The 72,089-nt window shown below is 40.3% G+C and overlaps 1 pseudogene and 1 gene segment (V, D, J or C); one reads left to right on the top strand and one right to left on the bottom strand.

Annotated features, from left to right (window-relative positions):
• Positions 1–38,183: 38,183 nt before the first annotated feature.
• LOC127677124 (ornithine decarboxylase-like) lies at positions 38,184–39,550 on the bottom strand (annotated as a pseudogene).
• Positions 39,551–40,252: 702 nt separating this feature from the next.
• LOC127678006 (Ig kappa chain V-V region MOPC 21-like) lies at positions 40,253–40,962 on the top strand. The segment is given in 2 exon segments: positions 40,253–40,345; positions 40,529–40,962. Coding segments are annotated over 2 exon segments (510 nt in total).
• The last annotated feature ends 31,127 nt before the right edge of the window (positions 40,963–72,089 follow it).

Here is a 72,089-nt window from a genome sequence, read left to right as displayed (position 1 = left end):
TGGCCTTATTGTCACTGGCTGGTGCTTCAACCTACTTTGGATCTTTAAGATTATCTCTGCACCACTGGATGACTGGGTTTCTTCTGGCACAGATTACTGATATGCTGGCTTCCCCTTTTGTGCCGTTGGAGCCCTTCTCATTCTTGCCTCAAGCAATGCTATACTTAGGTTGTCAAGTTCAACCAGGTGTTCTCTGTCTGCTCTATTATGGATGGAAGAAGTTGTGGTGGGGGTCACTCCCTCTGTTGATTCTCACATAGGACACAGGTCCCTCGATGGACTGGCTTGCAGATGAACTGCCTATGTGCTCAGTTCCTGAGTACAGGCAGACCCATAGTGGTTTGCACCACCAGAAATCTAAAGCTCAGGGTGTTACAGTACCTAGTGATCCTTTTGTGTCCCTGCAGACAGCAGATATGACCGTGGGGCTTCTCTCCTTCCACAGCTTCCTGGGCAGGACAAGGGCCCCCGATCCCGGCAGGCTGACAGACAAAAGCCACCTATGTGCTCAGTTCCTGAGTGCAGGCAGACCCTTGGAGGTTTGCACCACCAGAAATCTAAAGCTCAGGGTGTTACAGTACCTAGTGATCCTTTTGTGTCCCTGCAGACAGTAAATATGGCTGCGGGGCTTCTCTCCTTCCACAGCTTCCTGGGCAGGATGCGGGCCCCAAGCCCGGTGGGCTGGCAGACCTCAAGATACTTTATTTTCAAAATGGATCACAACTTAAGCTTTTGGCCCATTCTACCAATGTACAAACTACAATGCTTGCTCAGCAGCTTAGGAGCACACATTAGTATCATGTATGAAAAGTGAAGAAAATCCATAGAAAACAAATAAAAGTTTCCACAGGAACACAGTTAAGCGTGACCCCCCCCCATCTCCTTGCCTTCCATACTGCAATGATGCCAACCCTACTCTTAAAAAGACATTCCAACCTAGTAGTAATTAAGTTAAATGCCCTGCCCCTCAATTCCTTAATTCAAGCTAAACTTGCAGGCAAGAGCTACAAGAATGTCATCTACACATTGATACTAGCAGAAGCACAGGCTGTAGACTGATGGTCCATCCCGCTCTCCTGGGCACAAAACATGGTCAGAGAGCTGACATCCTTCTCCTCCACTTCCAGTGGGAATTCATGGCTCTGGATCTGCTCAATGAGTTGTCACATTGGCCATGATGTTTGGCCTCTGAAATCCATTGAAAGTAGAAGCAGTAGCAATGGTGTATGCATCCATGTTCTTAAACAGCATCCAATCACCCACATGCATTTCAGGAAGTTAAGTTATGGAGCTCAAGGATCTGATCAAGCACATCACATATTGAGCCCCAGATGCTGGATGGATAATACTTCTCATCTGGCTTGGGTCTCTTCTGCAGCAGGGCCTTCACATGTGCATAATCATAAAGAATGCAGTTAAACAATCCATAGACTCCATCATTCAGGTAATAATGAAGCTTTGCTCAATTGACTCATCTGTCCCTTCCCCCACAACATTAAGCTGGCTGGCAACCCCCACTCTTCCGATGGGTTACCTCCGGCCTTTGTTCCTTGGAACAATAAGGCACCTTCACCTTGACTACCAATACTGCCTCAAGGCGGTTTCACCTGGGACCCAGCAGAGACCCTGCCAGACTGGAAGCAGGTGACCCGCTGAGATTTGGAGCCAAAGAGTTCTCGGCCTGCCCTTTGATGTGACCAGCTTCTGGGAGGGGTTGGGTTATTCCCCTAAGACTATATATCTTGACATAGAAATATTAAAGTTAGTCTTGACCGGCACTGTTGCCTTGACTCAGTCTCTCTTTTCGCCCCCTTCCCATCACCCTCAGAATTCTCTTCCAGGTAATCCGGTTCGTATGTGACTGCTGGCAGCCAACATATTGGCGCCTGAACAGGGACCGACCTGATACGGGAGAATTTCCTGAGGTGACCCTATCTGGCGAAGCTTCGCAGAAAAAGTGGAAAGAAGATGGTATCCCCACGGTAAGCAACATAGAATTCAAATGCTAGTGCTAGTGTAAATTTTTTTTTTCTTTGAAACTATTGTTGTGAGTGCAGAGGGATACGGTTTAGCAAGCAAAATTGTGCTGACCTGGCACAGTGGCTGCTCGGGGTTGAGTGATAGGGAAAAATGGGACAGGAAAGTTCGCGGGAAATTTGCGCCCGCAACATTCAAGAGTTGCTTCAGGCAAAAGGGATAGGGTTTGAAGAAGGAAGATTGGAGGATTTCGTGGGCCAGATATATTCTTGCTGTCCTTGGTTCCAAGAAAAACGAATGTTAAACGAGAGAACTTGGGATAGAATTGGTAATTCGCTAAAGGCAGCCAAGGCAGATAATATTACCCTCTGCCTCTGGACACTTATAAAGGATATCATAGATGAAGGAGGCTTGGAGGAATTAGATATTATTCAAGAACTTGAGGAATCTCAAGAAGAAAGCCTGCCGGAGAGGACCTCTGCAAAGGAGGACCCTCCCCACTCTAAGTTACAAAAACGCAGAGATAGTACTGATGGGCTAATATAAATAAGACAGCTCATCCCAAAGAGAGAGCAACTGAATCTCATGGGGAAGAATGGGACCCTATCGTGTCATCTGCTCCGCCTATGACTTTCATGGCAGGAGACGAGATCCAGAGAGATATGCAGTTACAAAAGTTGGAGTTTGAAATTAGATTGCAGAAATTGACTAATGAATTACAGGAGCTAAAAAGGGTGTCAAATACTAGAGAGAACAATAATTCTGAGATCCGCCAATCGCCACTAGAAAGAGTGATAAGCCAAGCTCGTGGAGAAGGGCAGGATACATCAGAAATCTTAGCTTTTCCTGTCCTTGAGATAGAAGACCAGGAAAATGTGATTAGACAATATCAGACTTTGGAATTTAAAGTGATAAAAGAATTAAAGCTAGCTGTAGCCCATTATGGCCCTACAGCTCCTTTTACACAAGCGTTATTGGATACTGTGATAGAGTCAAATTTAACTCCACAGGATTGGAGAATCCTGTGTAAGGCTACCTTGTCGGGAGGAGATTTTTTTGCTTTGGAGTTCTGAATGGCGTGAGGCTAGCAAAAGAACTGCCGCCACGAATACTCAGGCAGGCCATCCAGAATGGAATGCTGATATGTTACTGGGAGAAGGTGTATATGAAGGAAATACTAACCAGATTGGGTTTCCCATTGCAGTGTATGCGCAGATTGCGATGGCTGCCCGCCGTGCTTGGAATCTTTTACCATCAAAGGGAGATCTTAGTGGAAACTTAACAGGTGTCAAACAGGCTCCTGATGAGCTTTTTTAGGATTTTGTGGATAGATTACTAAAAACAGCATAGCACAGATTGGTTGCTTGCTCAAATAGGCTTTGAAGGGACTATAGATAACCATTATCCTCAAGACAAATTGATAAAGTTTCTAAATATGCATGAGGTTGTATTTCCTAAAATGACATCTTTACAGCCGTTGCATAATGCTCTCTTAATTTTCACAGATGGCTCTTCCAAAGGAAGAGCCGGATATCTTATTAATAATCAACAGGTGGTTATAGAGACCCCTGGGCTTTCTGCTCAGTTATCAGAGCTGACAGCGGTGTTGTGTGTCTTTCAATCTATAGATAGTACTTTTAATCTCTTTACTGACAGTGCTTATGTTGCATTTTCTATACCACAATTAGAAACCTGTGGCACATTTAATTTTAATATGCCAGCTGGATCCTTGTTTTCACAATTGCAAAGTATCATTCTTGCTAGGAAAAATCCATTTTCTATTGGCCATATACGAGCTCACTCAGGTCTTCCTGGACCTTTGGCTCAGGGTAATGAGTGCATTGACAAAGCTCTCGTAGGAGAAGCTTTAGTTTTAACACCTATAGAATTGGCTAGACGTGATCATGATAAATTTCATCTTTCTAGCCATACATTAAGACTCCGTCATAAGATCACAAAGGAGCAAGCAAGAATGATTGTAAAACAATGCCCTAATTGTCTCACTTTAGCACCAGTGCCCCACTTAGGGGTTAATCCACGTGGTCTTATGCCCAATCAAATTTGGCAAATGGATGTAACTCACTATGCAGAATTTGGGAAATTAAAGTTTATACATGTTTGCATTGATACGTGCTCGGGACTCATTTTTGCCTCCCTGCATTCGGGAGAAGCCTCTAAAAATGTAATTGATCATTGTTTACAAGCTTTTAATACCATGGGATTACCCAAAGTCATTAAGACAGACAATGGACCAGCCTATTCTGGTAAGAACTTTGTCTCATTTTGCAAGGAATTTAATATAAAACTTAAAACTGGAATTCCTTATAACCCAATGGGTCAAGGAATCATAGAGCATGCTCACCATACCCTTAAAAACTGGCTTCTTAAAACAAAGAAGGGGAACCTATACCCCCCCCAGGTCTCCCAAATCACATCTTGCCTTTGTCTTATTTGTTTTAAATTTTCTCCAAATAAATGCTAAAGGTCAGTCTGCAGCAGACCGACACTAGCACCCAGCTACTTCCAATTCCTACGCCATGGTTAAGTGGCGGGACCCTTTAACTAATATATGGAATGGTCCAGATCCCATTTTAATCTGGGGGAGAGGGTCCATCTGCATTTTTTCTCAGGGAGAAGATGGAGCACGCTGGCTGCCAGAGAGATTGGTACGACAGTTAAACACACCCTAAAGCTGCTGGTAAGTATAATTAATTCAAAAGGCTTTCCCTAAGCTGCTTCCCACTTACTTGGGAAGAAAGGTTCCTTTGTGTTCTTGCAATTAAGTTGCAAGCCAGGCCTCTTGCCTGAAGACTCTAATTTTCAATCAAATTAAACATCTTTGGCCTTCCGATACTGACCAAACAGGTTTTTTTCTCTTAATCTCCTCTTATATTTCAAGCAGATAACACTCAGAAGATAAGCTCCTTCAGCAATTGCCGCCAGGTTGAGGATGGGTGGTTATTATAGCCAGCCATCCCATATCCGCAGAGCATTTACTTTACCAGTGGATCCTCAAAAAGGAGGCTGCATAGTATTTAGAACTATGCATGTTTGTTTATATAACAAACATGGGCATCAGTTTGATGTGTGAGGCGAGGCACTGCAAGGGGAAAGGAAAAAAATTCTGTCTCCGAATTTCCCTGAAAAGCACGTCCAGCTGCATGGGGGTTGATATTGAGAGACTGTCCTTAAATTATTAAGGCAGTCTATTTCCCCTCCCCTGAAAAAGATGTCGTTAACGTTTAAGGGGGTTGGACCTCTGTTTTCCCGCACTGGTCAAAAGCCCATCATCCATTGGATGAATATAGTTATATCCACTGAGTTGTTAAAAATTAATAATTAGGGGGGAATTGTCCCTTCCCCCACAACATTAAGCTGGCTGGCAACCCCCAGTCTTCCGATGGGTTACCTCCGGCCTTTGTTCCTTGGAACAATAAGGCACCTTCACCTTGACTACCAACACTGCCTCAAGGCGGTTTCACCTGGGACCCAGCAGAGACCCCGCCAGACTGGAAGCAGGCGACCCGCTGAGATTTGGAGCCAAAGAGTTCTCGGCCTGCCCGTTGATGTGACCAGCTTCTGGGAGGGGTTGTGTTATTCCTCTAAGACTATATATCTTGACATAGAAATATTAAAGTTAGTCTTGACTGGCACTATCGCCTTGACTCAGTCTCTCTTTTCGCCCCCTTCCCATCACCCTCAGAATTTTCTTCCAGGTAATCCGGTTCGTATGTGGCCACTGGCGGCCAACACTCATCTTCATCATCAGAGGCAGTTTGCTTCTTCTAAGTGTGAAAATTGATCATAGTATCTGTCCAACTCAGTTATTATTCTCATTCAAGAGTCTGATAGGAATTACTTGTCCAGAGCTTGGTTGATCACACTCGTGATCTCTTCAAATGTAAACCTTGTACCAATAGCAGCTTGGGTGCTCACTGTGGCCTTCTGTCATTACACTTGGCTGTGTAACACAGGGAAGAAATTTAGCCCCCTCAGTTGATTCTTTAGAGTGTCTCAGGTCTCCAAAATAGAAAGCATCCTTATCATCAGAGGAAGAGACTTCATTCATTCTTTTGGTCCAAAATGCCCTTAGCATTAAAGCCTTCATTGAGGATATGGCAGTCAAACTCTTCCTAGGTTTGCTCAAGGTTCTCTATGTGCCTTCAGAAAACCTAGAGATTAAATTAGATTATCACCTGCTCATCTCAAGGCCAACTTATGCCAGAACTCTAAAATTTTGTCTCTTTGAAGCAGTGAAAACACTCACAATACAGGGGTGCAGCTTGCTGTTCCCATGGAGACTCTACCACAGAACTGGAGGAGTGCCCTGTTATCTACAGGCTTCTGCCTCATCAATGCCACTGCAGAGACTGACCGAAGGGGACCCTGAGCTTCTGTATGAGAATGGCTATCAGTGGTAGCAGCTACAGAAACTGACCACCATAATTCTCTTACCTCCCCGATTAAATATTCCTCCTCTTCTTCATCCTTTTCTTTCTTTCCCCTACTCTTCCCCCTTTATTTCTTTCTTTCCTTTCTTCTTTTCCACTTCCCCTGTTTATTTTGTTGTTGTAATGATTTATTTTTTTTCTTCAGGATTGAATCAAAGATAACTACTATTATTATTTCTATTATTTCTTTTGTTTGGCACTATTATTTCTGTGAAACTCATCTGTTGATTTTTAATGGTTTTCTGTCAGGAGAGCATCATCTTGCAGTTTCAGAGCTTGAAATTTGTCCTTGAGCTTCTATAACTTACTTAACATTGATTACTTGCTATATTTGATAATACTTTTGGCTGTTGATTTGACCTGGATACTCTCATACAGTGGTTTCTAGGCAATTTATTTCCTTTTTTGATGACTATTTTGCATAGGTCTCTAGAGGCCAGCCCAGGTGCCCATGATTTTTAAACTAGGCCTTTGCAGTGTGATTTGAAATGCCTCAGACCATCATGGGCATCAAGATGCAGTCACAGACTCAGATCTGCTTATTCATGTTGCTCTGGTTGTCTGGTGAGACATTTTAATGTATTATATTACCTTAAAATGAATTCATTTGGAAAGAAATAGTTATTTACTATAGGAAGCCAATATTATGCAGAAAATTCCATTACAAAAGGCAGTTTGGATTCTAAGATTTGTATCATGTCTTTGTGTGTATAAGTGTATACTTATTATCTATTTCTGATTGCAGGTGTTGATGGAGACATTGTAATGACCCAGTCTCACAAATCTTTGTCCACATCAGTAGGAGAAAGCATCACCGTGAACTGCAAGGCCAGTCAGAATGTGTATAGTTACGTAAACTGGTACCAACAGAAGCCAGACAGTCTACTAAACTGCTTATCTATGGGGCATCCAACCGGTTCACTGGGGTCCCTAATAGATTCACAGGAAGTGGATCTGGAACAGATTTCACTCTCACCATCAGCAGTGTACAGGTTGAAGACCTTGCTGATTATTACTGTCAGCAGTATAGCAGCTATCCTCCCACAGTGCTTCAGCCTCCTACACAAACCTCTGAGATTCTAACCAGCTGCCTGCACCACACATCCCCAGACTTATATACTTCCCCTTCTGCCTGCAGCTGCTATACCTAACTGTTACAAAATTTGATAAAAAATTTTTTTCAGATCCTTTGAATTGGAAGGTCCTTATGGAAAAATTAAGTGAAGAAAAAAAGTCTCATTTTTCTTCTGAAGCTTAAATTCTGTGTATTGAACATGACAAAATCCTTATCTTAGATTATATCTTATTTTACCATAAGTCTCCATGGGGTAAATCAAAAGCCTCTGCCATATTCTCACTGGAGGATATAGAAGTGAACTTGGCTTTTGTTTTGACCAGGTCTGAGAAGTATTCCTCTCTTTTGGTCTCCTGTCAGTATCCCTCCACTTCTACTTCTGGTTATGGTGATGTATTTATACCTATAATGTTGGTTTTCATAGAAATATAAAATTGTATTATATATTTTGAGGGTCTTCTTTCCACTGTCTCCTCTTTCTGTCACCAACTTTCCCTCCATCTTACATACTTACAGTCCCTAGCCTTCCTTCCACCTATTTCTATGTGACATACATGTGCCCTCTGTCATGCACACACACACACACACACACACACACACACACACACACACAGAGAGAGAGAGAGAGAGAGAGAGAGAGAGAGAGAGAGAGAGAGAGAGAGATTTATGAATCTATAAAAACCTAGGATGCAAAAAATCAGAGAAAACATGAGGTTTGATTTGTTAAACAACATATCTGACCTATGCTTCCTATTCCTAGGCCATATCTTCCTCTGATATTTTCTTGTATATTTTCCCAATGTGGAGACTATTAAAACACATTTTATACTACACTACACTAATAGTAAATGTGATTTTGTATCATGAATATTGAGTTTTTTTCTGTCTTACAATAATTAATAGTGATAGATATTTATTGAATAAATATTTTGTTCTTCAATAAAAACACTATGTTAACTAATGTCAACCATGCATTATTTTAAATTAACTGAAAACATATTTTGTTTTTGGCATTCATTTTTGAGTTAAGTATCACTGCTTGAGAAGCAGGATTCTGATTTCAAAATATTCCACCTGCCCATTCCTGAGAGCTGGGATCAATGATATGGGCAACCACACTCAGCCTTGAGTACCAGTGTGACTCACAGTTAGAACAGGGACAGGAGCTCTTTAGGTTAAAAACAGTTGTTTTGAGAACTCCAAATAAGTTTTATTAGTCTTCATACAAATAGACCTTCCATATTTTTCTTCCTGTCTTTACAGAATGAACATAGATGTTCAGGTGTATTTGATGAAGATCATTAGATTGTGTGGACTGTGCTAGTGCGTTGTCTCTTTACAATGACAATGTATCATAGGAAACAATTTAAAGAAAGGAAACTTTATTTTTTCTCACTGTGTCAATCCATGGTGGTTTGGTTTCAGTGCTGTGGGTTAAAGGGGAGATTGGATATTATGGAGGACATGCATTGCAGGAGAGTGGTGCTTACCTCCTGGTGGCAGGAATCCAGAGAGAGAAGAAGGGGTAAGGTACAAGCCCAATTTTCTATCTTTAAAAAATTCTTCACTCACATGTTACATGCCAACCATTTTCTTCTCCTGACACCTTTCCCAGAAGCCTTAACTTCCCTCTCCTGAAGATTCACTGCTCATCTGTTTCCCTTAAAACAAACAATTAAACAAACAATTAAATAGACAAAAAACAAAGATACAAACAAACATTAACACTTAACATGGGTATAAACTAAACCTAGGATAACAAGTTACAGTAAGACTGGGCACAAAGGCTCATATCGTGCTGGCTAAAGCAGCTCAATAGGAGGAAAATGGTTCCAAAAGCACTCAAAAGAGACAATGGCATCCTTATGTTTCAGTGTTAGGATTCCAACAAGATCACTGTTAGGGTTACAACAATACCCAGCTATACAACCCTTATGTATATGCAGGGGGTGTAGCTCATACCTTGTCTTATGCAGGTCCATGAAGGCCACTTCAGGCTCCGTGAGGTTTAGGAGCCCTAATTTGGCAATTCTATGGGCCATGTTCTCATGGTGTCCTGGATATCTCTTGCTCTTACCATCCGTTCTATTTTCTACAAAGTTCCCCTGGGTCTTTCTAGTGTTTCATCTGTGTTTCTGAATCTAATCCCATCAGATCCTTGATGACATTTTTCTGATGACATTTTTGTTGGATCCATCTCTGAGTATAGCAGAATGTCATTAGTAAATATTTCACTGAATTTTATTATTTCAGTCATGTTTGGTTTTATCATCACATCCTTGGTTGTCCATTCTCTGGTTCCTGGCCATCCAGGGTGTTTCAGGCTCCTAGCATAGGACCAATCATCAGTTGGCCTATCACAAACTTACTGTAATACCATAACTCCAGCACAACTTGGAGACTGGAGTGATTGTAGTCCAAAGGTTTTTGTCTCAGTTGGTGTCCAATCCCACCACTGGAAGCCTTGCCTGGTAACAGAAGATGGCCAGTTTTGGCTCAGTATCAGGCATTACTAGGTGTTTTTACTAGAAGCACTTTCATAGATTCCATGGAATTTCCACTATATTATATTTCCATATTGCCTCCGAATGGGCTCCACTTTCAGTTGCCTCCCCAATACTCTCTTACTCCATAAAGCACCCACCTGATTTCTCCTGTTTCCATTCCATTTTACCCTAAATCCACCTGTAAAATATATTCTATTTCTCCTTCTCAGGGAGATCCATGCATGCATTCTCCTGTGAACTCTCATTGTTACTTTTCTTTTTTGAGGGTATGTGGATTGTAGCATGTTGATCTTTGAGTTGAGTGATTATTTGCACATTAATGAATATATACCTTGGCAGCTGGGATGGATGTCTTCAGGCCACCATTTTCACCAGAGAGCGAGGTGGCTCCAGAGCCTTCTGTGTACAGTCTACCAGAAGAGAGTGATCTCCCAGCAGCATTTTTACTTCTGAGCAGAGAGGTGAGGTCTCCACCTTCTCTCCAGAGGGAAAAAGCTAGGAGTACACAGGGCATTTGATCAGTGGAAAAGCTGGATCAGAAGTCTTCTGGCTACCATTTGCACCAAGGAGCCAGGCAACTCCACAGCCTTCAGTGCACAGACACTGTCAGAAAGGAGTTGGTCTTCTAGGAGTACAGACACAGGCTTACACACCCACAGGACGGACAAGCTCCAGCCTGAGACAGCAAGACCTACCAAGACCAGAGATAACCAGATGGTGAAAGGCAAGCACAAGAACCCTACCAACAGAAGCCAAGGCTGCTTGGCAACATCAGAACCCAGTTGTTCCACCACAGCAAGACCCGAATACCCCAACACACTGGAAAAGCAAGAGTTCGAATTAAAATCACATCTCATGATGCTGATAGAGTACTTCAAGAAGGACATAAATAACTCCCTTAAAGAAATACAGGAGAACATGGGTCAACAGGGAAAAACCCTTAAAAGAGAAAATACAAAAATCCCTCAAAGTGTTGCAGAAACCACAATGAAGTGAAGGATCTGAACAAAATTATCCATGATCTGAAAGTGGAAGTATAAACAATAAAGAAATTACAAATGGAAACAACTTTGGAGATAGAAAGCCCTGGAAAGATATCAGGAGTCATAGACAACAATAGTCAAGCATCAACAAGGAATACAAGAGATACAAGGAAGAATCTCAGGTGCTGAAGTTACATAGAAAACATTGACTAGAAGTACACAGGACATTCGATCAGTGGAGCAGCTGGGTCAGAGCAGCTGGGTGAGTCAACAGTCAAAGAAAATGCAAAATTCACCAAGTTTATAACCCAAAACATGCAGGAAATCCAGGACACAATGAGAAGACCAAAACCTAAGGATTATAGGTATAGAAGAGACTGAAGATGTACAACTTGATGGGCCAACAAATATCTTCAAAAATATTATATAAGAGAACTTTCCTAACCTAAAAAAAGAGATGCCCATGAACATACAAGAAGCCTACACAACTCCAAACAGACTGGACTAGAACAGAAATTCCTTCTGTCACATAATAATCAAAACACCAAATGCACTAAACAGAGAAAGAAGAGTAAAAGCAGTAAGGGAAAATGGGCAAGTAACTTATAAGGGCAGACCTATCAGAATTACAGCAGACTTCTCACCAGAGACAATGAAAGCTAGAAGTTTCTGGGCAAATCTCATACAGAATCTAAAAGAACACAAATGCCAGCACAGACTATTATAGCTAGAAAAACTCTCAATCGCCATAGATGGAGAGACCAAGATATTCCACAACAAACCAAAATTTATACAATATCTTCCCACAAATCCAGCCCTACAAAATGATAATTGATGGAAAACATCAACACAAGGAGGGAAACTACACCCAAAAAAAGCATGAAAGTAATCTTCCAACAAACTCAAAAAGAAACCACACAAAGTAACAGAAAGCAGCAATCCATCTCTTAACATCAATAGACTCAGTTACCCAATAAAAAGATATCGACTAACAGAAATATTTTTCTTGTAAATCTTCAATTTTATCAGGAAAGGTTTATAATTTCTCTTTCAATCAATTTAGTAACTTTTATGACTATCATTTTATCTGTATTATTTTTCATGATAATCTTCAATTTTAACATGTTTTTCTATATATTTAATTGTTTAATTTTAATTTTTAATTTTTTAAATTTTAATTTATTAAATTATAAAACTTTTTTTCAATTTTACTTGAAAATGTTTATGATTCCACATTCAATCAACTTATAATTTTATGCCTACCATTTTATCTGCATAATTTTCCATCATATTCTTCAATTTTAATGTTTTTCTATATATTTTTTCAATTAAATCAGAAATATTTCCATGTAAATCTTAAACTTTATCAGAAAATGTCTATAATTCCACTTTCAATCAACTTAGAAGTACTTTCATGCCTACCATTTTTATATCTATATAAAATTTTTCATGATAATCTTCAATTTTAACATGTTTTTCCATTTTCCTACAATTTTATCAGAAATACTTTCCATGTAAATCTTCAATTCTATCATAAAATGTTTCTAATTCCTTTTTCAATTAATTTAGCAATGTTTTTGTCTACCATTTTACTCTTTCATTTTCCATGAAAATAGTCAGTTTTGACATCTTTTTCTAGATATCTCTCCTATTTTATCAGAGATATTTTCCATGTTAATCCTCAAGTTTATCATAACATGTTTTACTTCCTTTTTCAGTAAAAGAACTTGATTTTCAAAAAATAAATATGCATGCATGAATATAAAAAAATAAATATATACTATGTTTATTTGGTGGGTGTCTGGGTTACATCAGTCAGGAAGGTTTTTTGTTTGTGCAATTTTACACAATTTTATGCTAATCACATATTTTCTTTTTAATATGAGCAGTAGTCCATTGTGTAAAGTTAACACAATGTATCTCAAGGTAGCTTGATTCCCAGTTTTCTTAGGAAACTTCATACTTATTTTCATAGTGGCTGTAGAAGTTTTGCATTCATACCAATAATGGAAGATTTTCTCCTTGCCAGCATGAGCTGTCACTTGGTTTTTTTGATGATATCCATTCTCACAGGTGTAAGATAGAATCTCAAAGTAATTTCACTTGCATTTTCCTGAAGGCTAAGTATGTTTAACATTTCAAGTGTTATTCAATCATTCAAGATTCCACTTCTTAGATGTGTACATGATATTTCTGTACATCATGGATTTTTATTTTAAAAGTAGTGTATGAGTTATAGTAATCAGGCCAAAAGGAAATTACCCACATAAGTTTGTGGGTTTTATAAAAGTAATTTACAAAATTATAACATCATATTACTTTTCAGTTTTTTCATTTCAGTTAAATTCAATTTTACAAAATTTTAATTTCAAAAATAAAAGCAATCCCAGTAAAAAAAATAGATTTTGTGTGTTACTATTTAAAACAATAAACTTTAGCATCAAAGTAAGACCCAGAATTTACTGAAAATGATGATATAACACATGCAAATCTATGGGATAGAATGAAGACATGCCTAAGATGAAAATTTACAGCACTGAATGCCTACCTGAAACATTTTGAGGAATCTTTAGATATTAACTCAATGATGAGCTATATCCTTTGCTTTGGAAAAATGAAGAACACTGGAAACCCAACAAACAGTAGATGGGAACAATAGTCAAAATCATTGTACAAATTAATAACTATGTTATTTTCTTTTTCTGTCTTAGAATTTAAAAAGTTATAATGACTTTGGCATGCATATATCTTTTGTTGGTTATACTATACTAATCTAGAGACTTGGAAAATACTTTAGTATCATAGTTGGATGGCAATTTAGTTCAACGTGGGCTCCATCCTAGACTCCAATTTTTAGGACATAAGTTATTTTCATTTCTTCAGTAACACACACATCATTCAACAATGTATTATTTAGTTAACAGGGGTTTGCATACTTAATGTGGCTTCTATTGTTGTTTATATCTATTGTGGTCACACATAATGTAGGGTATTATTTCAATTTTTCTGTTTTTAGAAACTTGCTTTTTACCTTACTATACAACTGGTTTTGGAGAAAGTTCCATGAACTGCCTAGAAGAATTTTCTTCAGTATTTGGGTGAAATGTTCTACATATGTCAGGTTATTTGTTTTATGATGTAACATACTCTGCTTTTGTATATTCTATTAGGTGATGCTTTTCTGTTGCTTTTTACTAGGATGCCATGTCTATTGGTGAGTGCTTAGTATATATATATATATATATATATATATATATACTAATGATATATAATCATTCACTGTCACTATGCTGAAGTGAATCTGTAGGTTTTGGGTTTTTTGTTTGTTTGTTTGTACTTTTGATTTTTTTCAAGACAGGGTTTCTCTGTGTATCCCTTGGCTCTCCTGGAACTCACTCTGTAGACCACCAGGCTTGCCTCGAACTCAGAAATCTGTCTGACTCGGCCTCCCAAGTGTTGGGATTAAAGGTGTGCACCACCACCACCCAGCATAATCTGTAACTTTTGATATCATCATATTGTTTTAAGAAATTGGGTATGCTGTGTTTGTTTTGTATCTGTATTTATTTTTATAGTATTCTTTTGATGGATTCATCTGTTATTGCGTACGAAGTGCCCATTTTTATTTGTCCTATTTTGGATTTAAAAATCTATTTTTGTTAGACACTAAAATATCTATACATCCTAATGACATTACACTATGTTATGGTTACTCAATTTATTGTGTGATTAAAAAATGAGAGAGGAGCAATTGGAAGTTTGTATGTAGCAGTTGGTGCTGTGTTGCAAGAACTGCTGTTGTTGATACTGTATTACGTTTGACAGTATTTTATGTCATAAGTACATCATTTTTTATTTTTTAATTAAAATTTTTTATTAGATATATTCTTTATTTACATTTCAAATGATTTTCCCTTTCCTGGTTCTCCTCTCCCCTTAAGTCCCATAAGCCCTCTCCCCTCCCCCTAGTCCCCAATCAATACCCTCCTGTTTCCCTGTCCCTACACTGCTGTACTGAGCCTTTCCAGGACCAGGGTCCTCTCCTTCCTTCTTCTTGGGCATCATTTGATATGTGAATTGTGTCTCTGGGTATTCTGAGCTTCTGGGTTAATATCTATTTATCAGTGAGTGAGTACCATGTGTGTTCTTTTGTGATTGGGTTACCTCACTTAGAATTATATTTTCCAGTTCTACCCATTTGCCTAAGAATTTCATGAATTCATTGTTTTAATAGCTGAGTGGTATTCCATAGTGTAAATATACCACATTTTCTGTATCCATTTCTCCATTGAGGGACATCTGGGTTCTTTCCAGCTTCTGGCTATTATAAATAAGGAGTGCTATGAACATAGTGGAGCATGTGTCCTTATTAAATGCTGGGGAATCCTCTGGGTATATGCCCAGGAGTGGGATAACAGGATCCTCCAGTAGTATCATGCCCAGTTTTCTGAAGAACTGCCAGATTGATTTCCAGAGTGTTGTACCAGCTTGCAAACACATACATATTAATAGTATAAATGAATAAATTTCAGGTTGCGTAGACAAGTGGAGTAAGTGGAATGAATAGTAGTTTGAGCTGGTGAGGGGGCATTCACAGATATTAAGTTTTCATTTGACTTTAATTTTAAAATACGAGAGTTAAGATTGTCGGGAAATTGAAGGAAGAAGGGGAGAATTAATGGGGCTGAACACAGAAACCCAGAAGTAGGAGCTCAAATGACCCAAGAGAAGGAAATGTGAATTACTTGTAGAGGGAGGGAGTCGGGGGGGAATATTTTCTCTGGAAAAGACTGCTGGGTAGAGAGAGAAGAAAGGTAGGCAAAAGAACTTCACTATACCAGAAGAAAATGTGAGGGGGCATTGCATTCAATTGGAAATATAAGAATCATTGTCAGTAGAGAGATATGAATGTGAATCTCCCATCTGTGTTGCAGATGGAACAGACAACCTCCCAGAAATGTAACAGAATCAATAGTACAGGCTCTCATGACATTTGAAAAATCTTTTCAGACACCCAGGGCACACTGTTTGAGCTTTTGATTATCTTCATGTTTTAATATTGTAAATACTGTGTGTCAGTGCTCTATTTAAAATGTTAATTATTGAAGCTCAATGGAAACTGATTCCTATGCAGCCATAATTTCATACAATATAATTTTAGAATTTGAACTTTTTTTTATTATCTTGTTAGTCATGGAAACACATCTGAGAGAGTCTATGGCCTTGTAGTTTTCATTTTCAATGGGTTTTTAGAGATAATCTTCATTTTAAAAGCAGCCTTGTCACTGAATATGCATTTATCTGAAATACATCAAATTGCCTCTGATGGAGTGAGACGGTTCAGACAGTTTGTATAAGTGTATTTTAACAACTAAAGGGTATCCTGCAAAGCAAAGGTTTTTTTTTTTTTCTTTTTCTCATATTCTTTCATTAAGGCCGTTCTCCACCAACACCACCACAAGAATCAGGAAAATAGTTTAAGTCGTGGGGAATCTACTGATTTCTTGATCTGCTTCCATGCCATCCCACAAGCCTGCTTAGCCATTCTAGGTAGATTTGCCTCACTGCAAGGGCAATATCCTGGCTGACTATGGCTTAGCTTGGTCTACCAGGCATCCCCACAGTGCAGATGAGGCTCCACCAGGAGAACAGATAGCTGTTCTAAGAAAAGATAGCACAACCTTGATATCATGTCTTGGTAGGTTTGATGTAGAATTTGATACCTTTAAGAGTGTTTTATATAATCATTTGGAAAAGGAAGGCATTCCGTGAAAACATGTTATCTATTCTCTCTCTCTCTCTCTCTCTCTCTCTCTCTCTCTCTCTCTCTCTCTCTCTCTCTCTCTCTCTCTCTCTGTGTGTGTGTGTGTGTGTGTGTGTGTGTGATGTACATGGATGTGTGTACGTGGGGAGGGGTGGTTATATGCATGTTTGTGTTCATATGTGCCAAGGCCACAGGAGGAGTCAGGTGTTCTACTGTCTCTCTTTGCACTATTCCCTGGAGCCAGTTTCTCTTACTAGACCTGAGACTGGGCTGTCAGTTAGTAAGTCCTGGTTATCTTCCTGTTTCCACTGACACTCCCCATCCCTCCAACCATTCTGTACCTGTTTGTATCTCAGGCCTATTTTCACTTGGCTGCTGGGGATATAGTCTTATTTGCTTGCACGATTATGCACCAGACCCTCTCTCCAGCCCCTATTTCAGTTTACTGAGACAGGACTCTGAACATATCCCAGGCTTGTCTTTCTTTACAACTTTTTCTTTTTTTCTTTTTTATATTCTTTGTTTACATTCCAAATGCCTTCCCCTTTCACTGTTCCCCCCTCCCCATAAGTCCCACAAGCCCTCTTTCCTCTGCCCATTTCCCAATCAACACCCTCCCATTTCTCTGTCCTGGTACTCCTCTACAATGCTGGATCAAGCCTTTCCCAGACCAGGGCCATCTCCTTCTTTTTCTTGGGAATTATTTACTATGTTAATTGTGTCTTGAGTATTTAGAGCTTCTGGGCTAATTAATATCCACTTATCAGTGATTGCATTCCATGTGTATTCTTTTGTGATTGGGTTACCTCACTTAGGATGATATTTTCCAGTTTCAACCATTTGCCTAAAAAATTAATGAATTCATTGTTTTTAATTGCTGAGTAGTACTCCATTGTGTAAATATACCACATTTTCTGTATCCATACCTTCATTGAGGGACATCTGGGTTCTTTCCAGCTTCTGGCTATTATAAATAAGGCTACAATGAACATAGTGGAGCATGTGTCCTTATTACATGCTGGGGAATTCTCTGGGTGTATGCCCAAGAGTGGTATAACAGGGTCCTCTGGAAGTGTCATGCCGTTTTCTGAGGAAACGCCAGACTGATTTCCAGAGTGGTTGTACCAGCTTGCAATCCCACCAGCAGTGGAGGAGTGTTCCTCTTTCTCTACATCTTCTCCAATACCTGCTGTCTCCTGAGTTTTTAATCTTAGCCATTCTGACTGGTGTGAGGTGAAATCTCAGAGTAGTTTTAATTTGCATTTCCCAAGCAAATAGTCTCAGGAAAGCAGTCCGAGTATCCATTCTAATATCAGATAAAAAATTGACATTCAACTTAAAGTCATCAAAATGGACACAGAAGAACAATTCTTCCTAGTAAAGCGCTTTCATAAATAATAATCAGTTCTAAATATTAGCTAAACTGAAAAGAAAGTTATTTATTTTAGAGCAAACAATTCATGTGAATTTAAAGTTGCTAGTGTGTAATGTTTATCAAATGCACTATTTATACAAAAACCTATACAAAATATATATTTCAGTTTTGATCTTAAATCATTATTGCAATGTATTTTTTGAAAGGTGCTTTATTATCACCTGTATCCCAAAGACAGTATCACAATGCCATTCGGCAGAGATTTAGGCATGTGTTTGGGGGTATGCTTTTCTTTCTTTCTTTCTTTCTTTCTTTCTTTCTTTCTTTCTTTCTTTCTTTCTTTCTTTCTTTCTTTCTTTCTTTCTTTCTTTCTTTCTTCCTTCCTTCCTTCCTTCCTTCCTTTCTTTCCTTCCTTCATTTATTTCCTTCCTTCATTTATTTCTTTTCTTTCTTTCTTCTTTCCTTGCTTCCTTCCCTCTCTCTCCATCACTCCCTCCGCTTCCACATTCCCTCCTTCCCTTCCTACCCTCCTATACTCATCCCTTCCCTCCCTCCCTTACTCCTCACTCCCCCTCTTCTTTCTTTCTCTCTCTCTTTCTCTCTCTTTCTCTCTCTCTTTCTCTCTCTCTCTTTCTTTCTTTCTTTCTTTCTTTCCTTCCTTCCTTCCTTCCTTCCTTCCTTCCTTCTTTCTTTCTTTCTTTCTTTCTTTCTTTCTTTCTTTCTTTCTTTCTTTCTTTCTTTCTTTCTTTCTTTCTTTCTTTCTTTCTTTCTTTCTTTCTTTCTTTCTTTCTTTCTTTCTTTCTTCCTGTCTAATCCAGCCTTTGTTGCTTCCCTTTTTGGTCCCCCTACAACAGTTTCTCATCTCTTTCCTCCTTCCCCATGCTTCTGAGAAGGTGCTCCGTTCCCCACTATACCTCCCTTTTTCATGAGGCATCAATTCTCTAGATTATTAGGAGCTCATTAAGGCCAGACCAGAAACAGTCCTCTGCTTTTAATGTGCCAGGGGCCTCAGACCTACCACTGTATGCAGTCTGGTTGGTGGCTCAATCACTGGAACTCCCTTGTGTCTGGTTAGTTGAGACTGCTGGTTTTCCTATGGCGTAGTTCTCCCCTTCAACTTCTTTAATCATCACCCAATTCAACCATAGGGGTCTCTAACATCAGTCTAACAGTTGGGTATAAATATCAGCATTTGTCTCAGTCAGATTCTAGTAGAGCCTGCATCAATGCATCACACAACGGAATACTGTTCATCTATTAGAAATGAGGGCATTATAAAATTCTCAGGCAAATTAATGGAACCAGAATATCATCTTGAGTAAGTAACCCAGACCCAAAAGGACATGACTGATATGTACTCACTGATAAGTGGATATTAGACAAAAAGTAAAGAATGTCCATAATACAACTCAGAGACCATAAGAATTTAAAGAAGAAGGAAGGCCCTGGTGAGAATGTTTAATGTCACTTAGAAGGGGAGCAAATAAGGCTGCTATGAACATAGTGGAACATGTGTCCTTATTGCATGCTGGGGAATCCTCTGGGTATATGCCCAGGAGTAGTATAGCAGGGTCCTCCGGTAGTGTCATGTTCAGTTTTCCGAGGAACCTCCAGACTGATTTCCAGAGTGGTTTTACCTTCTTGCAATCCCTCCAGCAGTGGAGGAGTGTTCCTCTCTCTCCACATCCTCACCAACACCTCCTGTCTCCTGAGTTTTTAACCTTAGCCATTCTGACTGGTGTGAGGTGAAATCTTAGGGTTGTTTTGAATTGCATTTCCCTAATGACTAATGATGATGAGCATTTCTCAAGGTGCTTCTCAGCCATCTGAATTTCTTCAGGTGAAAATTCTTTGTTTAGATCTGCACCCTATTTTTTGATAGGGTTAATTGGTTCCCTGGGGACTAACTTCTTTAGTTCCTTGTATATATTGGATATTAGCTCTCTATCAGATGTAGGGTTGGGGAATATCCTTTCCCAATTTGATGGTTGCCGTTTTGTCCTTTTAACAGTGTCCTTTGCCTTACAGAAACTTTGTAATTTCATGAGGTCCCATTTGTCAATTCTTTTATTTTTTTATTTTTTTTTATTTTTGGATGTGGTCTCATTTCTTTATTTCTCGCATGCAGAGCTTTCTTTTATAGTCTGGCAGTCACATTGCAGAGAAGCAATTCCTGGAGATAGTCTTTTTTTTTTTTTTTTCTTTTCTTTTCTTTTTTTTTTCTTTTTTTTAAATTTTTTTATTCGATATAATTTATTTACATTTCAAATGATTTCCCCTTTTCTAGCCCCCCCATTCCCCGAAAGTCCCGTAAGCCCCCTTCTCTTCCCCTGTCCTCTCTCCCACCCCTTCCCAGTTCCCCTTTCTGGTTTTGCCGAATACTGTTTCACTGAGTCTTTCCAGAACCAGGGGCCACTCCTCCTTTCTTCTTGTATCTCATTTGATGTGTGGATTATGTTTTGGGTATTCCAGTTTTCTTGGTTAATAACCACTTATTAGTGAGTGCATACCATGATTCACCTTTTGAGTCTGGGTTACCTCACTTAGTATGATGTTCTCTAGCTCCATCCATTTGCCTAAGAATTTCATGAATTCATTGTTTCTAATGGCTGAATAGTACTCCATTGTGTAGATATACCACATTTTTTGCATCCACTCTTCTGTTGAGGGATACCTGGGTTCTTTCCAGGTTCTGGCAATTATAAATAGGGCTGCTATGAACATAGTAGAGCATGTATCCTTATTACATGGTGGGGAATCCTCTGGGTATATGCCCAGGAGTGGTATAGCAGGATCTTCTGGAAGTGAGGTGCCCAGTTTTCGGAGGAACCGCCAGACTGCTTTCCAGAGTGGTTGTACCAATTTGCAACCCCACCAGTAGTGGAGGAGTATTCCTCTTTCTCCACACCCTCTCCAACACCTGCTGTCTCCTGAATTTTTAATCTTAGCCATTCTGACTGGTGTAAGATGAAATCTTAGGGTTGTTTTGATTTGCAATTCCTTAATGACTAATGAAGTTGAGCATTTTTTAAGATGCTTCTCCACCATCCGAAGTTCTTCAGGTGAGAAGTCTTTGTTTAACTCTGTACCCCATTTTTTTAATAGGGTTGTTCGGTTTTCTGGAGTCTAACTTCTTGAGTTCTTTATATATATTGGATATTAGCCCTTTATCTGATGTAGGATTGGTGAAGATCTTTTCCCAATTTGTTGGTTGCCGATCTGTCCTCTTGATGGTGTCCTTTGCCTTACAGAAACTCTGTAACCTTATGAGGTCCCATTTGTCAATTCTTGCTCTTAGAGCATACGCTATTGGTGTTCTGTTCAGAAACTTTCTCCCTGTACCGATGTCCTCAAGGGTCTTCCCCAGTTTCTTTTCTATTAGCTTCAGAGTGTCTGGCTTTATGTGGAGGTCCTTGATCCATTTGGATTTGAGCTTAGTACAAGGAGACAAGGATGAATCAATTCGCATTCTTCTGCATGCTGACCTCCAGTTGAACCAGCACCATTTGTTGAAAAGGCTATCTTTTTTCCATTGGATGTTTTCAGCCTCTTTGTCGAGGATCAAGTGGCCATAGGTGTGTGGGTTCATTTCTGGATCTTCAATCCTGTTCCATTGATCCTCCTGCCTGTCACTGTACCAATACCATGCAGTTTTTAACACTATTGCTCTGTAGTATTGCGTGAGGTCAGGGATACTGATTCCCCCAGATTTTCTTTTGTTGCTGAGAATAGTTTTAGCTATCCTGGGTTTTTTTGTTGTTCCAGATGAATTTGATAATTGCTCTTTCTAACTCTGTGAAGAATTGAGTTGGGATTTTGATGGGTATTGCATTGAATCTGTATATTGCTTTTGGCAAAATGGCCATTTTAACTATATTGATTCTACCGATCCATTAGCATGGGAGGTTTTCCCATTTTTTGAGGTTTTCTTCCATTTCCTTCTTCAGAGTCTTGAAGTTCTTGTCATACAGATCTTTCACATGTTTGGTAAGAGTCACCCCAAGATACTTTATACTGTTTGTGGCTATTGTGAAGGGGGTCATTTCCCTAATTTCTTTCTCAGCCTGCTTATCCTTTGAGTATAGGAAGGCCACTGATTTGCTTGAGTTGATTTTATAACCTGCCACTTTGCTGAAGTTGTTTATCAGCTGTAGGAGCTCTCTAGTGGAGTTTTTTGGGTCACTTAGGTAGACTATCATGTCGTCTGCAAATAATGATAGTTTGACTTCCTCCTTTCCAATTTGTATCCCTTTGACCTCCTTATGTTGTCGAATTGCCCGAGCTAGTACATCAAGCACAATATTGAAAAGATAAGGAGAAAGGGGGCAGCCTTGTCTGGTCCCTGATTTCAGTGGGATTGCTTCAAGTTTCTCTCCATTTAGTTTGATACTGGCTACCGGTTTGCTGTATATTGCTTTTACTATGTTTAGGTATGGGCCTTGAATTCCTGTTCTCTCCAAGACTTTAAGCACGAAAGGATGCTGAATTTTGTCAAATGCTTTTTCAGCATCCAATGAAATGACCATGTGGTTTTGTCCTTTGAGTTTGTTTATGTAGTGGATTGTATTGATGGATTTCCGTATATTGAACCAACCCTGCATTCCCGGGATAAAGCCTACTTGATCATGGTGGATGATCGTTTTGATGTGTTCTTGGATTCGGTTGGCAAGAATTTTATTGAGTATTTTTGCATCGATGTTCATAAGGGAAATTGGTCTGAAGTTCTCTTTCTTTGTTGGATCTTTGTGTGGCTTTGGTATCAGCGTAATTGTGGCTTCGTAGAAGGAATTGGGTAGTGTTCCTTCTGTTTCTATTTTGTGGAATAGTTTGAAGAGTATTGGTGTTAACTCTTCTTTGAAAGTCTGGTAGAATTCTGCACTGAAACCATCTGGTCCTGTGCTTTTTTTGGTTGGAAGATTTTCTATGACTCCTTCTATTTCTTTAGGCTTTATGGGACTGTTTAGATGGTCTAGTTGGTCCTGATTTAATTTTGGTATTTGGTATCTGTCAAGGAAATTGTCCATTTCCTCCAGATTCTCCAGGTGTGTTGAGTACAGGCTCTTGTAGTAGGATCTGATGATTTTTTCGATTTCCTCAGTTTCCATTGTTATATCTCCCTTTTCATTTCTAAGTTTGGTAATTTGGATACTTTCTCTGTGCCCTTTGGTCAGTCTGGCTAAGGGTTTATCTATCTTGTTGATTTTCTCAAAGAACCAGTTCCTGGTTTTGTTGATTTTTTGTAAGGTTCTCTTTGTTTCTTCTTGATTGATTTCGGCCCTGAGTTTGATGATTTCCTGCCTTCTACTCCTCCTGGGTGAAATAGCTTCTTTTTGTTCTAGGGCTTTCAGGTGTGTCATTAAGCTGGTAATGTATGCTCTCTCCATTTTCTTTTTGGAGGCACTCAGGGCTATGAGTTTTCCTCTTAGCACTGCTTTCATTGTGTCCCATAGATTTGGGTATGTTGTGTTTTCATTTTCATTGTGTTCTAAAAAGTCTTTAATTTCTTTCTTTATTTCTTCCTTGACCAAGGTATCATTGAGTAGAGTATTGTTCAATTTCCACGTGTATGTGGGTTTTCTATTGTTTTTGTTGCTATTGAAGACCACTTTTACTCCATAGTGATCAGATAGGAGGCATGGGATTAGTTCGATCTTCTTATATTTGTTGAGGTCTGTCTTGTGACCAATTATATGGTTGATTTTGAAGAAGGTACCATGAGGTGCTGAAAAAAGGGTATATTCTTTTGTTTTAGGATAGAATGTTCTATATATATCAGTTAAATCTAATTGGTCCAAAGCTTCAATTAGTTTAATTGTGTCCTTGTTTAGTTTCTGTTTTCCTGATTGGTCCATTGAGGAAAGTGCAGTTTTGAAATCACCCACAATTATTGTGTTAGGTGCAATGTGTGGTTTGAGTTTTAATAAAGTTTCTTTTATGAAAGAGGGTGCCCTTGCATTTGGAGCATAGATGTTCAGGATTGAGAGTTCTTCTTGTTGTATTTTTCTTTTGACCAGCAAGAAGTGTCCCTCAGAGTCTCTTTTGATGACTTTGGGTTGAAAGTCAATTTTATCTGATATTAAAATGGCTACTCCAGCTTGTTTCCTGAGACCATTTGCTTGTAAAATTATCTTCCAGCCTTTTACTCTAAGGTAGTGTTTGTCTTTGACCCTGAGGTGTGTTTCCTGTAAGCAGCAAAATGTAGGGTCCTGTTTACGTATCCAGTCAGTTAGTCTGTGTCTTTTTATTGGGCCATTAAGTCCATTGATGTTAAGAGATATTAAGGAATAGAGATTGTTACTTCCTATCATTTTTGACGTTATTTTTTAAATTTGATTGCTTAACTTCTTTTGGGTTTGATGAAAGGTTACTATCTTGCTTTTTTCAGGGTGAATTTTCCCTCCTTGTATTGGTGTTGTCCTCCTATTATCCTTTTTAGGGCTGGGGTTGTGGATAGATATTGGGTAAACTTGGTTTTGTAGTGAAATATCTTAGTTTCTCCATCTATGGTGATTGAGAGTTTTGCTGGATATAGTAGTTTTGGTTGGCATTTGTGTTCTCTTAGGGTCTGCATGAGATCTGCCCAGGACCTTCTAGCCTTCATAGTCTCAGGTGAAAAGTCTGCTGTGATTCTGATAGGTCTTCCTTTATATGTTACTTGGCCTTTTTCTCTTACTGCCTTTAATATTCTTTCTTTGTTTAGAACATTTGGTGTTTTGATTATTATGTGACGGGAAGTATTTCTGTTCTGGTCCAGTCTGTTTGGAGTTCTGTAGGCTTCTTGTATATTCATGGGCATCTCTCTCTTTAGGTTAGGGAAGTTTTCTTCCATAATTTTATTGAAGATATTTGCTGGCCCTTTAAGTTGTAAATCTTCACTCTCATCTATGCCTATAATCCTTAGTTTTGGTCTTCTCATTGTGTCCTGGATTTCCTGGATATTTTGGGTTACAAGCTTTTTGCATTTTGCATTTTCTTTAACTGTTGAGTCCATGGTTTCTATGGAATCTTCAGCATCTGAGATTCTTTCTTCTATTTCTTGTATTCTGTGGTTGATATTTGCATCTCTGTCCCCTGATTTCTTCCCAAGGCTTTCTATCTCCAAAGTTGTCTCCTTTTGAGTTTTCTTAGTTGTTTCTACTTCTGATTTTAGATCCTGGATGGTTTTGCTTAGCTCCTTCACTTGCCTGTTTGTGCTTTCCTGTAATTCTTTAAGACATTTTTGTGTTTTCTCTTTCATGACCTCAGCCTGTTGACCAAAGTTCTCCTGTATTTCTTTAAGAGACTTTTGTGTTTCGTCTTTCATGACCTCAGCCTGTTGACCAAAGTTCTCCTGTATTTCTTTAAGTGTTTTTTTGCATTTCCTCCTTGTTGGCTTTTGTATTCTCCTGGATTTCTTTCAGTGATTTTTGTGTTTCCCTTGCAAGGGCTTCTAACTTTTGATCCATTTTCTCCTGAATTTCTTTAAGTATGTCCTTCATGTGTTCCTGTACCAGCATCATGACCAGTGATTTTAAATCCAAATCTTGTTTTACTGGTATGATGGGGTATCCAGGACATGCTGGTAGAGGAGAATTGGGTTCAGATGTTGCCATATTGCCTTGATTTCTGTTAGTGACGTTCCTGCGTTTGCCTTTTGCCATCTAGCTCTCACTGGTGTTACTTGGTCTTGTCAGTGCTGGACTCACCAGTGCAAGCTGCCCCTTCCCCGTTGTCCTCCTGTGCACAGCTTACACCCTGCACTGCCTGTAGACAGGGTGCTGCTGTCCAGGCTGCTCAGATCCCGAAGCAGGCACCTGAAGGCTCCCGCTGGGGCCTGCAGGATTTACTGGAGCACACCGACTTCTCCCAGCTGGCCGCCCGGAAGCCCCCACTAGCCTCTTGAGGGAGCTGGAGATGTGGTGCGGCCGCCCAGGCTGATCTGAAGCAGAGAGAGTTGAGCTGAGGACTTCTGCCTGAGGCCTTGCCCCAGATTGTGTCTGTGGACCAGATGGAGCCCGTGTGCACCCCCAGGGAGCGCCGAAGGTGTATGCTGCTGTGACCTCCCCTGTGTTCCGCTCACTCCGCTAGGCAGCCGATTCCCCATCCAGGCTGGCGCACACAAGGTTAGCCTGGTCGCCCAGGCCCTGAGTCCAGGCAAAAGCCTGGGAGGCCAAGGTCCAAGCAAAGTTCCCCTAGGGCTATGACTGTTAATTGGGTCCGCCAGGTCACCCGGATGGCCGGCATGCGTGTCCGCGCTCCCCGAAAGCACCGGGAGAGTCTGTTGTGCTAACAACCTCCTGGGCGGGTTGACAGACAGATGGCCCACCAAGCCGCCCAGTTCTTGGGGTCAGTCCTGTGCCTTTTGGGGCCTAGACCCCCGTTTTGTTAGCCTCAGGCTACGCTTGTTAGCCGTCTCTGCCCTCCCGAGCACTCTGGGTCCTGTAGGCAAAATGGCGGCGCGTGCGTCGGCCAGGGCAAAAAAACCTCCTGGCTGGGTTGGCACCCCAGTGGCCACCCGAACAGCTCAGGGCCTGGGTGCAGGCCAACGCCTGTCGGGCTCAGACCCCTGCGGTGTTGGGCCTCGGATTATGTTTGTGTACCTCAGTCTGTGGAGTCTGAAATCAAGATGGAGGTGAGTCTCTCCTGACTGGCGGGAAGCCGAGTTCTGAAGTGGCTTCTGTGCAGCGAAAGGCTCTGCAGAACCACAGCTGCTTGCCGCCCGGCTGGTCAAGGAAGGTCAGTGGTCGTGGGCACAGGGCCTAACTGCCATTTGTCAATTCTTAATCTTAGAGCATAAACTATTGGTGTTCTGTTCAGGAACTTTCCCCCCGTGCCCATGTCCTCAAGGGTTTTCCCCAGTTTCTTTTCTATTAGTTTCAGTGTGTCTCGTTTTATGTGGAGGTCCTTGATCCACTTGGAGTTGAGCTTAGTACAAGGAGATAAGAATGGATCAATTTGCATTCTTCTGCATGCTGACCTCCAGTTGAACCAACAACATTTGTTAAAAAGGCTATCCTTTTTCCACTGGATGTTTTCAGGTCCTTTGTCGAAGATCATGTGATCATAGGTGTGTGGATTCATTTCTGGGTCTTCAATTCTATTTCATTTGTCCACTTGTCTGTTGCTATGCCAATACCATGCAGCTTTTAACACTATTGCTCTGTAGTATTTCTTGAGGTCTGGGATATTGATTCCCCCAGAAGCTCTTTTACTGTTGAGAATAGTTTTGGCTATCCTGGGTTCCATTATGTTCATAGCAGCCTTATTTATAATAGACAGGAGCTGGAAAGATCCCAGATGTCCCTCAATGGAGGGATGGATACAGAAAATGTGGTATATTTACACAATGGAATACTACTCCGCAATTAAAAATAATGAATTCATGAAATTTGTAGGCAAATGTTTGGAACTGGATAATATCATCCTAAGTGAGGTAACCCAATCACAAAAGAATATACATGGAATGCAATCACTAGCCCAGAAGCTCTGAATACCCAAGACACAAGTAGCATATCAAATGACTCCCATGAAGAAGTAAGGAGACGGCCCTGATCCTGGAAAGGCCTGATCCAGAATTGTATGTGAGTACCAGGAGAGAAAAAGGGAGGTGATTGGAGTATGGGTGTAGAGAAGGCTTATGGGTCATATGGGGAGGGGGGAACTGGGAAAGGGGAAAGCGTTTGGAATGTAAACAAAGAATTTAGAAAAGAAAAACAAGAAAAAAAGAAGGGGAACAAAAAAATCATGTAACCATGTAACGCTGAGTGAGGGATCAACCTGGGTAGGAGTGGGGATGGGTAGGGGCTACAGATGCCCTGCTCTCCAGACCCCCACTGACCAGTATAGAAGATAGACACTCTGGTCAAGCTCAAGATCACTTGAACTTCATCAGGACTGACTGGTGGTATCTTTGGATTCTGGTTCTTCCTGCCCCCCATGTGTCTGTTCACCAATCCTGTTATGGCACTCACTGTCTCCCTTCTGTTGGGGTTAGAGATGGCTGGGGCAGCCACCATGACTTCCACACTGGTCTTATTAGAGATCAGAATTCCAGCAATTGCTTTAGGATTAAAGCATGCACAAAGAAAATGGGTAAAGAGAGTGTTAACTAAGGAACCTTAAAAAGGTCAGAGGCTGGGTTGCATTCCTCAGACCACAAGGGGGAGGGGAGGCTGACCTAAGGTTGGGGACACATTCCAAAGAACTGATTTTTGGCCACCTACCTCATCATCTAACAACCAATTAGTTTGAATGTCACAATGTTCTGCCAGTCACCTTGTGGTTAATGGTGCCAGCCCTGAGGAGTATATAAAATCCCATACAGCACAAGATGCGGGGTAGTTTTCTCTTCATGAGCAGGGTGGCCCCAGCATGCTGGCTACAATAAAAATTCCTCATGTGTTTTGCATGGGAAAAAAAGCCAGAGGGGAGAAAAAATAATTGATGAGCTCATATATAAAAATATATCCACTGTATAAGTGTTCAAATTTTCCAAAAGTTACATCGAAAATCCCAGACTATTAGAGGGCATCAAGAGGTGTGAATTCTCTAGGTTGAGGTAAGATGAGGGGCTCTTAACAGCAAACTGGTAATCATGCCAGGGATGAGACAGGAGATGTAATAACAATGAAAATCACCTACTTGAGTAGCAGCCCAGTGTAACCAATGGGCATAACAGTTAGAAACGCTGATAGTCAATATTCTGATTCATTATACTTGCAAGGTTTTTGTTTGTTTCTTTATACTTAAGTAACTGGATTTTTAAATATTGTTGGTATTTCAAAGTTAGTGTTCTCTAGTGTTTCTTTGTTCTTATTGAATTTCTTCCTCAAGTCCTAAATTGTTATTGTCTACTACATCAGCCTTATATTTGTATTTTCTTGAGCATCAATTGATTGTTTATTGTCCTTTATCTTTCTCCTTAAATTAATAGAGATGTTTCTTGGTATCTGCCTTTAAATTTCTTGAATTCTATGATGAAGTTAATGGTTGTTCTTTTAAATTCTCCATCCCATGATTCATCTAGGTAATTCTCATTGGCAAGCAACTCTTAAAGGTTTTGTATTAGCAGGTTTTGGAGAAAAGGTGCCTGATTGATCTTTAATAGTGATGGTAATATTGCAATGAGATCTTGGCATGTGAATTTTTGTTAGTTCTTAGTTAATATGCACAAAGCAAGTTCAGGCAGAAGAGAGTGTGGGACGATTGGAATTAAACACTTGAAATGGCTTGGAAGGAAATAAATCAGGTAAACATAGAATCCTTAGGAACAGAATGATGTTCTCAGTCCAAGTCCTGAATTACAGGTTACATGTGGCTCGGAAAAGATGTTGATGTCACATAGGAGTGCCCTATGTGTGGATGTGCAGGCAGGAATGGTCCTGGCAGAAGCCTAGATGTTGCTTGCTGCACAGGTATGGGTGACCAACCACACTTTTCACATTGGATGTAAGATTAGGGCCACCTCTGTTTTGTTGAGAAGGGTTTTGGCTTGAAGGGGTCAGGGAAATTTCTAGGAATACCCTGTGGGAAAGGGTGTGAGATATCTGGCTGATTATATAAGCTTTGTATTTTATTTTCACCCAATATTTGGAACTCTAAAATTCCCTTCTGAATTCTTACCTTAAACAAACTACTATTCACTCTGATGATGATGAATTTCTGTGACTCTGTGGGCTTCATATACTTTCTTTTGCTAGTGATACCCACCTTTATTACATTGTGGTAATACAGAATTCAGAGTATTAATTTACTTTTGCTATGATTGTTGAGGTCTGTTTCATATCCTACACATGGTAGAATTTGAGAAACATTCCAGGAGCTACTAAGAAGAAAAGTTATTCTTACTGGACATTCATGAATTTCTGCTAAGTCCATTTGATTGATGGCTTCACTTAAATTGTAGTCCTCCTAAGTTTGACTTCTTTTAGTTATTTTTATTAAGTGATTGCTTTATTAATTTATATCCTAAATGTTGTCCCCTTTCCCAGTCCCTGATCAATGAGTTCCTCCCCTCATCCACCACCCCTTTCACCTTTGAGAGGGTGTACCCCAGGAACCCCGATTCCTGGAATAAAAGTCTCTAAATGATTAGGTGTATCCCCTCCAACTGAGGCCAGACAAGGCAATCTTCTGCTACATATGTGTTGTGGGCCTTGGATCAGACTCTGTATAATCTTTGGTTGGTGTCTTAGGCTTTTTGAACTCCCAGGAGACCAGGTTAGCTGACACTGTTGTTCTTCCTATGGGGTTGCCATTTATCTTAGTTAGGGTTTCCATTGCTTTGAAGAGACACCATAATCAAGGCTTCTGTTAGTTAGGGTACACTCTGGCTCAGTGGCCTCTCTCATTGCAGTATGGACACTGGTCCCTTTTCTGTCTCTCTTCTCTGATTTTTCTAACTATTATAGCCAGGACTCTCTGTAGTTTCCTTCTCTGTTTTCTTCTTTTTCTCCATTTCTTCTCCTCCTCCTCTCTGTCTCATCAAACTGCTTTAAATCTCTCTATAGACTTTCTCAACAACCTGCACTAAATCTCTCTACAGACTTTCTCAACAACCTACACTAAATACCTCTACAGAATTTCTCAACAAATTATACTAAATCACTCTAGCCTCTGAAGCTTTTTTCCTCCTGTTATCTCCACTAACCTGATCTATAAAATCCATTGCTACAGTAGCTTTATATTCCTTGCCCTTGGGGTCATAGGGTATATATTGGCAGAATGCCTCTATGAGCTGCTCTATAAAGGCTGCACGTGACTTATATGGTACCTGCTTAACCTCACGTACCTTGGTCAAATTTTTGGCTTCCTGTATTACAAACAAGACAGCCTCATAGAGACTTGAAATATACTCTTGGTGAGAGAACCACTGTGGTATCAGGGTAGGTGGTCTCAGGTCTCCTGCTCCGCTCCTGTAGTCCTCTCTAAATATAAATTGAGCATAACTACTAGCATTTTGTAAATTATAAACTATAAAATAGACTTAACACCCAGTCTATCAGCTCTGCCAATCAAACAGAACCTTTGTTATCTGTACTATCTTAAAAGACTGTAAGACTTAACACATGACTCATGACTTGGCTATAAATTTTCTGTCATCTGAAAACCATCTATTTAAATCTATATAAACTTTCTCAAAATTAAACAGTTTGGGTTACCTATGAGACTAATAGTCTTCAACCCCATCAGAAATGCAAGAGTGACCATTATAGGAAGCTTAACCCAGTTTCTAAGTTTCAGGTACATCTTACCTTTTGTCTGAGGGGTTATTTTCTGTTATTTTCTTCAGAAATATATGCTCCAAATGATAGAGACTGCTGAACACCTGAAAATTTATACTTCAAAACTTTGGAGCATCGGTCTTCAGCCTTCTGGTGCATGAACATCTGACAGACTTAAAGAATCAGGAATTATTATGGATGAGGCATTCTGTCTTGACAGAAATCAAGCTGTCCCAAAGTGTAAAAGTGTCCTTTCTCTGGGCAGAGTTTGTCTGTAGATGAAGAGAGGCAATTTTTGCCTTGTGGCTGTCTCACTACAATAGCAACAGTTCTATAGATGGTCAGTTTCTTCTTTAAATCTAAGAAAGTGAAGCTGTCAGGAACAGACAAATCTCTACAACAAAAATAAATAACATTAACTATCACATTCCATGGATTTCTGACATTTTTGAAAACCAACTATCTATGTAAAGTAATGTAGACTCTTGTCTGTTAAACCATCTTCAGCTATTTCTGATTAAAACCTAGAAAACAGCCTAACAATAAAATCAGAGCCTTACATTTTTATTTAGCCATAAACTCACAAGCTTAAACATCTCAGATCTGTAATAATAGCAGCAAAGAAGGACTGGGTCTAAATTCTGTACTTTCAAATTTTTAGTATTTATACCAACGAAAACCTTGATTTTGAATCAAAATAAATTCTGTATCAAGTAAGACCTTATGCCTTGAACTTAATATCAATTATAAATTTTTTTATCAAATGAAATTATGTCTATATAATTAATTTTAATTTCTCCCTGTTTTAAATCTGACTATTTCTATATTCTCTAGAAATTCAATTTGAAAATAATAATAACCCTCTTCGGCCTCAAATCCCAGGGAATTGGGTGGACGAATCTTCATAACTTCTTCAAGCATAATATGGGAGTTGAGATATGAAGGGGAGTGGTATTTTCTGTAATCTAAATGTCAAAACAAGAGTTTAGTATCACAGAGACTGATTTTTCATTTAATATTTTAGAATCTAGTCCTCTGAATGTCTCCCTCCATCATTTCTGGAAGATGTCAGAGTCTAATCATGCTTTTTGAGAACATAAATACAAACTTTTTTTTTTCCAAATCATCATATCCTTGAGCCAGAAAATCTCATATTTTGATATCTCTCCCAGAGGAACAATATAACCACAAAGTTCAATATCACACACATCATAATAATCTTAACAATTTAAAACAAATGAAATAAACTATCTGTACCCGCTTAAACCCAGAATTCCTACACATGCCACCTTGAGTGTCTGGTTAAGACTTATTTTCCCAGTTTCTTTTCTATTAGTTTCAGTGTGTCTGGTTTTATGTGGAGTTTATTGATCCACTTGGACTTGAGCTTAGTACAAGGAGATAAGAATGGATCAATTTGCAGTCTTTTGTGTGCTGACCTCCAGTTGAACCAGAACCATTTGTTGAAAAGGCTCTTTTTTTCCACTGGATGGTTGTAGTTCCTTTATCAAAGATCAAGTGACCGTAATTCTGTGGGTTCATTTCCGGGTCTTTAATTCTATTCCATTGATCTACTTGCCTGTCACTATATCAATACCATGCTGTTTTTAACACAATCGCTCTGTAGTACTGCTTGAGGTCGGGGACACTGATTTCCCCCAGAAGTTCTGTTACTTTTGAGAATAGTTTTAGCTATCCTGGGTATTTTGTTATTCCAGATGAATTTGAGAATTGCTCTTTCTAAGTCTATGAAGAATTGAGTTGGGATATTGTTAGGGATTGCATTGAATCTGTAGATTGATTTTGGCAAGATGGCCATTTTTACTATATTAATTCTGTCAATCCAAGAGCATGGAAGATTTTTCCATCTTCTGAGGTCTTCTTAGATTTCTTTCTTCAAAGGCTTGAAGTTCCTGTCATACAGATCTTTCACTTGTTTGGTTAGAGACACAACAAGATACTTGATATTGTTTGTGGCTATTGTGAAGGGTGTCATTTTCCTAATTTCTTTCTCATTTATCCTTTGAGTAAGGAAGGCTACTGATTTGCTTGAGTTAATTTTATATCCAGCCACCTTGCTGAAGTTGTTTATCAGCTGTAGGATTTCTCTGGTGTTTTTGTGTTCCTTAAGTATAGTATCATATCATCTGCAAATAGTGATAGTTTGACTTCTTCCTTTCCATTTTGTATCCATTTGATCTTCTTTTGTTGTCGAATTGCTCTGGCTAGAATGTCAAGTACTATATTGAATAAATATGGAGGACATGGGCACAGGGGAAATTTTACTGAACAGAACACCAGTAGCTTATGCTCTAAGATCAAGAATTGACAAATGGGACCTCATAAAACTACAAAGTTTCTGTAAGGCAAAGGACAGTGTCAAAAGGACAAAAGAGCAATCAACAAACTAGGAAAAGATCTTTACCAACACTATATTCAACAGAGGGCTTATATCCAAAATATATAAAGAAATCAGGAAGGTAGACTCCAGAGAGACATATATCCCCCTTAAAAATGGGGTACAGAGCTAAACAAAGAATTTTCATCTGAGGAATATTGAATGGCTGAGAAGCACCGAAAGAAATGTTCAACATCCTTAGTCATCAGGGAAATGCAAATCAAAACAACCCTGAGATTTCACTTCATACCAGTCAGAATGGCTAAGATCAAAAACTCAGGAGAAAACAGGAGAAAGGAACACTTCTCCACTGCTGGTGGGGTTGCAAGCTGGTACTACCACTCTGGAAATCAGTCTGGTGGTTCCGCAGAAAACTGGGAGTGATACTTCCAGTGGATCCTCCTATACCACTCCTGGGCATATACCCAGAGGATTTCCCAACATGTAATAAGGATACATGCTCCAGTATGTTCATAGCAGCCCTATTTATAATAGCCAGAAGCCAGAAATAACTCAGATGTCCCTCAATGGAGGAATTGATACAGAAAATGTGGTATATATTCACAATGGAGTACTATTCAGTTATTAGAAACAATGAATTCATGAAATTCTTAGACAAATGGATGGAACTGGAGAACATCATCCTAAATGAGGTAACCCAGTCTCAAATAACACTCATGGTATGCACTCACTGATAAACAGATATTTGCCTAGAATCTTGGAATACCCAAGACACAATTCACATATCGAATAATGTCCAAGAGGTAGGAGGGAGTGGCCCCTGCTCCTGGAAAGGCTCAGTGCAGCAGTGTGGGGGATTGCTAGGATGGGGAAGTGGAAAAGGGTGGAAGCGGGAGGAAGAGGGCTTTTGGGAGGAGGGATTCCAGGAAAGAGAAAATCACTTGAAATGTAAATAAAGAATATATTGAATAAAAAAAAAAAGACTTATTTTCCCCAACATGGGGCCTCGGAACTCAAGTAATTTGTCTCTCCTTTTGTTCTAACTTGGCACACTTGAGTCACATGACCCCATTTTGGTGCTTTTTAAGTCTAAGGTCCCCACAGGAAAAGAGAATTGCTTTTCAGATAGTCTAATTTCCAAACAATATAGTCCATCTAAGTCCAAAAACACAGAACAAGTTACAAAACAACACAGAGAAAAACAATCACCACACAGATAATTTGACCCTGCCAAGGTCAGGCCTCTAGATGCAAGAACACAGAGCAAGCACAATCAACACAGAATTTGCCCCTAGATGGGCCCAGTTTCAGCTACCAGTTGCCCCTGCACATGCCACAGGAACCAGATAAATTAGATTTCAGCAAAACTCGGTTCCTGCCATTACTGTCTTGCTATTTATAGATGAAGAAGAGCCTTACCCAGCCCTTTCCAGGACTTGATGCATCCTCCATACTCCCGCTGTCTCAACTCTCGAATGTCTGCCAGTCAACTCACTGCACCAGACAGACTCTCCAAACCCCAGACCCTTGCAAGCAAAACCAAAATTTCAGACAGGCTTACAGACTCAGACTTTGACAAACAGTAAAACAGACAGAAAACTTAACATGGTGCCTCGGTTTCCTCTTCTCCAATGGTTCTCACAGGATGGTTCCCTGCCAATGCACCAAATGTAGAACCCAAACCATCTTACCTTATTGGGCCCTCTGAGTGAACTATGAGGAGAATCAATGCAAAATACATGAGGAATTTTTATTGTAACCAGCATGTTGGGGCTTCTTTGCACATGAAGAGAGAATGACTCAATAAGTCTTTACCCACAGGACAGTCAACTGGGTCCCCAGAACTACGTAAGGAGAAGGTGAGAGACAAGAGACACAAGAAGGCAGATAGCAAGTCTGATTCTGATTAAGCTGTCAAATTTTATTTTTTTGCACAAGCCAATTAAATTTAAAGGAAAAGGTATAGGTATAGGGAGGGGTTAAGGGGGAACCATCTCAGGGAGCTGGCATCATTTCTAAGAAATATTTTCTCATAATTTCTGAGTAAGGCTAATTGTTGCTGCTAAAATTCTGGCATGATAAAGGGGGTCATGAGGAGGTGAAGAGGAAAGGAGTTGCTATAGTAACCTATCCACAGATGAGCTTCAAAAGGAGGGGATTTTGAGATCTATGTAAGAATGATTCCTGGCATGGAGATCTAAGTGAGAATGAGTCCCGGTATCAAGATCTCCTGGCACTGAGATCTAGGTGGGGATGGCTCCTGGAACCAATATTCTCATAACACTGGAATATTTATCTTCGGCTGTCTTGCCCTGAATATTTGTTAGATGTTTTGTGAAGCAGTAGTTTTGACACACTTGCTTACCCTGTGGTTGGCAGAGGTTGGCATTTGTCTTTTCTGCGTCCATTTGTTCTTTCTAGATATCATTCTGTCTGCAGATAAAGTTTGGGCATTTTCTTTGCCCAGTGGCTAGATAGCCACAAATTGAAGCAACACCATGTGGAAGTGTGTTTATGTTTATCACCTTCCAAGTAGACAGGGATACTGCCAGGAGTTGACATGTCTCAAGGTAAAAAAAAAAATCCTTAAATTAGAGAAAATATCTTTAAATGTCATATTGCATGAGTCTCTGAGGTTTTTGAAGACCATCTGTCTATTCATAGCATATATGAGCAAGCAAACATTGCCTGTCTCCAACTACCTATTAACTATACAAACCAGAATGTATACAAACTAATATCTGAAATGACTATGTGATTGATTGATTGACTATTAACTTGCATTACTTAATTTTCCTTATCACTTTATAATAGCAGCTTTAAAAACACTTAGTCTAAACCTGTATTTTTAAATGAGTTGCACAGCCATAATACCCATACAAGAGTTGAAACATACAGATAACAAAGTTAGTCTTAAATTTTGTATTAATATACAAAGATTTATACCAGTAAAATCTTAAACCCATTTCAACATACAAAATTCTGCATTGATATAACAAAATATAACCTCAATTTTGCATCAGAATATAAAGATTTCTACCAATGAAGATTATTGATATAAGATTTTTTGTTTATGTGTAGACTCAATAATCTAATGGTATTCATTTAATTTCTTAATAATATTTCTATATTCCCCATTTTTCTTTTCAGTTCCCTTTCCCTTACCTAAGGAAAGAAGAACAATAAAAAGGTGAAGGAAAGCGAAAAGAAATCTCTGAATGTAACTTCTGTTTTATTTCCAGACCTTAATTGTAAATCACACCCTACATGTCAACATATTTGTAATTCATAAAATGGCAAAACCAATCAACCCAACTGTGATGACATTCTTTCTATAATTGTTCCCTTTTGATTTGGGGGTGCAGACTTTCTTTTTCTGTGCCCCTCAAATTAGAAAAAAATGCTTAAGTCAAAAGAAAGCTTGAGGTCATCAATTGTTCAGTCTCTATATGTTAACTATGTATGTAAGTATGTATATGTATGTATGTATGTATGCATGCATGCAAGTTGGTATATATGTGTACCATGTGTATATTTAAATAGAATTATAAATGCCTGAGTATCATCATGTGAGTGATTGCAAGGAATCAACCCTGAGCCTTTTATAACAGAAGCAAGTGTTTTTAACTAGAGTTGAATCTCCACCCCAAACCTTTCTTTTGTAAATATTTCTCCTTTTCATTTTCTCCTTTCCTTCTCTCCACTCCTCATTTCTCTCTCTCTCTCTCTCTCTCTCTCTCTCTCTCTCTCTCTCTCTCTCTCTCTCTCTCTCTCTCAGGAAGTTGACTGACAAATGCTGAATGATGATTCCCACTGTTACTAGGTGGTGACACAGGTGAAGTAAATGATTGAGGGAACAGAGTTTCTGCAGCAAGGTGCAAAGAACCTCAGATGCCCTTTCTAGGAAGTGGCCTGGCCAACAGGCCACTAGGTAGATGATTTTTTTATCAACAGACAATTGGCTCCAAAGTTCACAGCCAACTGCACATACTTGGCATTGGCTAAGCAGACTGATGCTGTAAAGAGTGAGAGGACACAGCCTTTTGCCATCTACTTCTCCTCTCTGTTGTACTGAGCTAGACTCACTGCTGTGACACAGCAGCCTGTGCAGAAGTGTGTGCTTGCTTTAAGGGATCCTTGAAAGCATTTCCCAATGCCAAATTATTTGAAGATACTTTATTTTCAAAATGGGCTACAACATAAGCTTTTGGCCCATTCTGCCAATGTACAAGCTAGAAATGCTTTTGCAGCAGCTGAGGGGCACACGTTAGTATCATCTTTTATAAGTGTATAAAAATCCATGTAAAACACATATTCAACATTTCCACAAGAACACAGTAAGTATAGTTCTCCATCTTGCTGTCTAAACTGCATTGGTGCCAACTGTACTCTTGCAAAAGCATTGTAAACTAGCAGTAATTAAGTTAAAGTGCACCTGCAAATGCCTTAATTCAAGTTAAACTTGCAGGCAACAGCTACAAGTATGACATCTACAAATCGACACTAGGAGAAGCACAGGCTGCAGGGTGATGGTGCAACCTGCTCTTCTGGGCAGAAGACATGGGCACAGTGGCAACCTTCTGCTCCTCCACTACCAGCGGGAAGCCATGGCTCTGGATCTGCTTCATGAGTTGCCACATTAGCCATGGTATTTGATCTCTGTAGCCCATTGAAAGTAGAAGCAGCAGAAACAGTGTATGCACTCACGATCTCGAACAGCATCCAATCAACCACATGCATTTCAGGTAGGTTATAGCACTCAACTATCCTATCAAGTACATCACATTTTTGTCCCCATATGGTGAATGAGTAATATTTCTTATCTGCCTTTGGTCTCTTCTGCAGCAGGGCCTTACCATGTGCATAATCATAAACAATGCAGTTAAATGATCCATACACTCCATCATTCACATCATACATGAAGGTTTTCTCATTTGACTCATCTTCATCATTAGAGCCGGTCTGTTCATTCCACATGCATTTTTTTTTCTTTTGGTGGGGAACGATATTGATTTTAAGTGTGAAAGCTGATCATAGTATCTGCCTCACTCAGCTAGATTCTCACTTTAGAGTCTGATGGGAAACACTTGTGTAGAACTGGGATGATCACACTGGTGATCTCTTCAAATTTCAGCTTCGTATCTTTAGTTCCAGGGAAACCACCACCAATATCAAGCAGATACATGCTGAAATCAACTTCTGTTCCCACATCAAATATACAGGGGGCATCTGACACTTCCTGCATGAGGGTCTCAGAGTAAGTACAACTGCCCATCAATGATTTCAATATTTAGATTTTTTGCCCATTCCAAGAGAAGCTACTAGTTTTGAGTGTGGCAACAAACTTGTCATTGAGGTGACAAACTGCTCTGGAATCATCAGTGGCAATCTGCAAAACCAACTTTGTCTTTGAATATACTCTGCTGACTTTCATCAATTCAATTTCACTGTTAAGGGTCATTATCTGGACTCTGATACTGATAGCATTCTTTATGGGAGACACTTGTTTACAAGTAATTGCATAGATAATTCTCTCTGGAGGCACCCCAATCCCCTGCACCAACTGTATTTCAGTCTTCCTTGAACAGTCAAATTCTGTCCCAGTAGCAGTTAGGGTGTTCCCTATGGCTGTGCTGTCATTACGTTTCACTGCTTAAAAGGGAGTGACACAGGGCAGAGCTTTAGCCACCTCAGATACTTCTTTAAAATGTCTCAGAAGTTCATAACATAGAAAGGATCCTTACAGTCAGAGGAAGACACTTCATTGATATATATTTGGTCCAGAATGTTTTTAGCAGTATATAAATCCTTCATCAAGGATAAGTCATTCAAACTTTTCCTTAGTAAAGCTAGTCATGGTTCTCGATGTGCTTACAGAAAACCGAGAGATGGAATTAAATTATAGCCAGCTCCTCACAAGGCCAACTTATACAAGAACTCTGAATACTGTCTCCTTTGAGTTTCAAAAACACTCACAGCACAGGGGCACAGATGGCCAGATGAATGGAGATGCTGCTGGACCCAGAGGACCACCAGGATGTCAGCCTGCTGCAGATGTTGACCAGAGGTGGCACAAATTGAGTCCTGTTTCAGTGGCTGCAGGGACTGACCTCCACTTTTCTCTTACCTACCCAATTCAATTTTCCTCTTCCATCCTCTTTCTTTCCCTCTTTCCCCTTTCACTTCTTTCTTTCCTTTCTTTTTCCACTTCGCCTGTTTATTTTGTCGTTGTTATACAGGAATTATTGTTTCCTCAGGATTGAATCAAAGTTAGTTGTTCTATTATTTCTGTAAAACTTATCTCTTAATTTACAATGGAAGCCTGTCATGAGAGCATCTACACACTTGTAGTTTCAGAGCTTTAAATTGGTTCTTGAGCTTCTATGTTGACCTCCTTCTCAGTGATTGCTTCCTGTCTTTGATAGTACTTTTGGCTGTTGATTTGACCTGGATGCTCTCACACAGCTGTGTCCAGCCAATTTACTTCCTTATTTGATGACTACTTTGCATAGGTTCTTAACAGACCAGACCATCTCCCCATGATTTATAAACCAGACCTTAGCAGTGTGATCTGAAATGCCTCAGACCAGCATCGGCATCAAGACGGAGTCACAGACTCAGGTCTTCATATTCATGTTGCTCTGGTTGTCTGGTGAGACATCTAAAAGAATTATATTGTCTTAAAAGTAATTCATTTGTAGAGAAATACTCATTTCCTATAGGAAGCAAGTGGTAAAAAGACAATTACATTAGAAAAGACAGTTGGATTCTAAGATGTGTATTACAAAATTTTTGAGTGTATAAGTGTATATTCATTATCTATTTCTGATTGCAGGTGTTGATGGAGGCATTGTTATGACCCAGACACAAAAATCCATGTCCACATCAGTAGGAGACAGGGTGGCCATGAAATGCAAGGCTATTCAGAATGCGGGTACAGTTGTGAATTGGTACCAACAGAAACCAGGGCAGTCTCCTAAACTGCTGATATATGGGGCATCCAACAGGTTCACTGGAGTCCCTGATCGCTTCACAGGCAGTGGATCTGGGAGAGATTTCACTCTCACCATCAGCAGTGTGCAGGTTGAAGACCTGGCAGATTATTACTGTGCACAGCTTTATAGCTATCCTCCCACAGTGCATCAGTGTCCTACACAAACCTCTTCTGAGATTCTAACTGGCTGCCTGAACCACACCACACATTCCCAGACCTATACACTTCCTCTTCTGCCTGCAGATGCTATGTTTAACTGTTACAGAGTTTGGTAGAAAATTAATGAACTAATCTTTTAGACTCCTGGCAATTTTGTTCAATTTGTCCTTTTGGTTAACTTTATTTATTCCCATATATAAAGTTGTGTTTTATAAAGCAAATATATAAAAAGTATTTCATGTGTTTTGACAATCTTCATTCCCCTTGTTTTTTCTTCTGTCACCATATGTCCCTCCAACTAACATACTTCCAATGTCTGCCTTCTACTTATTTCTTTGTGACATACATATGTGCCCACTCACACACACACACACACACACACACACACACACACACACACACACACACACACACAAACACACATTCCCTCACAGAGGGTTTTATGAATGTAGAAAAATGTAGATAAGAAATTCAGAGAAAATCTGTTCTTTGACTTTTTAAAAAACGTCTTATGCATGCTTCCTATTCCTAGGCCACATCTCCATCCCCTGTCTTCTCATTTATTTTCCCAATATACAGACTGTGATAACTCATATAATACTACACTACACTAATGGTAAATATGTTGTATCATAGGAACCATGTCTTTTCTGTCTAATAATAATTAATACTGTTTGATATTTGTTGAGGGAAATACTTTGTACTTCAATAAAAACAATATGTTAACTAATCTCAAATGTATTAATTAAAAAGTAGTTGAAAGCATATATTTTACTTGTTATTTGTTTTTGAGAGAAGCTCTCATGGCCTGTTAAACTGGAAAGTGTATTTTGATCTCACAAAATTCCACCTACCTTGTTCTAATCACTGTTATAAATGGCATGGGCCATCACATCCAGCCTTGAGCACCATTTTGAAACACAGAGATAGAACAGGGTTACAAATAGTTGTTTGAGAATTCCAGCTATCTTACATTAATTTGCATGTAAATAGGCTCTCCCTAGCTTGCTTCCAGTGCCCATGTGTATAGTACCAGCACAGATGTGTCAGGTATATCTGATGAAAGTCACTGGAGTGCATGTTGTTTGCTAAGTATTTTGTTTCTTCTTTGTGACAAGGCACTGTGACAAAGAGAGGATCATTCATTTTATCTCAGTTTCAGTCCATGTTAGTCTGGCTTCACTGTTGTGGGTTAAAGGTTAGGTTGAGTATCATGGAGGAAGTAGATGGCAGGAGTGTTATAGTCACCTCATCATAGCAGGAAACCTGAGAGGGTGAAGGGACCAAGGAAAGACATAATTTCTTTTTCTTTCTTTCTTCTTTCTTTCTTTCTTTCTTTCTTTCTTTCTTTCTTTCTTTCTTTCTTTCTTTCTTTCTTTCTTTCTTTCTTTCTTTCTTTCTTTCTTTCTTCCTTTCTTTCTTCCTTCCTTCCTTCCTTCCTTCCTTCCTTCCTTCCTTCCTTCCTTCCTTCCTTCCTTCCTTCCTTCCTTCCTTCCTTTCTTTCTTTCTTTCTTTCTTTCTTTCTTTCTTTCTTTCTTTCTTTCTTTCTTTCTTTCTTTGTTTCTTTCTTTCTTTCCCTCTCTCCCTCTCTCTTTCTCTCTCTCTTCTTCCTTCCTTCCTTCCTTCCTTCCTTTTATTTCCTTCCTATGGTTCTATCTTTTATATGCTATATTCTGTTTTTGATGCTTGTATCCATGACTCCTGAATTCTTTCCTGGGTTTTCTACTTCCTTAGTTGTCTCTTTTTGTGATTTCATTATTGTTTCTACCTCCTCCTTTAGATCTTGGATGGCTTTGTTCAATTCCTTCACCTGTTTTCTTGTGCTTTTCTTTAGCTCTTCAAGGGCTTCCTCCTATTTACTTGTGTTTTCTTGTATTTCTTTTTTTTCACTGTTCATTATTTTTTATTCGATATATTTTTTATTTACATTTCAAATTATTTCCCCTTTTCTGTTCCCCCCACTCCCCGAAAGTCCCATAAACCCCCTTCCCTCCCCCTGTTCTCCTACCCACACCTTCCCACTTCCCTGTTCTGATTTTGCCCTATACTGCTACACTGAGTCTTTCCAGAACAAGGGGCCACTCCTCCATTCTTCTTGTACCTCATTTGATGTGTGGATTATGTTTTGGGTATTCCTGTTTTCTAGGTTAATATCCACTTATTAGTGAGTGCATACCATGACTGATCTTTTGAGACTGGGTTACTTCCCTTAGTATGATGTTCTCCAGCTCCATCAAGTTGCCTCAGAATTTCATGAATTCATTGCTTCTAATGGCTGAATAGTACTCCATTGTGTACACATACCACATTATTTGCATCCATTCTTCTGTTGAGGGATACCTGGGTTCTTTCCAGCTTCTGGCTATTATAAATAGGGCTGCTATGAACATAGTGGAGCATGTATCCTTTCCTGTATTTCTTTAAGGGAGTTATTTATGTCCTTCTTGAAGACCTCTATCAGTATCCTGACCTGTGATTTTAAATCCAAATCTTGCTTTTCTGGTGTGTTGGGGTATCCAGGACTTGCTGTTGTAGGAGAATTGGGTTCAGATGGTGCCATATTGCCTTGATTTCTGTTAGCAATGTTCCCATGTTTGCCTTTTGCCATCTGGTTATCTCTGGTGTTAGTTGGTCCTGCTGTCACTGGCTGGTGCTTGCCCCTACTATGTGCCTGCAAGCCTATCTTGGCAACCCTGACTGACTTCCTTTCCCCTGGTACAGATTGCTGTGGTGCTGTGAGTTCCTGGGTGCAGGTGGAGTCCAGGTGGGTATGTCCCAAATGATCTTCTACTCTAGTGATACCTGCTTACCAGTCTGTTACACAGTCACAGGCACTTAATATCTTTTTCTATTTCCAGAATTATAAGTAAAAGACAGTAAATCCCCAATGACTTTAAAGTCAAAGGAGCATTCTGAGGGTAGTGGAGTAGGCAGAGATATAGTCAGGGAGTGAGGGGAGAAGGGAAAATTATCCAAAGATAAATATGTGCTAATAAAAATTTAAATGGTAAATGATAATTAAAAATCATATCATTTGTTGGAAAATAATTAAATTACAAAGCATGAAGGATGGGACACACATACATATCTGTTTATAAAGTTTGTTTCATTATTTGAGATATTTTTCCACATAAGCCTAGAGCTATGTGTTGAGATGACAGAGAGTAAGGGAGAACTGAGAGACTGAGCCTCAGTGAGCTGCAACCCTAGGAGGCTTTTGTTCAGCCCTGGAGCATGGTGAGAGGAAGTTCCTTACTTTGCTGAAAGTAATAGGTTGTGGCATCAAAATTGATTGATGGTGAGTGTGAACTCTGTCTCAGACCCACTGCCACTGAACCCCAGATGCTAAGTTGGATGCCTCATAGATGAGGAGTTTGGGTGGCTGTCCTAATTTCTATTGGTACCAGTTCATTAAATGTATAGTGTCAAATAAAGTGACACTTTGGCTGGCCCTGCAGGAGATGGTAGCCTTCTGCCCTAGAGACACAGCAAAAGAAGCTGGAGATTGGGTCACCATTGTCACCATTGGAGCCTGGAATGATAAACAGACAGACATTACAAACACAGTAATTAAAATGACCTAGAACCCTCAGTCATGAAAAGTCATGATGGCCACAGAGGCTGCTCCCAACACTTCTCTGCATCCTCACCTGGAACCCAGAGCCGCAGCACCCATAGCAGGAGTGTGTCTGTCTCCATCTCTGTGAGCTGGAAAAGAGGATGCTTCTTAGGCTCCTGGCAGCTGCCCTTAAAGGAGCCTGGGCTGTTGGATAATGACTCCATATACAAATCAGCTGAGCAGAGTGCATGCTGCTGCTCAAAGGGCACCTGCTCCTGTTCCACCCACAGGAAGTTGGTGTCAGCAGGAAATTTACTAGCGCATCACATGTGTCTTAAAAGAGCCTTCTAAATACATCTTTTTTTAGACAGGATTTCTCTATTCTTGGTTGTCCTGAAACTCACTCTGTAGACCACATACTTCTGTTTCAGCCTCCAGATTGCTGTGATTAAAGGTGTGTACCACTCATACCCAGGTTTTTTTGCACTCTACTCTATTAAATATGTACCCTATTGTGGATGCAGTATGTAGAGAATGTAAGTTACTTCAGCAAGAACTTGATCCCTCAAAATTGTATACACCCATTTGAAAGTATTATGTGAGAGTGAATAGAGAGAAATGAGTCCATGAAAAAGAGTTATGTAATTCTTGGAATAGGGCCTTATTGTTTCAGATCCATGTCTTAGATCCGTGTGTATGGTGTGTGTTTCGTATATTTGTTCATGTTCATATTTGAAGTCAACTTCTCTTGCCATGGCGTGTGGGTGGAGATAAGAAGACAAGTTTGGGTATAGATCTGAGACAAGGTCTGTTGTTCACCCCTGTTCATGAAATGCTTTTTCGGTCAAGCACTTGTGGGATTCTCTTGTTTCTGCCTCTCCTCTTGCCACAGCATCTCGCCAAATACAGTCCATGATGCTGCTGTGTCTGGGATTTTGTGGGTACCTGGGATGTGATCCAGGTCCTCACACATATGTGACAAGCACTTTGCTCACAGACCCACCCTGCCAGCCAATTGTCTTCATGTAAAACCAGTGAGAGGAAATTCTTTTTATTGAACTGAAATAATACTGTAGGATATACAGTAGTTCAAAAATGATGAAGAGAATCCTGTAACAGGGATGTGCCCATATACATCATTTATGTAGTTCTTAAAAACATCCAATATTGTTAAAAAAAACTTATATCTTGTATTTAGTCATGGTGATAAATTCTAATCAACAAAACTATTGGTTCTTCCCTAGAGAAATTGTAAGATATACAGATAGATGGATAAATAGATAGGTAGATAGAGAAATAAATATTTCTTCATATTCTCAGTCTTCTGCCACTTTCTAGGTTTAACTAGTCAGCAGTATGGACTTCCTAGAAAGATTTTAATGTGGGATGTAACAGTAGTATTTTAATTTAATAAGAAATGTGTAGAGTAGGAAGGAAGGAGGGAAAACATTTGGAATGTAAACAAAGAATGTAGAAAATAATAATGCAAATTACTCTTCTGTGTATTTGTTTATTGTGGTGGATAGTATGGGAGTGGGGTGAGTGCCTTGTACATGCTAAGTGGGTACAGTAATGCTATGCTGCATCTGTAGCCCTGTAGGTGCTTACCATAGCTATATTTCACATCGTATACATTTCAGAGTTTAGGAATCAACCACCTGACACATTTTGCCTTGAATCACTTATTAACTTACCCATGGATATACTACTCTCTTGACATCTGAATCTGTATCTTATGGTATTTTTGCCTTTTTAAAGTTTTCCTGGGAAAAAGTTTTAAAAAAAATACCCAGGTAATCCACCATTCCTTTAACAGTATCCAGGAATAAGTGCTCAATTTTGAAAAGCACTGACGGGCTAGAGAGACAGCTCACTGGTTAAGAGCTTTTATTGCTCTTCCAAATGTCCTGAGTTCAAATTCCAACAACCATCTGGTGGCTCCCAACCATCTGTAATGAGATCTAATTTAAATGTAGCTGTCTTCTGGAGTGTCTGAAGACAGCTACAGTGTACTCACATATAGTAAATAAATAAAGCTTAAAAAATCAAGAAAGCACTGACAATACATGAATATTATAATACCTTCAGAATCTCCTTTATAAAGAACATTAAGAATGACTCTAAGAAAACCAACTCTGTCCTGGCGTTAGTGGGCTGAGTATGTCTGAACTGTTCACAAATTCAACTGAAGAGACAACCTGCTCTAAAGGAGAGTGACCCTCAAACACTGAGGCACCAACTCTAATGCCCTCTCTTTCTTTAGTTCAAGAGTCAGTGACAATGTTCCTCATGGGTATAAAATTGCTTAGCTTTCAGAACCCCACTTTAACTCTACAGAAAGGTTACTACAAGCAACTGGCCTGGTACTGACCTCAGGTCATCAATGCAGCTGAGGCACATTGCTAGCAAGGTAGCATTTAGCTGGTGTAATACCACAAACACTGCAGAATGTTAAGGTTCCTGCCCCCTCACTACAGCCTGGCTAGTTGAAAGTCACAGTGACAACCCAAGACATGCCATTCCTCTCCAGTGCTTCACGATGAGAATCACAGCACTGGTATTGCTATTGTTTTTATGACTTCCACAGAAAGTAACTGCTTCTTTAGCTTCAGCAAGCATAATTAAAGAGAAACATTAAAAAGTATAAAGGTGATTTTTTTCAAACATAATGATGTGAAACAATTAAATGTAAAAATTCAGTACTTATTTATCCTCAAATGTACATGCACATTAACAGAAAATGGAAAAATCTTCCATGCTCATGGATTGGCAGGATTAATATAGTTAAAATGGCTATCTTGCCAAAAGCAATGAACAGATTCAATGCAATCCCCATCAAAATACCAACTCAGTTCTTCATACAGTTAGAAAGAGCAGTTCTCAATATCATCTGAAATAACAATAAACCCAGGATAGCTAAAACTATTCTCAACAGTACAAGAACTTCTGGGGCAATCAGTATCCCAGACCTCAAGTGATACTAATGCGCAATAGTGTTTAAAACTGCATGGTATTGTTACAGTGACAGGCAGGTGGATCAGTGGAATAGGATTGAAGAACCAGAAATGAACCCACACACCTATGGTCACTTGATCTTCGACAAAGGAACTGTAAACATCCAGCAGAAAAAAAGATAGCCTTTTTAACAAATGGTGCTGATTTAATTGGATGTCAGCATGCAGAAGAATGCAAATTGATCCATCCTTATCTCCTTGTACTAAGCTCAACTCCAAGTGGATCAAGGACCTCCACATAAAACCTGACACACTGAAACTACTAGAAAAGAACCTGGGGAGACCCTTGAGGACATGGGCACAGGGGGAAAGTTCTTGAACAGAACACCAATAGCTTATGCTCTAATCAAGAATTGACTAATGGGACCTCATAAAATTACAAAGTTTCTGTAAGGAAAAGGACACTGTCAAGCAGACAAAATAGCAACCAACCAATTGGGAAAGGATCTTCACCAACCCTACATCCGACAGAGGGCTAATACCCAATATATACAAATAACTCAAGAAGTTAGACCCCAGAAAACCAAATAACCCTATTAGACAATGGGGTTATACAGTGTACTCACATATAAAAATCAGTAAATCTAAAAAATAAAAAATAAGAATAGGAACTAGGGAGATAGAAAACATGGGGAAGAGGTCAGAGCTACAGACAGTGTTTGAAAGATGCTTGTTTGTTTTTGTTTAGTGTTTTCTCTTGTTTTCTAGACTTATTTAATTTTATTTAATCTTTTTTTGTAATTACACTCTAGATTTTATTCCCCTCATTGTCCATCCTCTGAACGTTCCCCATCCCATTATTCCTCCCCACCCCCACAAGTTACTAAACTCCCTGGGGCCTCCATTCTCTTGAGTGCAAGGTGTACCTTCTCTGAATGAACCTAAACTTGACAGTCTTCTGCTGTCAAGTATATGTGTTGGGGGGGTCTCATGTCAGCTGGTGTATGCTGCCTTGATTGTGGCTCAGTGTCTGAGATCTTGGGGGTCTAGGTTAGTTGAGACTGCTGGTCCTCCTACATGGTCAGCTTCCTCCTCAGCTTCATCCAGATTTTCCCTAATAAAACACAGGGGTCAGAAGAGTCTGTCCATTGGTTTGGTGCAAATATTTGCATCTGACTCTTTCAGATTTGTGTTGGGTCTTTGGGAGGGCAGTCATGGTGGGTCATTTTTTTTTATTCGAAAATTTTTATTTACATTTCAAATGATTTTCCCTTTACTAGACCCCCACTCCCCGAAAGTCCTCAGCCCCCTTCCCTCCCCCTGTTTTGCCACGCAACCCTTCCTACTTCCCTGTTCTGGTTTTGCCCTATACTGCTTCACTGAGTCTTTCCAGAACAAGTGTTCCAGAAGAACTCCTCCATTCTTCTTGTACCTCATTTGGTGTGTGGATTATGTTTTTGGTATTTCAGTTTTCTAGGTTAATATCCACTTATTAGTGAGTGCATACCATGATTCATCTTTTGAGACTGGGTTACCTCACTTAGTATGATGTTCTCCAGCTCCATCCAATTGCCTAAGAATTTCATGAATTCATTGTTTCTAGAAATTCTGGGGGTATCAGTATCCCTGACCTCAAGCAATACTACAGAGCAATAGTGTTAAAAACTGCATGTTATTGGTACAGTGACAGGCAGGCAGATCAATGGAACAGGATTTAAGATCCAGAAATGAACCCACACATGTATGGCCACTTGATCCTTGACAAAGGGGCTGAAAACATCCAATGGAAAAAACATAGTCTTTTCAACAAATGGTGCTGGTTCAACTGGAGGTCAGCATGCAGAAGAATGGGAATTGATCCATCCTTGTCTCCTTATACTAAGCTCAACTCCAAATGGATCAAGGACCTCCACATAAAGCCAGACACTCTGAAGCTAATAGAAAGGAAACTGGGGAAGACCCTTGAGGACATCGGTACAGGGGGAAAGTTCCTGAACAGAACACCAATAGTTTATGCTCTAAGATCAAGAATTGACAAATGGGACCTCATAAAATTACAAAGTTTCTGTAAGGCAAAGACACCATCAAAAGGGCAAATTGGCAAGCAACAAATTGTGAAAAGTTCTTCACCAATCCTACATCAGATAGAGAGCTAATATCCAATATATATAAAGAACTCAAGAAGTTAGACTCCAGAAAACCAAATAACCCTATTAAAAAATGGAGTACAGAGTTAAACAAAGAATTTTCACCTGAAGAACTTCGGATAGCAGAGAAGCATCTTTAAAAAAAAATGTTCAGCTTCATTAGTAATTAGGGAAATGCAAATCAAAACAACCCTGAGATTTCACCTTTCACCAGTCAGCATGGCTAAGATTAAAAATTCAGGAGACAGCAGATATTGGCGTGGATGTGGAAAAAGAGGAACAGTCCTCCATTGCTGGTGGGGTTGCAAATTGTTACAACTACTCTGGAAATCAATCTGGCAGTTCCTCCAAAAACTGGGCACCTCACTTCCAGAAGATCCTGCTATACCACTCCTGGGCATATACCCAGAAGACTCCCCAGCATGCAATAAGGATACATGTTCCACTATGTTCATAGCAGCCCTATTTATAATTGCCAGATGCTGGAAAGAACTCAGGTATCCCTCATCAGAAGAGTGGATGCAAAAAATGTGGTATATATACACAATGGTGGGTCATTTTTTGTGAGTGCCCCATCACCTCAGTAATAGTGTCATGGCTTGGGCCCTCCCCATGAGCTGGACACCACTTGGGCCTGTCATTGGACCTCCTTTTCCTCAGACTTCTCTCTATTTTCATCTCTGCAGTTTGTTCAGACAGGAACAATTATGTCCCTCTCCTGATACCCTTTCTTTCTGCTGGAGGTGGTCTCTATAAGTTTCCTCTCCCTACTGTAGGGCATTTCATCTAAGGTCCCTCCATTTGAGTCCTGAGTCTTTCACCAACCAGATTTCTGGTACAGTCTGGATGGTGCCCCTATCTCCTACCTCCTGAGGTTGCCTGTTTCCATTCTTTCTGCTGGTCCTCAGGTCTTCAGTTCTTTTACCTGACCCAATAATAGATCATGTTCCCATCTTGCCCTTACCCCTTTCCCATCCACATCCCTCCCTCCCCCATTGTACTTGCTTTCTTCTCCTTCCCAAGTGGGATTGAGGCATCCTCGCTCGAGCTCTTCAGCTTCTTGACCTTTTCGAGTTCTGTGCACTGTATCTTGGGTATTCTGAACTTTTTTTGACTGTTTTCACTTACAAGTGAGTATATACTATGCATACCATTTTGGTTCTGAATTACCTAACTTGGGATGATATTTTCTAGTTCCATTCATTTTCCTGCAAAACTCAGAAAGTTTTGCTTTCACCAACAGAATACAAGAGATAGAAGAGAGAAACCCAGGCATAGAAAATACCATAGAAGATAATGTCACAGCAGTCAAAGAAAATACAAATCCTAAAATGCTCCTAACCCAAAACATCCAGAAATCTTAGGACTCAATGAAATGATAAAACCTAAGAATAGTAGAAATAGGATAGAGTGAAGATTCACAGATTAAAGAGCCAGAAAATATCTTTAGCAAAATCATAGAAAAAACTGTCTGTAACCTAAAGAGATGTATCATAATGCATTTGTACAAGCCTACAGAATACCAAGTAAAGAATAAAATCCTTTTGGAGAAGGTACTATGAGGTGCTGAGAAGAAGCTATTTTCTTTTGTGGATATTAGCCTAGAAGCTTGGAAAACCCAAGACACAATTCACATATCAAATGATGCCCAAGAAAGAGGAAGAACAAAGTATGGATACTCTAGTCCTTCTTAGAAGGAGGAACAAAATATCCACAGAAGTAGATACAGAGACAAAGTGTGGAGCAGAGTGTGAAGGAAAGACCATCCAGATACTACCCCACCTAGGAATCCATTCCATATACAATTACAAAACACAGACACTATTGTGAATGCCCACAAGTGCTTGCTGGCAGGAGACAGATATAGCTGTCACCTGGAAGGATCTGCTAATGCATGATAAATACAGAGGGGGAAACCCTCAGCCAGCCATTGAACTGAGCACAGGGTCCCCAATGGACCAGATTGAGAAAGTACCAAATGAAAAGAAGGGGTTTTCAGTGTCATAGGAGGAACAACAATATGAGTCACCAAGTACTCCCTGAGCTCCAAGGGACAAAACCATCAACCAAACAGTACACTTGGAGTTACCCATATATATATGTTATATATATTGGATATTAGCTCTCTATCTGATGTAGGATTGGTGAAGAACTTTTCACAATTTGTTGCTTGCCAATTTGCCCTTTTGATGGTGTCTTTGCCTTACAGAAACTTTGTAATTTTATGAGGTCCCATTTGTCAATTCTTGATCTTAGAGCATAAACTATTGGTGTTCTGTTCAGGAACTTTCCCCCTGTACCGATGTCCTCAAGGGTCTTCCCCAGTTTCCTTTCTATTAGCTTCAGAGTGTCTGGCTTTATGTGGAGGTCCTTGATCCATTTGGAGTTGAGCTTAGTATAAGGAGACAAGGATGGATCAATTCCCATTCTTCTGCATGCTGACCTCCAGATGAACCAGCACCATTTGTTGAAAAGACTATGTTTTTTCCATTGGATGTTTTCAGCCCCTTTGTCAAGGATCAAGTGGCCATACATGTGTGGGTTCATTTCTGGATCTTAAATCCTGTTCCATTGATCTGCCTGCCTGTCACTGTACCAATAACATGCAGTTTTTAACACTATTGCTCTGTAGTATTGCTTGAGGTCAGGGATACTGATACCCCCAGAATTTCTAGAAACAATGAATTCATGAAATTCTTAGGCAATTGGATGGAGCTGGAGAACATCATACTAAGTGAGGTAACCCAGTCTCAAAAGATGAATCATGGTATGCACTCACTAATAAGTGGATATTAACCTAGAAAACTGAAATACCAAAAACATAATCCACACACCAAATGAGGTACAAGAAGACAGGCAGGTACAAGAAACATTGGCAGCAGAAGATGTTCTTGTTGGACACCAAATGGGGCAGAGGCCCTTGGTCTTGGAAAGATTGATACTGTAGTATAGAAGAATACCAGGACAGGGAAGCAGGGGTGGGCTGACTGGGAAAGGGGAAATGTCTTATTGGATTTTCGTGGGAGGGGGGAACCAGGAAAGGGGTCATTTGAAATATAAATAAAGAATATACATATTTAAATATAGAAGGAGAAAATCTTGTCACATAATAATCAAAACACTAAATGCACAGAACAAAGAAAGAATGTTAAAAGCTTTAAGGGAAAAAGGCAAAGTAACATAAAGGAAGACCTGTCAGAATTACACCAGACTTCTCAACATAGAATCTAAAAGGCAGAAGATCCTGAACTGATTTTATACAGATCATAAGAGAACACAAATACCAGCCCAAGTTACTATGCCCAGCAAAACTTTCAACCACCATACATGGAGAAACCAAGATAGTCTATGATAAAACCAAATTTTAAAAATATCTTTCCACTAAACCAATCCGACAAAGGATACTAGAAGAAAAACCCCTGCTTATTGCTGTTATAGTGGGCTCTGGTTTGGTTCCCAGCACCCACTTCAACTAGATCAAAAACTCCTATAACTCCAGCTCTGTAAAATCTGATACCCTTTGCTGACTGCTTTGATACTACACTTTTACATATACCTACACCCCTCCACAGATGCATACACACAATTTAAAATAAAATAAATCAGTCAAACAGAAAACTAGTACTTTAGGCTGGCAATTTTACTCAACCTTTACAAGGTAAGGTAAAAGTTACAGAAAATCTTTCTGATGACCTGAGTTTGATTTCCAGATACCACCTAGTGAACAGAAAAAAACTAACTTCTGCACATTATCTTTTTTTTTTTTATCTCTACACAGAGTGACAGAAGGAGGGAGATGTGTGCATACACACTGAAAAATAAATGTATTTGTATATCATTTTTAAAATTATACAATTTCTATTTATTTTCCTTTTTAAATTCAAAACTTTTAATTTAATTAATCAATTTTTACAGTCCAGATTTTATGATCTTCTGACCGATCCAGGCAGTCCCTCTTACTGTTCCCAATCTCATACCTCTTCCTGCAGTCTCCAAGAGGATGTTTCTATCCCCCAACACCTAGTACACTAAATTCCCTGGGGCTTCCAGTCTCTTGAGGGTTGCCTGCATCTTTTCTGAATAAGTTCAAACCTGGCAGTCCTCTGTTGTATATATGTTGGGGGCCTCATGTCAGCTAGTGTATAGTGCCTAGTTTGTGGCTTAGTGTCTGAGAGATCTCAGGGGTCCAGATTAGTAAACACTGCTGTCCCTTCTACAGTGTTACCCTCCTCCTCAAATTCTTCTAGCTTTTCTGTAATTCAACCACAGGATTGTTGCATCTGAAACTTACAGCTTTTTGTTTGGTCTTTTGGAGGGCAGTCATGATTGGCCCCTTCTTGAGATCACAACCTAGTCTCAGTAATAGCATCAGAAACCAGTGAATCCTAGGAAATAGGAAAGTCCAAGTTAGAGACTAGGTGAGTACAATACCATAGCAGAACTTGGGATAACAAACACACAGACCATTGATATATATATATATATATATATATATATATATATATATATATATATATATATATATATTTGTACATATATATATATGTACAAAAACCTTCCCAAGAGAGGAACTTTAGCTTGGGAACTTCTAAAAATAATTTGGAGAAAGCAGAAAATCAAGAGAAATCACAAACTTAAAACAAATTACAAATGTCCTAATTATAATGATCAAGAGTGCAGCAGTATGGAAAGTCATGATGGTCACAGAGGTTGTGCGTAACAATTCTCTGAATCACCACATGGAAGCCAGAGCAGCATCACCCATAGCAGGAATCTGTCTGTCTCCATCTCTGAGAGCTGGAAGAGGGGATGCTTTTTAGGCTCCTGGCAGCTGCCCTTAAAGGAGTCTGTGCTGTTACAAATTAACTCCATGTGTAAATCACCTCATCAGAGTTTGTGCTGCTGCTCAAAGGTCATCTCCTCCTGTTTCGCCCACAGGAAGTTGGTGTGAGCAGAAAATTTACTAGAGTATTATATTTATCATAAAGGGGCTGGAAAGCCTATTCTATTGGATACCTATAACTTAGGTATTAATTATATTAATTTTAGAATACTTTTTTAGTCTTAATTCTGAATTTTGGTATGTGATGTGTCTATATATGTTCATATTCATTTGTGAGGGCAACTTTCATTGCTGCAGTACAGGAGTAGAGCCCAGAGAACAACCATTTGTCTGGCTGTTGCTTTCCACCTTTTACACCACTATAAATTTTTGTTTCAGTCTCTCCTTCAGGACACAGTGGTGAGATTCCTCCCTCCAGAGCTGTCAAAATGGCAACACCAAGATATCTCCTTGGCCTGAAGCTTGTCCATGATGCCTGCCCTACCTGCCTCAGCAAGAGCTACCTCTCAAGAACTGTCCATAGTTGTACTCCTTTCCTACCCCAACCTACTGCTGTCATGGGGAGCTGTCCACAATGGCAAGACCTCTTTCCTTCCTCAGCCTACAGCCTGGGTAAAACACAAATGCAGGATCTGTCCACACTGGCATTTCTTTCTCTCCAGCCTTCCCCCTGCCAGCAGCCCCACAGAGATGGCTCTTCAGCCAAAATCAGCAGCAGCCAAATACATGGGTCAGATGCAGGAAAAAGAGGGTTTGAAAAAGAGCTGGCAATCCCTGAGCAGAAAAATCCACCAATCCCTGAATAGGAAAAGCTACCAATCCTTGAGGTCCACAAGCTCATTAATTAAAATCCCACCAATGCTCAATCTGGAAATCTCTGCCATGAAAAGTTCTACCCCCTGAGAAGTCCTATAGAAGTGCTGCCCTTTATCCAATTCCCTGCTGCCCACTCCCAGGAGCAGAGGGCAGCCATCATTGCATTCATCCCTTCACACCCTGAACCCTTTAATAACTCTTTTGAAAGAGATTTTCTGCTGATATGACTCTTCAGAAAAAAGTCAAGAAGAAATGAAGCAATGAAGAGCAAAAGAATGAAGGAGCATGGCTGTGGCTCCTGAGCTCTTCAGCTCAGCTGGTAAAACCCAGCCCCGGGAGTTGCAACGCCTCTGTTGAAGAGGCTTGCTCTCAGAGATATTTTGTATTTGAAGTCCCACGTGTCAGGATGCTCTTCCATCCACCTCAGAGCTGTAAGGTTCCTGAGTTCGCATGTCTCATGATACTCTTCCACTGTATCTTCTTCCCTCAGAGCTGTATAGTCCCTGGTCTTCCAAGTCTCAGGACACCCTTCCATTTGAGTAGAAACACTTACACCAAGAAAGGCATCACCCATTGTAGGAGAGCAGACGACCCTATCCCTGGAAACTGGACCAGAGGCTCCTTTTCAGTTCACATAGAAGTGGCATTGAAGATGCTTAGAACATCCTGGGTCTTTGCCTAAAGATTCAGGATGCAAATTAGCTCAATAAAGCTCATATTCAAAGGAAAACATGCTCTAGACTCAGGGTCAGTTGGGGTTGGCAAAACAATTCACGGTTCAGTTCAAGCGCATCATAAGGGATCATATGGTTGCTCCATTCAATATTCAACTTATATAGTTTTAAAACTTTTATATTATATATTGAATCATATTTCCCTTTCCCCAAACCCCTACCAGATTCTACAAATCTCCAACGATCCACTATATATTATCCACTAAATATTTTTCATAATTTATTTTCATAAATTTTACATCCTTATCACAGTAAGGATACTTCTTTCTCTCCTACCAGTTCCTCATTTACACCAACCTACACTGGGACATTACCAAGAAAATAGACATCAACAAACCAAATATCCCAATTGGAAATGGAATAGATATATAAACAGAGACTTCTCAACAAAATGAATCTCAAATGGCAGAGAAGCACTTAGAGAAATATTCATCATCTTTAGCCACCAGGAAAATGAAAGGGAAATTGACTCTGAGATTTTAACTTACACCTTTTAGATAGGTTAAGATCGAATCTTATGGGGAGGGGTGAACCTGAAATGGGAAAATTTGGAATGTAAACATAGAATATAGAAAATAAAAAATTATAATAAAAAACTTAAGTAACAACAAAAGGCACATGCTAGGGAGGATATGAAGAGGGAACACTCCTCCATTTTTGTAGGGAAAGCAAACTTGTAAAACCACATTGCAAATCAATTTGGTAGTTTCCTAGAAAATAGAGAATACCTATACCCCAGGACCCAACTATACCACTCCTGAGCATTTACCCAAAAGATACTCTACCATACCATAAGGACACAAACTCAACTATGCTCGTAGCAGCATTAATAGCCCAAAACTGGAACTAACCCAGATGTCCCTCAGCTGAAGAATGGATAAAAGTAATGTGGTAATCTACAAATTAGAATACTGTCCAACTATTAAAAGCAAAGATATGATGAAATTTGCTGGAAAATGTATGGAAGTAGAGCATATCTTCCTGAGTGATGTGACTCAGACCCAGAAATATATGCATGGTCTTTCTCAAGTTTATATTCTTTAACCCTCTTTCTCTCTCTCTTTCCTCTTCTTTTTCTCTCTCTCTCTAAATCTCATAAAAACACAAAGTAAACAAATTTTAAATATAGTAATACAAAAAGAAATGCACTCTAGATGTTCTGCTGTAAAGATTATGAGAATTGTATGAACACATTGAAGTTTCAACAATATCAAAGTTTTCAAGAAATGGTGCATTTCATGTTGTGATCCTTAGTAAAAAGAGAAATTTTTGGATTTTATACAATACTGAAAGGGTATGGCTTCATCTTCATTAAAAAGGGAATTTTCACCATTCAGTAGCATTCAAGACGAATCTATGTCTTCAGGAGCTGAGGTCATGAGAGACATAAGCAGAGAACAGAAATCATTAGAAATAAGCATAAGCAGTCACTGCCTTACAGTAGTCCAAAATCAAATGCTGAGCCAACAATATACTCTGAAGACAGAGGAATTGTCCCACAGGGTCATATTCAGAGTGGGGGAGTATCTAATATCTCAGTCTCCACAGTCAGAAAATAGACAAAACCCCAAAAGATGTTCCAAAATATAACAAGGACACATGCTCCACTATGTTCATAGCAGCCTTATTTGTAACAGAAAAAAACTGGAAAGAACCCAGATGTCCTTCAACAGAGGAATGGATACAGAAAATGTGGTACATTTACACAATGGAGTACTAATTAGTTATTAAAAACAATGACATCATGAAATTCTTAGGCAAATGGATGAAACTAGAAAATATCATCCTGAGTGAGGTAACCCATTCACAAAAGAACACACATGTTAAGCTTGGCATATCCAAGATAAAATTCACAGACCACATGAAGCTCAAAAAGAAGGAAGAAGAAAGGCTAGATATTTAAGTCCTTCTTACAAGGGAGAAAAAATATCCATGGAGGAGATACAGAAACAAAGCATGGAGCAGACACTGAAGGAAAGACTATCCAGAGACTACCCCACCTGGAGATCCATTCCATATACAGTTGCCAAACTCAGACACTATTGTAGATGCTAAGAAGAACATGCTGGCAGGAGCCTAATATAGCTATCTCCTGAGAGTCTCTGACAGAGCTTGACAAACACAGAGGTGGATGCTTTCAGCCAACCATTTGACTGAGCACAGGGTCACCTATAGAGAAGTTAGAGAAAGGACTGAAGGAGTTGGAGGTATTTGTAGTCCCATGGGCGGAACAGTAATATTAACCAGAGCGCCCATGGATGTAACCACCAACCAAAGGAGTACACATGGTGTGATCCATGGATCCAGGCATATATAGAGCAAAGGATGGCTTTTGTCAGGCATCAATTTGAGGAGAAGCCCTTGGTCCTGTAAAGGCTTGATGCTCCAGTGTAGGGGAATGCAAGGGCAGGGAGGCAGGAGTCAGTGGGTGGGTGGATGGGTGGATGGGTAGGTGGGTAGATGGGTAGGTGGAAGGAAAACCCTCATAGAATCATGGAGAAGGGAAATGGGATAGGGGTTTTTGGAGGGGAAATCAGGAAAGATGATAACATTTGGAATTTAAATAAAATACTTAATGAAATTTAAAAAAGGCCATAGAAAAAAATAATTGATGATTTGATATATAAAAAGATATCCACTGTATACATGTTCATTGTTTCCAAAAGTTCCATAGGAAATCCCTGACTCTGAGACTGCACATAGAGGTGGATTCTCTAGGCTGAGGTAAGGGGAGGGGCTCCTACCAGTACACTGATAACAGTGCCAGGCATGAGACAGGAGATTTAATAACAATGAAGATCACCCACTTAAGTAGCAGCCCAGTGTAGCCAATGGGCATACTAGGTAGAAAAGTTGATATGCTATCTGCTGATTCATTATACTTGCAAGGCTTTCTTCTGTATATAGTTAAGATATTGGATTTTTCAATACTATTTGTATTTTTAAGTTAGTCTTCTCTAGTGTTTCTATAATCTTATTTAATTTCTTCCTCAAATCCTAAGTTTAAACTGTCTATATCCTCTACTTCAGCCTTATATTTGTATTTTCTTGAGCATCGCTTGAGAGTTTATTCTCCTTTATCTTTATAAATTCATAGAGCTGTTTCTTGGTGTCTTTTTAAACTTCTTGAATTCACTGATGAAGTTAATTGTTGTTCTTTTACATTCTCTGTCCCGTGATATGTCTAGGTAATTCTCATTCACAAACAACCCTATGGTACTTGTAGGTTTTAGAGAAAAGATGCCTGATTGATCTTTAAAAGTGATCTTGCAATGACATCTGAGCATGTGGATATTTATTAGTTCTAAGTTAACATGCGCAAAGCACATTGAAGCAGAAGAGAGTGTGGCATGATTGAGTCTAAAGGCTTGAGATGGCTTGGGAGGAAATAAGTCAGGTAAATATAGGGTTCATAGACACACAATGGTGTTCCCTGTCCAAGTCTTGAATGGCAGGTTAGATGTGGCTCAGAAAAGATGTTAAATGTTATGTGGAAGTGCCCAATGTGGGGATATGTTGGCAAGAATGGTCCTGGGAGAAGCCTAGGCATTGCTTGCTGCACAGCTATGGGTGACCAACCAATCTTGTTACAAAGGATGTAAGAGCAGGGCTAGGTGTGGTCTGCTGAGTAGGGTTGTGGCTTGATGGGGTCAGGGAAATTCCTAGGATTACCCTGTGGGAAAGGATGTGGGAGATCTGGCAGATTATAGAAGTTTTATATTTTATTTTCACCTAATTTTAGGAACTGTAAAATTCCCTTCTTAATTTACACCTTAAACAAACTACTATTCACTCGAATGATGGATATTTCCGGTAACACTGTGTGCTTCATATGCATTCTATTGCTATTGATATCCGCATTTATTACATTATGGTAATACAGAATGCACAATATAAATTTACTTTTCCTATGATTGTTGGGACCTGTTTCATATCCTAATACATGATAGAATTTGAGGAAAATTCCAGGAGCTACTGAGAAGAAAGGGTATTCTTACTGACATTCTTGAATTACTGCTAAGTACATTTGATTTATAGTTTCATTTAAATTATAGTCCTCCTATGTTTGACTTTATTTAGAATTTTTTAATTAATTATTTCATTTATTTAAATCTCAAATGTCATTGCCCTTCCCAGTCCCACCTGGAAGATTTCTTCCCCAATTCTCCCTCTCTTTCACCTTTGAAAGGGTACTACCTCCCCAGCATTCTGCATTCTTGGAGTAAATGAGTCTACAAGATTTGGTGTACCCTGTCCCACTGAGGCCAGACAATGCAGTTTTCTGCTACATACATTTTGGGGACCTTGGACCAGACTCAGTTTGTTCTTTGGTTGGTGTTCAGGATTTGTGAATCCCCAGGGATCCAGGTTAGGTGACACTGTTGGTCTTCCTTTGGTGTTTCCATCTATCTTTGTTAGGGTTTCCATTGCTGTGAAGAGACACCATGATCAAGTCAATGCTTATAAAGGACAACATTTCATAAGGAATATTTACAGATTGAGATGCTCAGTCCATCACTATCAACACAGGATTACATCTTGTTCCAAAGGCAAACAGGTGAAGACTGTTTCTAGGTAGGCAAGATGAGGGTCTCAAAACAAAGCCCAACCTCACAGTGACTCACATCTTCCAACAAGACCACACCTCATAATACTGCCATTCCTGTGGTCAAGCATATTAAAACCAGTGCACTATCCCTTTTATTTATTCCATTCCTTCCCATAACTCTTCTAAAGGGCTCCACAAGCTTAGTCCAATGCTTGGTTGATAGTATCTGCATCTATCTCAGTCAGCAGCTAGTAGAACCTCCCAGAGGGCAGCAATGCTACACTCTTGTCTGCAAGCATAATATAGTATGAGCAAGAGGGACAAGGATTCATGTCTACCTGTGGGATGGATCACAAGTATGGTTGGTCATTGGTTAGTCATGACTTCAGTCAGTCTCCTCCATTTTTGTTCCTGCACTTCTGTAGACAGGAACAATTCTAGGTCAAAAAATTTTAATGTGATTGGATGTCTCAATACCTCCACTGGATCCTGTATAACTTTTCTAGGTGGTCTCTTCAGTGTCCATCTCCCAACTATTGATATTTTTGGCTAATAACACCCATAAATTGTCTTGGGAGTCTTCCTTATGCTAGGTCTCTGGGACTTTATAAAGGTTACCCCACACCTCACCTTGAATGACTGAATATTTCCATTGATTCTCTTGGCTCTCTGGCTTCTCTTCTGTAGCCCCAGGTGTCCCACACTATCGTATCACCAGCAAGAACGCACACGGACACCAGGATCCTTCTGCAGCAAAGCGTTTATTGCAATCTTGAAGAGGAAGACCATGAGCCCAAAATGGGTGCTGCTTATATACCCCTTGGCATGGCGTGTACACACCTGATTGGATGTTCACTCATCACCCCATATCTACGTCACGGGATGGGCAGAGACTAGGCGTGGTTTTTGCTCTTGCACATGCGTACCTGACTTGTTTACCAAGAATGCCAAGCTGGCACAGCTGAAGCCGGCGCCATCTTGTAATGGCGAATACTGTCACAGCTTTCCACATCTCTCCCTTATTGTTTTATTAAAAAATGCAAGCCACTCTGTAATGGATGAAGATAGAGGTCGAATCCTTAGTAAGATGTGTAAGAGCGCCATGTACAGAACAAGACCCATATATTCCTTTTCCCAGGATCGTCCTGACCTGCACTCGTGCCGTTTTTCCTAGGGGAGGGACACTTGGGCACTCAACCCTCATGCAATCCGACTTGTCTTCTAAGAGTGTCCAAAACTCTGAACAACCCTTATGCAGTGCTTAGCCCGACAATCCTTCAGAGTGAAAGACTTACTCACTCATCCCTGTGCAATGAGTCTAGCCTCTAGGGGTGCAAGAGCTGAGTAGTCTAGTGCTTGCAAGATTATTTTAGCATGGATAACCAGATCTCTGGGGAGGCGCCTTGTTCAATAGCCACAAGTGCTTGAGCAATCACAACCTTGTCATGTTTTTGTTGAGATCTGAGTTTGCAGACCAGCCAAAGTATGAACACGCATCCACAGCATAAGGCTGCACCAAATAAACTCACCCCCACCCACTCCTTAAAGTAAGAAAAAGCTGAAGCAATCCAGGAAGAGAGTCCTTCTGTCAGCGACAGGTCCACTCGAGTCGAATTGATAGCCAGCACCGCTGCCCGCAAGGATTCGAGCGTTTCATCAAAACCTTCAGACCAGTTTCCTGCAAGATACAATGACAATTGACTAGACAAATTTGCCTCTTGGGTAAAGTTTTCATACTGCACACTGGTAATGCAAAGCACACCCAGTTTTCTCTCACATCCTAATTAAGCAAGTTGAAAAAGAATATCTAGTTTTTCCTCCACCAGATCGAGACGTTGATTAACAATCATTAATCCGCCCTTTAGCTGAGCACTAGTGGAAGTATGGACATTGACAGCATCTTCCACTTTGGCTGATAATTGATTCAGGGCCGTGCTTGTTTGAACTTAGGTTGCCATGGCAAGCCCAGCAGCCGTAGCAGCAACTACAGCGGCAGAGAGGGCCACAACGATGGCTGTGGTGATACCAAAGTCTCTTTTCTATCTGAACAGGGATAGGGTGGAAGGGACTTCCACAGGGACAGGAATCCACTGCGCGACCCTGGCTACCATAACACTGGTAGCCCACTCTGAATCCCAACACTGTGACATCCAACAAGAATCATTGGAACACTTTGCAAATGACTCATGTGAAAGAATAAACAAGAAAGGGGGATAAACGCATACCTGGATAGGTGGGTAGCTAGTTTGATTCACCAGGGTTTTATTGAACCCAGTGATTTCTATGGTAGAATTAGTATACATTTGTACAATTCCATCCTCTCCCGGGATAGCAGCACTTAGTCCTCAGAACTGAAAAAAATTTGAAACACCAGTAAAGGAGACCTTTCCAGCAGCTCCTCCTCAGATAAAAGCCAAGGAATTGAGATCGGAACAGCTGCCATTAACTCCACAAAGTACCCACTTATGGAAGGGGTGCATTCTAAAATCCTGTATAAAGAGTCCTTGTTTCATAGCGAATTCCTCCCCTTGGTCTACCATCATATTGGGAGAAAAGGAAAAGGTTCTAACCTGGTCTGCCCAGCGAGTAATAGAGGATTGACAATCAGACCAGGGTGGGATTAACCCTTCATCCTCCCAACTATAATGGGGAGCTATCCTGGGTTGACGAGGATGCTCCTTGTTTATAAAATTGGGCGATAGAAATGTGCCATTGATCCAAATTGCCTCTTGCCAAAAGGTCTGTTTTGTAACTGTTTTATCTGGGTCAGAAGTATCCTGGGTCTGATTCACCCAGCCTCCTCTCTGCTTGTCAAACATTCCTAAAGCTCGGCCTGTGAGCTTGATGTATTCTCCTACCCCATCAATTTCAAAACAGAGAGAACCTCGCTCTAGTACAGAACGACTCTCCCCTAATGGTGTCCGGGTGTGATCATACGGCAAGTATGGCAATTCTAAGGTTTTATTAGTTGTAAAAAACTTAGGGAAAACAACTGCATCATGACTGACAGGCACTGGCCTCGGGGACGCAGACAAGATAGCCCATCTGTATTCTCCCAATATACTAGGAACCCAAGTCCAAAGAAGCAGCACGAGGGCCAGGAGTAGTTTCTGTGGGATCCGTCCAGGTGTCATCTTCAGGTGTCAGAACTTTCCGCGTCAGTTGCTCCGGCAGCCAGAATGGGTTGTCTTCCCCCTGCGGGAAAACACAAACAGTTCCCCTGGATCTTATTAAAATAGGATCCAGGCCTTTCCATTGACCAGACAACATATCTTTCCATTTGACCATTTCTTTTGGCCTACCCGGTTCTGAACAGTGTCGGTCGGCCGCAATATGGCCCTGGTCATCAAGATTTAAAAAATTAAGAGTAAAGAGTGCCATGGAAACAGCTACTCTTGGTACTGGGGGTATAGCCTCCTCGATTCCCCCCTTTTGTTTAATTATGTAAGATTTAAGAGTGCGGTGGGTGCGCTCTACAATACCCTGCCCTTGAGGATTATATGGGAGGCCAGTTAAATGAGTCACATCCATTTGACTGCAGAATTGCCGAAATTTCTGAGAAGTTTATGCTGGTCCATTGTCTGTCTTGAGGAGTCTGGGTTTGCCCCAAGCACTCCACGCCTCAAGCCAATGTTGAATTACATGTGAGGCATTTTCTCCTGTTAGAGGTGTAGCATACATTATGCTAGAGCATGTATCAATAGAAACATGCAAATATTGAAGTCTTCCAAAGGAAGGGATGTGAGTGACATCCATCTGAAATACTTGTAGCGGTCAAATTCCCTGTGGGTTAATTCCCACGTGAGGCACAGGCAAAAATTGGGTAACTATCTCTCTAGCTTCTTTTCTAGTCAGAGCAAATCGGCGGTGTAAAGTTTCAGCCATCACATGAAAGCGCTTATGAAATTATTTTGCAGCTTCTTTTTGTGAAGACAGTGCAACAGCCACGATATTGGTGGCTTTATCTGCCAAAATATTTCCTAGCGACATAGGACCAGGGAGACCTGAGTGTGCTCTGACATGAGTAATTTAAACAGGGAATCTTCTATTCAATAAGACAAGTTGTATTTGTTGAAAAATGTTAGCAACTCTGCTGGAGGGCTTTATTACCCCAGCTGTCTCAAGAAGGTTAACTGCATTAACCACATAGGAAGAACCAGACACAATATTAAGCAGTCCTGGGAAGGTCTCAAGAACCTCTAGTACCACTAAACATTCCACAACTTGAGGTGAGGTTTCATTATATTGTTTAGATACTACCTCATCGTTAACTACATAGGCACCTATACCAGTTTTTGATCCATCAGTGTATACCACGATTCCATCTGGGAGTGAATTTCTGGCTGTCACTCATGGAAATACTACAGCCTGACTCAGGGCAAACTGCAAAATTGGATGCTTTGGATAATGATTGTCAATCTGTCCAGCAAAGGAGGTAACCAGCACTGCCCAAGCATTAGAGGTAGCAGCCAGTGTCTGAACTTGGCTAGCTGTGCATGGCACTATTAAAATTCTTGGTTCCCTCCCGAAATGTGTAATGGCCGCTTTCAACCCGCGAAGTGCAAGCTGAGCAACCGCATTGGGGTATCAATCAATAATTTTAGCAGGAGAAGCATTGGGGTGAATCCACAATAACGGCCCATTTTGCCATAAAACAGCCGTTGGTAGTTGTATAGTCTTAAAAACACATAAATCAAAAGGCTTAGTTTCATCAACGCACTGTAATTGGGCATCTCGTAGGGCATCTTCCACAACTCGCAAAGCCTGGCTTGCAGCTGGTGTCAATGCTCTCGGAGAGGAGATATGAGGGTCCCCTTCCAAAATATCAAATAAGGGTTTTAACTCAGCAGAAAAAATCTTTAAGAATGGCCTCAACCAGTTTGTGTCCCCCAATAATTTTTGAAAATCATTTAAGGTATGCAGGTGATCTCTGTGAATCTCTAATTTCTGAAGGACTATTTTCTCAGGATAAATAATTGATCCTAAGAATGAGCCAATTTCTGCAATTTGAACCTTTTCTGTAGCAACTTGTAATCCCCATTGCCCCAACGTTTTGATTAAAATTGGGTATGAGGTCTGTAAAATTATTAAATCTCTATGACACATGAGAATATCATCCATATAATGATGGAAAGCGTTTCCTTATGGGTTCAAGGGCTAACTGCACATATAGTTGGCACATAGTGGCCATGCCCTGAGGCAGAACGTTCCATTGGAATCTCTTATCTGGTTCAAAATGATTAATAGCTGGTATAGTGAATGCAAACCTCTGTCTATCCTGTGTGCACAAGGGAATGGAAAAGAAACAGTGCTTAATATCTATGATTATTATCTTCCATTGCTTATGTAAGGCAGAAAGCAAGGGTAGGCCTCGCTGGATTGAGCCAAATAGGTGCATTTGTGCATTGATGGCTCTCAGATCATGGAGAAGTCTCCACTTTCCTGATTTTTTCTTGATCACAAAAATAGGAGTATCCCATGGTGAAGTAGAGGGTTCTAAATGACCGAACTGCAGTTGCTCATTAACCAACCTAATGGCAGCTTCCAATTTTTCAGAGGATAGAGGCCATTGAGGAACCCATACGGCTTCCTCTGTGAGCCAAGGTATGGGTATAGCGCCCTCAATGGCCCCTAGAGAAAACCCAAGCCCCTTCTTCCTTTGTTGCCTTCTTGTGGGATAGGCTCCAGGCGGCCCTGCTCTCTCTTTCCAAGTCCTTTGACTTCTTTATATCCCATTTTCTTCATTATTTGGGTGGCTGGTACTGAGTACTCATTAGATAAGACCAAACCTAAACCCTGTAATATGTCTCTTCCCCATAGATTAACAGGAAGAGGAAGAACGCGTAAGGAACAAAGTTACCAGATTGCCCTTCAGGGGCCTGCCAATTTAAGGAACGTGAACTAATTGTAGGGCTGGCCTCATACCCCAAACCATGTAGGGAATGGGATGACTCTGTCACAGGCCATGATTTTGGCCACCAATGGGAAAAGATAATACTTTTGTCCACCCCTATATCTAAGATGCCTTTGAAAGTCTTCCCCTCTATTAGCAACTCCAGGGATGGTCTGGAAGCAAGATTCATAACAAGATCGGCTGAATCATTTCCAGAGGAGCCAAACCTCCGGGTTCCTCGAGGGAGGCCAGAAGAGGAAAACTGATCATGTAAACTGGGCAGGACTACTAATTGAGCAATCCTATCTCCTGACGAAACAGAAAAAACACGCTGAGGGCTAGAACAGAGAACTTGAAGTTCCCCCTTGTAATCTAGATTTACAACTCCAGGGTGAATGACAAGTCCTTTCATTGTGAGAGAAGAGTGGCCAAGAATCAGTCCCACACTCCCTAAAGGCAGGGGTCCTTTAAAGTCTGTCGGTATGGGTTGTATACCCATCTGCGGCGTTAGCATAAATCAGGCGGTGGAAAGCAGGTCCAATCCTGCTGAGCCCTGTGTTGCTCTACGGACAGAGGTGTCCGTCATTTGTTCATCATAGTCCCATATGTTTGGGGGCCCTGAGACTTGGGGCCTGGATACCCGTTTTTTGGAGTGTCCTCACTTCCTTTTGCCTGGGAAGGCCCAGGCTGAAGAAGCCTGCCTTTGATGTCTCTAAGTGAGCAACACTCACTGTCCCAGTGATAGCCTTTCTCACACTTAGTACAAAGCCCTGGCGCTCTTCTTTTTGTGAGAGCTTGGCATTCCCTTTTTAGATGTCCTGGTTTGCCACAATTATAGCAGACTTTACGATCACCAGTACTGGAGCGCTTTTGGCTTTGCAGAATGGCAGCTGTGAGGCCGGCATTAGTAAGCGGGCCTCCAAGCTCTCGGCAAACTCTCAGCCAGTCCTGCAACCCTTTGTTTTTCCTTGGCGCAATAGCTGTTTTACATTCCTGTGTGGCCTGCTCATAGACAAGTTGTTCTATTAAGGGCATAGCCTGTTCCAGATCTCCGAAGATCCTTCCTGCCGCTTCTGTCATTCTGGCTACAAAATCTGAAATTGGCTCTTGGGGGCCCTGTATGATCTTCGTTAAATGTCCCCCAGACTCGCCTTTCTTAGAAAGGGTCTTCCACGCCTTAATGGCAGTGGCAGAAATTTGAGCATAGGCTCCCCAATTATAAGTGGTCTGATTATTGGCGTATGGTCCCTGTCCTGTCAAGAGAACGAATGTCCAATTTCTTTGATCTCCCTCAATAGTAGCATTGATCTTAGCCTGTGCTTGAGAAATATACCACAAGGCCTTCCAATCCATGTATTGACCCCTATTAGGGAGTGCAGCCTTTACAGTCATTTGCCAGTCTCCCAGAGTCATGGCCTGGTTGGCAAATCTTTCGACTTGTGAGATGGTAAAATTGGCGCTGACCCCGTAGTTACTGACTGACTCTGCAAGCTCCTTAATCTGTTAAATTCTACTGGGGCATGGGTACGACCTCCTTCTGGGCCCTCAAAACGCAGAAATGCCGGCTGCACCTTTCTTTGTTCCTCTTTTGTAAGAAAGGACTCTGAATAAAAAATTTCCGCATAAGGCGAAGGGGCATTAGGGCCTGAAAGCCGAGTGGTGGCCTGCCCTGCGACCTCAATAATCTTTAGTTTTTTCTCCGATCACCTCACTCGCCTTTCATCAGGATGATACCTGTCTTCCTCATAGCGAGCTGCCACTTCATCTAAAACCTCTTCTGAGGAACAAAGTCCAGTATCCGAATCGGAGCTATCAAGCTCCAGAGCCTCAAGTTCTTTTATTGGGTAAAGGCTCGTTCCTTTCGGTATTTTTTCTTTCTCCACCATTTTTTCTCCTGGGGCGTACTTTCCCCTGTCTCTCACTTCCTAGGATCCAAGGTCTGCAGAAGGGCCTTTTTTCTTAGGTGCACCTTTTTTTTCTCACAGCTCCTGTCCTCTCACCCCGCTCTGTTTCTGACATGCTGTCCTGAATCTCCTCCAATGCTCCTAGCCCTGCCCTTACTGATGGACTGCAGTTCTCATCCTCTAGGCATGATTTAATAAGTTTCCAAAGTGGCATAGTCCCTGCTTTCAATTTCCCGTTTTATTGTTCTCTAACCAAGTCTCCTCTCAGCTTCTCCCATGAGACAAGCGTTAATGATCCGGAGCAAGCATACCAGGGTGGTACACAGTCCACTTCCCTGACAAAATAATCAAGAGTTTTCGCCGAGACTTTCAAACTGCGCTGTTTTAGGAGGGACTGTAGAGCCGTAACCACTGAATGTGAGGCCCCCATACTGCTCCTTTATCTATAGGAGAAGCTTATGTATCAGGCTGGCACTGCGGCTTATCTACGTCCGTCTAACTGTGCCTAGCGACGATGATTACCACCATCGCCAATGAAAACAAAATGAAACCAAAAGAAAAAGAATGAGTGGCACGAGAACAAGCAGGAAAGCCTCAACTGCCCCTGCTAATTGAGGAGAAAGATGGGAAAGATCAAGACCAAACATACCTCTCAGAGCTTACCTTAGTCCTGCAGTTCTGAATCGGAGGGGGGGGTCTCCTCGGTGCCTGCAATGGTGAGGCAGTCTCGGGTTTTGGCACCAGTTGTCCCGTGCTATCGTCTTGCCAGCAAGAACGCACACGGACACCAGCATCCTTCTGCAGCAAAGCGTTTATTGCAATCTTGAAGAGGAAGACCACAAGCCCAAAATGGGCGCTGCTTATATACCCTTGGCGTGGCGTGTACACACCTGATTGGCTGTTCACTCATCACCCCATATCTACGTCACGGGATGGGCAGAGACAAGGCGTTGTTTTTGCTCTTGCACATGCGTACGTGACTTGTTTACCAAGAACGCTGAGCTGGCACAGCTGAAGCCGGCGCCATCTTGTAATGGCAAATACAGTCACGACTTTCCACACCCAGTTCCTGATTGGGCCCTTCTTTTCCTCTACTCATCTCATCTCCCACCCAGGTTCATCCCTCTCTCTGCATTGCATGATCATTTTGTTCTCCTTCTAAGTGACATTTAATCATCCTTGCCTAGGCCTTTCTTCTTCTTTAACCTCTTGTTCTGAGTTGTATTGGGGACATTCTATACTTCTTGGCTAATATACACTTATCAGTTTGTACACACAAGTCATGTCCTTTTGAGCCTGGGTTACTCACTCAGGATGATATTTTAGAGTTCCATCCATTTGCCTGCAAAATTCATAATGCTCTGATTCCTAACAGGTGAACAGTATTCTATTGTATTGTATTTTCTGTTACTGATGCTATGATATGCTTGCAGATAGGATCATAGCATGCCTGTCCTCTGAGAGACCTTACTAGCAGCTGACTGAGACAGATGCAAATACTTACACACAACCATTGGACTGAAGTCAGTGACACCCTAAGTTTGAATTAGGGGAAGGATTGAAGAAGCTGAAGGGAGGAAGGAAAGAAAGAAGAAGGAAAGAAGGAACAAATATGGATTGTCCTTGTCTCCTTTTCTTTCTATGGTTTCCTCAATTATGAGCTGAATATCAGGCTCTGGCCATCTACTTTCTACATGATATTCAGCCTTGACTTTAACCCATAGCAGTGAAACAAGACTAATATGGACTGAAACTTTCAGTTAAAATAAATGATCGTCTTGTCACAGTGAAAAAACAACATACTTAGCAAAATCCATGCAAGCCAGTGCTTTTCCTTGGATGCAGCTGATACACCTGGGGTCATAGTATAGAGTTGGACACTAGGAGCAAGCTAGGAAGAACCTATTCACATGCAAATTACTGAAAGATATTTGGAGTTCTCAAATGCCGTGGAAGGTCCCAGCCAGGAATATTTAGATCTCAGGGATAACTTTGGATTTCAGGAGAGGAACAGGTTCTGAGGTGACTAACAGAAACAACCATACACAGAGGAGGTTTGAATCCAATTGTACTTTTTTGTTTTGAGGTGTGAGCCTTTAAGCTTGAGGGACTGATATTTACATATCAAAAGATGTATCCAGTAAAGCAGGCACAAGGTACAATTGGCATAACCTTTTGGCACAAGGAAGTATAAAATCAACCAGGTAAAACATTTTCCTGTGTAACAAATTAAGGAGCTCAAATACAGACAACATCACTCTTCTTGATATAAACTTTTAAAGAGACTTTAAATGACTTTAAAGTTTGTCAAACTTCCTGAGTCTAAATGAGTCTTCTGGAGTAATAAGTATGAACTTCATCCTGAATCACACCTGGATAAGTTAAGAATGATGTTTTGGCCAAAGACTCCCTAGGTTGGGGTCTGCAAGACAAAAGCAGTTCCTCACAAGCTTCCATTGAGGCAACTCTGAGCTTTGCACCAACTCAAATGGAAATTCTTTCTAATTTGCTCTATACCCACCTGTTTGGCAAGGACATTGTATAAGGTTCCTCAAATGTAAATATCTTCTAATCTGAGCCTATTGTCTAAGACCAAACCAAAATCCACCCATCCTGCAAGGAAATTGTATGAGGGTCAAATAACAAAAGGAACCTGTAATTTTAGGGTTCCTGGAAAAATTCTATTACCTGCTATTAATGTTTTTCCTACCATCGTATCAGAGCCATACTTCATTTATATACTGTTGGGAGGCAAATGTAATTATAAAAATGACTAGAGAAAAGCATTGCAGAATTATCTGGATAGTGACTTACTTTACGATGGATTCTTTTACATCTTAATTTGCTTGATTTTTCTTAGTCCCAGCTACTAAGAAGGGGGAGAGTCTAGGAGCAAAGCAATTTGCCAAGTGAGATTTTCAGCTTCTGAATATAGGTGTTCCAGAGGGCTCCAGGAGACATTTCTCCCTTCCATCTGTAAAACTTTGTCTTACAGAGTTTGCTGGAGCCACTGTGGCACTCAAAGAACTATTTGTGAACATGTTCTATCTCTGTATTTCACAATGGTGCCCAAGGCTGGGTGTGATGGCCCATACCATTGATTACAGTACTTAGAAAGAGGTAGATGTAATTTTGTGAGATCAAAATCCACTTTCCAGATTAACAGGCCAAGATACATTCTCTCAAAAACAAGTAACAAGAACAAAATATGTATTCAACTAATTTTTAATTAACACATGTTTGAGATCAGTTAACATAATGTTTTTAGTGAAGTACAAAGCATTTCCCTCACCAAATATCAAACACTGTTAATTATTATAAGACAGAAAAGCAAACTTGACAACCATAATACAAAATCATATTTACCTTTAGTGTAGTGTAGTATAAAACGAGTTATCAAAGTCTCCACATTGGGAAAGTAGATGTAAAGATAGCAGAGCAAGATGTGGCTTAGGAATAGAAAGCATAGATCAGATATATTATTAAACAAGTCAAACATGATTTTTGGATGTTTGAATTCTACATTTTTTTTCATTTTTTTATTCGATATATTCTTTATTTACATTTCAGATGATTTCACCTTTCCTGGATCCCCCTCCACAAAAGTCCCATAAGCCCTTTTCCCTCCCCCTATTTCCCACTCCACCCCTATTCCCCACTCTACCCCTTCCCCTTCCCTCTTCTGGTATTCCCCTACACTGATGCACTGAACCTTTCCAGAACCAGGGGCCACTCCTTCCTTCTTCTTCGGTATCATTTGATATGTGGATTGTGTCTTGGGTGTTTCAAGCTTCTAAGCTAATAACCGCTTACCAATGACTGCACACCATGAGTGTTCTTTTGA

The sequence above is a fragment of the Apodemus sylvaticus genome, chromosome 2 (genome assembly GCF_947179515.1).
Source record: "Apodemus sylvaticus chromosome 2, mApoSyl1.1, whole genome shotgun sequence".
In the NCBI taxonomy this organism is placed as follows: Eukaryota; Metazoa; Chordata; class Mammalia; order Rodentia; family Muridae; genus Apodemus; species Apodemus sylvaticus.
This window is presented reverse-complemented; position numbering and strand designations above follow the sequence as displayed.